Source organism: Quercus lobata, chromosome 7 (genome assembly GCF_001633185.2).
Source record: "Quercus lobata isolate SW786 chromosome 7, ValleyOak3.0 Primary Assembly, whole genome shotgun sequence".
NCBI classification, from domain to species: Eukaryota; Viridiplantae; Streptophyta; class Magnoliopsida; order Fagales; family Fagaceae; genus Quercus; species Quercus lobata.
This window is the reverse complement of record NC_044910.1, coordinates 39,056,512-39,123,733: the sequence shown is the minus strand read 5'-3', so window position 1 is coordinate 39,123,733 and position 67,222 is coordinate 39,056,512. Positions and strand designations below refer to the sequence as shown.

At 36.7% G+C, this 67,222-nt stretch overlaps 5 protein-coding genes and 1 non-coding gene across 7 annotated transcripts; 5 read left to right on the top strand and 1 right to left on the bottom strand.

Annotated features, from left to right (window-relative positions):
* Nucleotides 1-17,637: 17,637 nt before the first annotated feature.
* Nucleotides 17,638-27,267, top strand: LOC115954043 (transmembrane 9 superfamily member 5-like). Its single transcript, XM_031071898.1, has 7 exons — nt 17,638-17,863; nt 18,496-18,539; nt 18,642-19,272; nt 19,384-19,536; nt 20,148-20,304; nt 20,401-20,885; nt 26,758-27,267. Exons 1-7 carry the CDS (start codon nt 17,700-17,702, stop codon nt 26,975-26,977), a joined length of 1,854 nt encoding a protein of 617 aa, XP_030927758.1. The 5' UTR covers nt 17,638-17,699; the 3' UTR covers nt 26,978-27,267.
* Nucleotides 27,268-27,500: 233 nt separating this feature from the next.
* On the top strand, nt 27,501-27,661 carry LOC115954367. The gene has a single exon (XR_004083904.1). It is a non-coding gene; the product is annotated as a U1 spliceosomal RNA (small nuclear RNA).
* Nucleotides 27,662-30,007: 2,346 nt separating this feature from the next.
* LOC115952028 (transmembrane 9 superfamily member 4-like) lies at nt 30,008-31,165 on the top strand. The gene is made up of 4 exons (XM_031069124.1): nt 30,008-30,074; nt 30,214-30,257; nt 30,355-30,946; nt 31,021-31,165. The coding sequence occupies exons 3-4, from the start codon at nt 30,441-30,443 to the stop codon at nt 31,163-31,165; spliced, it is 651 nt and encodes a 216-aa protein (XP_030924984.1). The 5' UTR covers nt 30,008-30,074; nt 30,214-30,257; nt 30,355-30,440.
* Nucleotides 31,166-36,509: 5,344 nt separating this feature from the next.
* On the top strand, nt 36,510-43,009 carry LOC115952979 (cell division protein FtsZ homolog 2-2, chloroplastic-like). The gene is made up of 8 exons (XM_031070375.1): nt 36,510-36,740; nt 37,183-37,948; nt 38,455-38,754; nt 39,463-39,553; nt 40,890-41,014; nt 41,832-41,924; nt 42,423-42,488; nt 42,563-43,009. Exons 2-8 carry the CDS (start codon nt 37,298-37,300, stop codon nt 42,692-42,694), a joined length of 1,458 nt encoding a protein of 485 aa, XP_030926235.1. The 5' UTR covers nt 36,510-36,740; nt 37,183-37,297; the 3' UTR covers nt 42,695-43,009.
* Nucleotides 43,010-48,334: 5,325 nt separating this feature from the next.
* LOC115953494 (protein BIC1-like) lies at nt 48,335-50,062 on the top strand. Of its 2 annotated transcripts, none has more exons than XM_031071179.1 (2): nt 48,335-48,950; nt 49,915-50,062. In XM_031071179.1, the coding sequence occupies exons 1-2, from the start codon at nt 48,442-48,444 to the stop codon at nt 49,964-49,966; spliced, it is 561 nt and encodes a 186-aa protein (XP_030927039.1). In that variant the 5' UTR covers nt 48,335-48,441; the 3' UTR covers nt 49,967-50,062. The 2 variants fall into 2 exon arrangements, with proteins under 2 accessions (XP_030927039.1, XP_030927040.1); XM_031071180.1 differs by lacking the exon at nt 49,915-50,062 and adding an exon at nt 49,681-49,880 and having other exon boundaries at nt 48,337-48,950.
* A 240-nt stretch (nt 50,063-50,302) lies between these two features.
* On the bottom strand, nt 50,303-56,027 carry LOC115954153 (protein CIA1-like). The gene is made up of 11 exons (XM_031072055.1): nt 55,564-56,027; nt 55,325-55,471; nt 55,026-55,244; nt 54,841-54,899; nt 54,670-54,735; nt 54,474-54,545; nt 53,260-53,322; nt 52,310-52,379; nt 51,171-51,254; nt 50,827-50,899; nt 50,303-50,721 (listed from the first exon to the last, which is right to left on the bottom strand). Exons 1-11 carry the CDS (start codon nt 55,777-55,779, stop codon nt 50,708-50,710), a joined length of 1,083 nt encoding a protein of 360 aa, XP_030927915.1. The 5' UTR covers nt 55,780-56,027; the 3' UTR covers nt 50,303-50,707.
* Between the last annotated feature and the right edge of the window lie 11,195 nt (nt 56,028-67,222).

Sequence of the window (67,222 nt, the reverse complement as noted above, 5' to 3'; positions counted from 1 at the left end):
CTTCTAGCATTAGGGGCTCTTCGGGGATGCTCCTCATGCAAAGAAGCAATAACAGCGTCTTGCCTATCCATCCGATCCCGAATATCATTAAACACCACGTTCATGCGCTCAAACTATTATTGCATGGCCTGCAACATGAGGGATGACTCCTCCCCTCCTTCCCTATTTGGTGTTTCGCCCCTGGAAGACATATTTTGAAACTACAAAGAAATGTTAGAAATAATTCCTCACAACACTCCCTTACATGTTTGCACTCAAATTATGTCACTCACACTCGTGTTTCACTCTTAAATTGGCTTTTTCCAGATATTAGTCTCACACTCTCTTGCCTTTTTCCACTCGTAGCTTCCTCTTTTCAGTTATGCTTAAACTAATAAACTTGATCAAGAAATTCAACTTGTAGTATTTAAACTAGTACCAATGGCAAGAAAATATGACAGAAATACTAAATCAAAGGAAGAGGGCAAAAGAAAATAATATTTTGATTTGAGAGAATTGAAACTACGAACAATATTTTTTTTTTGTTTTCTATTTCTTTTCTGAAGTCTTTTTTTTTTTTGGAGCTTGATGCACGATTTTGACCTAGTGCACGTCACAAAATAAGAACAAAGAATAAAGAACACAAAAGGAATAAGATAGGATGATAACAGGAAACAAAAGATAAAAGGGATAGAAAACTGATTTTAGAACCTGTGCTCTAATACCAAATGATGCAAACCTCAATAGACACGCTTTGACACCCAACAAAAAAATATTGGAATACTTGCCCAAGAAAGCTAAAATTCAGATTTTGATAGAAAACCCTGACCCAACTTTTATAAGTGAAATGTGAACCAAAGGTATAAGTAACACCTTGACCTAATGATTATAATTGAATCACGAACCAAAGGTATAAAGTTTAAACGCCACAAGGAAGAATCCTTGATAAGTTCACAGTTCTTGAAGAACCAAAAGAAGAGCAAAGCCTTAATCATCTAACTTGATTTCATCGAGATCGTTGACAACTTCCTCTATAATTTCTTCTTTTGTGGTCTCTACTATCTCAACCTCAAGATCTTTCTCTATAATGGGGTCTTCATTAATCTCCTCCACAATCTTGATTTCAGGTTCTTCTTCTATAACAAGACCTTCATTAATTTCCTCAAAAATCTCTATATTTTCTTCTTTGACTTCTCCATATTCTTTAAGAACAATGTTTGCTTCAACATGTAATTCTTCCTTTAGTGGTGGAATATTTGGCTCTTCAAAATAATTCAAGTATGAACTTCTTGGCCAATAATAATCTTGTATTGTATATGACAAGATTTCTTCACAATCCAAAGGATAAAATATGATAGCAAGCATCTTTTTCATCCTTGACCATGATCGAATTTTGTCTTTACCTTATTGGATTCTATCAGATTGTACTCGTTCCCACCAACATAAGGCATACTTACTAAGTTTATACAAAGCAAGTCCAACTTTTCTCTCATAACAAATATTCTCATAGTCAAATAAATCCTCTAGATCAAGTAACCAATCAAGAAAATCTTCTTTTAAAAAATAACCATTAAAACTTGCAATTCTCTTATAAGGTCTATATGAAATTTGCTTACCAATAGGTTGCCCGTGAGTTATGTCTCCACTGCAGTTATCCCTATTGTTTCCATTCTTCAATGGTGCCATCCTAGCATAGATATTTGTGAGTGCTTGTTGTACGTCACATAATACTCACTAAGTTATTCATCGTTGTTATGAGGGTGGTTACCGTCTCGCCAGTTAGCAATCAGACCAGGGCAAGTCAAGGCTCTGATACCAACTGATGTCACGGAAGCCTGAAGAGAAGCACACACGATGCTCTCTTTGATGGACAGAAACTAAACTGTTAGTTCCTGGGTAGTAAACCTCGAATCCACAAGGAATTCCTTGAATCCACAAGGTGATAGGTCTGGAATCCACCAAAGAACACAATAGACACAAGTCTGAATTTTTATTGATAATAAACTATGTCGCGGATTTCAACTTGAGAGTTGTAGTCCGAAGAAATAGAGAGATACACAGTGATAGTGTGAGAGAGTGAAAAAGAAAAATGTCACATTTTTCTTTACTCAAGCCACACACATAAGGAGGATAAATTGGTGGAGTTTTCTTGGAGGTTTTTAAGTGCTACAACCATGAAGAGTTGGAGTATTCAGAGAAAGATTTTGTTGCTGGTATTGTGGTGAGATTGTATTTTACTCCTTGAGATTTAATTTGTTGTGTATCCAATTTATTGTGGACTCAATTTAGCATAAACTTGATAGTTGTAATCTCTATTTCATAGTGGATATTTTTCGAAGCTGCCCCGTGGTTTTTCTCTCTACACCGGAGGGTTTTCCACATAAGATTTGGTATTCTTGTGTGATTGTGTTTATGTGGTGCTTGCTGAATTTTTTTTGCTTCCATAATATTGTTATTGCTTGGTAGATATATATTTTTTAATTCACACATAGACATTAAGGGGATTTAGGATTTTTCCCCAACAAATTTAGATAATGACACAGAGCCAGCTATAATATCCCTATTAGTGGAATTGTACAAGTCCAATTACTATACGCTGCGGCGGTGATTCAAGTAAGCCTCCATTATAGCAATGTAATTAACAAATTATTGTTAGATATTCCATGTTCAAGCCAGGGGGTTCAAAGGCCTATCCATTTTTTTAAATATATAAATATTTTTAAAAATTTTTGTTTTGACCCCTGAAATAAAAATTTGAACATCTAACCCTAAATTTTATTTAAACCCAACTGAAATAAATTTTAATATGATCATCTTAGTGCTACTTTCACAATATTTTCACATATGTGGCAAGTTGTAACTATTTTTTATTTGGACCCATAATTGACATTACTTTTTTACATATATTTAACAACTTGCCATCTAGATTTTGTTGTAAAATTTTTGTGAAAGTATTGTGCCAGTAGCACTACACTTATAGTATTTAATTTCATAAAAAATAAAAAATAAAAAAAATGTTCCAAATTTTTGCTCATTTGTTTAAAAAAAAAAAAAAAAAAAAAAAGAACCTTCTCTCTGGGACTTTGGCTTACTTTGTTGTTGATAGTGGAATCAAGTTGTTTTTCTCTATACTTTTCTTCTTCATAAGCAAAAAATTACACTACCATTACAACCAACAGATCTCTATCTACATATGTGATTCTCCTCTTATTCTTCTTATCTCTCTTTCACTTCTATATTTTCTTAGTTTTTCTCTTCATTTGATCAAGTAGTTTGATAAATGCTCTATAAATTTTCAAGTCCAAGAAGTCTTTTAGTGCTTGCTTAAATTCTAAGAAAGCAACCACATATACGATTAAAAAGCCATACACTTCAAAAGAAAAAACTTATATTAGTTACTATTTTTTTTCTTAATTTCACATTTGCTCCTAGTCCTACTCCTAGGTGTGTTACTATTCTTCTTTATCATATATTTTTATTTAATTGATATTACATATAAATATAATAAGTTGCTATTAATTTGAAAAAAATGTAGTATTAATTATTTAATTATATTTTTTTATGAATTTAATGGTTGTTATCTTACCGATTTTTAAACTATTAATAAATTTTTTAGACTATTAATATTTTTACAATATAATTATATTGTATTTTAGATTATTGTATATAATATGGAAGTTGTATATACATAAAAAAATAAAATAAAATAAAGTTATCATTTTATTTTTTACTTACCTCCCTGACAAATTTTTAGTTCTGTCATAGCTTTTTTTTTTTTTTTTTTGGTAAACGTTCTGTCATAGCTAACTCTCCTAGAAAAATATCTTGGAACCACCACGGTTAAAGTTGGTTCCTGGTATATGAAACTGATACTAATCAACAGTAAATTAGAAAATATGCTTCAAAGGGAACCAAGGCCACAATAAACAATGGAAGTCTGCATGGATTAAGGATATTATAAATTAAGCTATGAGTTAAAAACTGTAGAAGATTTGTCCACTGTAAATGCATCTTTGAATTTTTTTTTTTTTTTTTGTTTTTTCTTTCCTCCTAATGCAACTGAGGTGAAACATTTTCACATGGCACTGAAGTTGGATGACTATTTCAACAGCAGCATCTAGCACATTTTGCTAGAATATTCGCGTGGGAGTAATTCTGTTTGTTAACTGTTAAAAATCTCACATTGGATAATTACCACAAGAAAGAGTGGATGATAAAAAATTTAATTTTGTCACATTGGAATAACAATGGAATCAAGAGACTCCTTGTAAAAGTAAGATGGACGGTGGTATTGATTGCTTATATGGTGCTATGTTCATTCAAGAATAGAATTCACTTATCATTGTTTTTAAGTGGAGTTGTGATGTGCCTTTATATTAGAATCATTTTTCCTCTTCCTTGTATATGTGTGTTTGTTTCTCAAAAAAAAAAAAATATATATATATATATATATATAGAATTCACTTAGGCATGTTACCTGAGGACCTTTCATGAGTTCAATAAAAAGTTGACTTCTCTTAGAAAGTTAAGAGAAGTCTACTCAATCTACTTAAGTGAATTTTAAGTGACTTCTCTTAAATATCAAATCAACTTAAGAGTGTAACTTTTTATTTAGTCTGGCCAAATTAATAAATCACATAATCTAAAGAAGTCCTTCAAAAACTAAAATAAACAAAATTTCATAAATAATTAACAAACTAAAGCTAATGTTTGACTACAAGTCACGGGCAACCTGTGAAAGTGTTGAACTCATTACCACCACCGTCCATCTTACTTTTACAAGAACTTTGTAATATAGTCACTTGGGATTAAGAATAGACTGATGGCCGGATTGACTGGAGTCAGTCTATGCAAAAAAGCTTCAGAGAAGTCAAAGAAAATGGCAAGCATTTATGGCCAAAGTGTCATCCATTTCGGCCAGAAGAAAAGAAGCATGAATTTGGTTTGCATGTCAGGTGTTGTTCCTAGCCATCTTTTTTTACTATTCATGAAGAATATTTAATGCAAGTTCTTGCATTTCTTTATGCATGAAACTTTTTGAATATCATGCATCTTCCTGACATGGGCATGCAAGTCATTTAATGATTTGTTAGCTAAAATCAAGCCACTAAGTTTGACTATTCAAGTCACTCCAATAGAAACCAAAAGTAGAAAAAAAAAAAAAAAAAAAAAAAGGTTACTCGACTGTACTAAACTCGAGTAATATAAAGTGATACTCGATTTCACTAATATCGAGTATCGCATTCTTTTTTTTAATTACACAAATTTCAGGTCATTAGTGCCACACTGGCAACTCACTAGGAACTCGAGTTCACTAACCTTGAGTACTAAAAAAGTGATAAATTGCTAAATATTTTTGAAACGGTACTAATTTGCCACAAATTTTACAAAAACGTGATATGTGGCTATTTCACCATGCATTATGCATATCTTTCTTTGGAACTACCCTTGCCCCACACCTGCAACCCAAACTCAACTTTATTTTCATTCCCATTAAGGCTGTGTTTGGTTCGCGTAAAATCATTTCCGGAAAATATGCTATTTTCCGGAAATGCTATTTTCCGGAAAGGAAAATGTTTTTATGTGTTTGGCTGTCACAAAATTCATTTTACGGAAAATTAATTTTGGTGTTTGGTTCGTTTAATCAATTTACCAGAAAATACATCAAATCCGGCGAAACGCTCGTCCGACGAGCGGCCGACGAGCGGCGCTCGTCGATCGACGATCGCGATGGACGAGCGCGCTCGTCGATCGCGCTCGTCGATCGACGAGAGACGATCGCGTCGCTCGATCGCGATCGTCCACCGCGCCGCTCGTCGGCGCGGTGCGATCGTCGGACGAGCGGCGCGATCGTCGATCGCGCCGCTCGTCGGCGCGATCGTCCCTCTCTCTCTCTGATCTGGGCTCTCTCTTCTCTCTCTCTCTCTCTCTCTTTTTCCGGAAGTCATTTGAAGTGAAAACAAAGACAGAATTCATTTTTCGTGGTCAAGGCTGAAAATTTCGGTCAACAGGAATTCAATTTCCGGAAAATAACGTTTTCTGTCATAGCCAAACGCTCCATTTTCCGGAAATTGATTTCCGGAATTCGTTTGAAGTCGAATCAAACGCACCCTAAAGGTAATTTCGTCAACTCTCCTCAGCTACCAGAAGTTTCAAGGAGTACCTTAAGATAGTTACTTCACCAATATGTGACTCGATCACTGCCCGCATCTAATTCTGTTATCCAATATAATTAGTCCAACAGAATCCAAGTCAATCTTTTACCGTCCAAAATTTCTGATTAACTCCATCAAAAAAGATCAACGACCTAGATTAAAAGAACAACCGCATAACGAACAGTATATAAAAGCAAGCAATACTAACATCTTTTCCCTCCTAAATATTCAAGCTCTTCAAAATCTCTCTCTCTCTCTCTCTCGGAATCACAGAGAATCCATGGCTGGTGGAGAAACAAGTTTGTTGGTTCTGATACTGATTGCTTTGCTAGTTTTGGTATTCGCAATTCAATCTCTGAGAACTGAGCCTTCAGGGAAGGAAGGTCGAGAGTACAAGGAAGGCTTATCTTGAAGATTTTGATCGACGTCCATGGTAATTTCCTCATTTCTCTTTGAAATCTCATCTTTTCAACGTTTTCTTATGATCTTCTACGTGAACTTGAGCTTGGAATTTGATTTTTTTTTTTTTTTTTAATTCTTTTGATTTGGTTCTATATTTGCTTATTTTACCTATAATTCTCCATGTTCTGAGCTTCACTTTGGTTTCTGTGAGTGAACTTTGAATTTCTTTTGAAACGCAAGAATTGAGAATGATCTTAGGTAAATCATTTGTTTATTGTTAGTGAGCGAAAATAATAAAATTCGATTCAATTAGATATTTTCAGCTCAATCTCTGATTTTGTTACAATATATGCAGGCTTGAGTGTTCATATTTTGAGCTCCATGATATTGCTTTTAAATGGAGATAAATATTTTCTGTAAATAAATATGTTTGAATGTTTCAGATTCTTTTTTGATTTGGTAGTAATATTTCTTATTTAATATCTATCAAGAAAAGAATGAAGAAATCTAGCTATGTTTCATTAATTAGCAAAAGGAGTACAAAACCTTATATACAAAGAGTAAAGCAAGACTTACCAACTAACTACTACTAACAGAATCAGAAACTAACTCTACACGTGTGTACACAGTAATAACTAACACTCCCACATGCCATCACTTACAGAATTAAGTCAGCTACTAAACTACAAGTCGTATCTGTTAGGTTCTAAATGTTTAGAACAATTGGCAAATCGTGAATACAAACTTGTCTAGATATAGATCTTAAAGCCTATAGGTATTATTAGACAATACTCAAGGTGATTCAAGTCAATATTCAAGAACATACAAGCTGCAAGAAAAAGATTTCATAATCTGTCTGGTTCGATCGATCAAAAGACAGGCTCGATCAATCGAAAGTCGTATCTGCAGAATTTTAATTAAGCCCAAACAGCAGTTCAAGCCCATTTAGGATTAGGGTTTCTAATCTACTTCTCCCAGTATATAAAGGAAACCCTAAGCACGTTTTTATGAGGCTTTTCAGGGAGAAAAGAAGGTGTCTCTTTTGTATTTAGGGTTTTGTTCCTAAAAAGCTCTCTTATGTCTTCTACCAGTACTATTCCTTGAAGAATCTCAAAATCTGGTATTGTAGAAGTTGTTGCCTTCTCTTGTTATCAAAGGTGTTGATGGTCTAAACCTTCAAGGGTGGTCTTGGAGTCACAAACAGGAGAGTTTGTGTTGCTAAACCTTTGAGTGGGATCTCAAAATCACAAACGGGGGTGTTTGTGTTTTGCAAAGGCCAAAGAAAGAAGGAGTCCATGGATTCGGAGCTTGCACGTGGTCGTGTCAATAAGTTCTACAGGTTGATAGCAATAAGAAGTCGAGCGTGGGGGCTTGTAAGTCTTATTGTATAAACTTCGATTCTTTCTAGTGGATTTGCTTTTTACCTTGAGGATAGCTAGGTCAAATCCTCCCCAGGTTTTTACCGGTTTGGTTTCCTGAGTGATCATATCTTGTGTTATTTATCTTTCCGCTGCTTTGCATGATATGATCTTTGTAATTGTGATAACCTAGATTTGTTAAATTGGACTAAGTAGCAACTTGGCTAATTACCTAGGTTAAATCAACTGTGTTTTAAGGGGTCTAAAAACTATCAGTATCTACAGTACAAAAAACTATCTAATGTCGTTTATGCAATGTTTGTTGTTCTGATCAAGCTCCACTGCTCTTATATGCTCTACTCTTGCTTCTTCCTTGTGTTCAATTCTTTCCACACTCTGATACTCCTCCTCAAGAGCTACTAGTGTGTGTATGTTGATCATTCCCATCTTGCAAACAAGATTAGAAAATTAATTGTAACCCAATGCTTTGGTAAGCATGTCTGCTAATTGACAATGAGTCCTAACATGATTTAGTTTGATAACACTTTCTGAAACCTTGTCCCTAACCACATGACAGACTATTTTAGTGTGCTTTGTCCTCTCATGGAAGATTGGATTGGAGCCAATGTGCAATGCTACATGACTGTCACAAAACAACAATGCCTCTCTATCATGTTTAACCCCAATGTCTTTGAGAAAGTATAAAATCCATACCATCTCACATGTCTCAACTGCCATGGCCCTGTACTTAGCTTCTGCTGAGGATCTTGAAACTGTAGACTGCTTCTTTGATTTCCTAGACACCAAAGAGTCCCCAATGAAGATGCTATAACCTGTAACAGACCTCCTTGTGTCAGGGCATGAGGCCCAATCAGCATTTGCAAACCCCTTCAAGTTTAAATCTGTCTTAGAAGAGAACATAAGACTCTTTCCTAGTTCACTTTTCAAGTATTGCAAGACTCTGTGCTGCATCTAGATGTGGTTTTCTTGGTCTAAACATGTATTGACTAAGTTTATGGACAAAAGTGATGTCTGGCCTTGTGATTGTCAAATACAATAACCTGCCTATTAACCTTCTGTAGCAACTTGGATCTTTAAGCTTTTCTCCCTCCCACTTACTTAATTTGAGATTTTGTTCCATAGGTGTCTTAGCTGACTTACATCCAAGCATACCAGCATCATTAAGAACCTCAAGTGTCTACCTTCTTTGACAAAGAGCAATCCCTTTGTCTGATCTAGCAACCTCTAGCCCAAGAAAATACTTCAAGTGATCTAGGTCCTTTAGCTTGAACTTGTCATCTACCATAACCTTGAACCTGTCTATCTCAGTCTTATTATTACAAGCTATTAAGACATCATCCACATGCCCCAAAAGAATCATGAAAACATTACCTTGCTTCTAGTAAACAAAGAATAATCAACTTTGGACTGAATGAAGCCAAGCTGAAGCAAAGAACCAAAAACTTGGCAAACCATTGCCTAGAAGCTTGTAAGGCCATATAAGGATTTATTGAACTTACAAACTACCTCCCCCTGGCTATGAAACCCTTGTGGAAGAGCCATGTAGACCTCCTCATCTAAATCACCATGAAGAAAAGTATTATTCACATCCAATTGACTAAGAAACTAGCCCTGAATTGCAGCCATAGCAAGAAGAACTTTGACAGAAACCATCTTGGCAACAGGGGAAAAAGTTCCAAAATAATCCACACTCTCTTTCTGTGTAAAGCCTTTAGCAACTAACCTTGCCTTGTACCTCTTAACTGAACCATCAGCCTTGTACTCAATCTTATACATCCACTTACATCCTATAGGCTTCTTACCAACAGGCAATGGTGTCAATGTCCAGGTATTATTAGCCTCAAGTGCAACTATTTCGATAGTCATGGCTTCTTGCCATTTGGGATCAAAAGCAGCTTGGTAATAGTAAGTAGGCTCAACAAGGGAAGAAATGGAACAACAGAAAGACTTGTAAGAAGGAGAGAGGTATTGATAAGAAATATGGGAAGAGAGAGGATACGAAGTACTTGAATAAGGAGGATTGGCATCAAGAACAGAAGATACCTGGTTGCAATGATAAGCCTGTAAATAAGAAGGTTGTTTGACAGCTCTAGAAGACTTTCTAAGAGGGACAGGATCAACAATAGGATTAGGGGGTTCTGCAGGTACCTCATCAAGTAGATCATCATCAAGGGAATGATGAATATGGATGATTGAATCATGAGGAACAACAGAAGAAGATTTAGACTGAATGATGTTATCAAAAAGAGGGTTAACAGCAGGAACATAGGGCAAAGATAAGGTAGGTTGTTGGACAAGACCACAAGAATTTGAAACAAAAGGGAAACCAATCTCATGAAAGATGACATCCCTAGAGACAAAGACAGTATGAAACTCAATATCAAAAACCTTATACCCTTTAACATTGTATGGATAACCAAGAAAAATACATTTCCTTGCCCTTGGAGAGAATTTGGTTCTGTATGAGGAATGGTTGAGGCAAAACACAAGCAACCAAAGACCTTGAGATGAGTATAATCTGGAAGCTTGTGAAAAAGGAGATCAAAAGGTGTTTTATCATGCAATAAAGGTGAAGGGAGCCTGTGAATGAGATAGGTAGCAGGTAAAATACAGTCACCCCAAAAATGAATAGGAATCTATGATTGAATTTGCAAAGCTCTAACTATGCAAAGAAGATGCTAATGTTTCCTCTCCACAATAGAATTTTGTTATGGAGTGTAAACACAGCTATGTTGATGGATAATTCCATGAGAATTAAGAAAGTCAAACATATCAAACTCTTTAGCATTATCAGTTCTAATAGCTTTGATTTTAAGGCCAAATTGAGTATGAACCATAGTATAGAAAGAGTAAAATAACTGCCTAACTTCAGATTTGGACTTCATCAAAAATAACCATGTTGCTCTTGTAGCATCATCTACAACAGTTAAAAAATACTCGAAGCCATTCAAAGTAGGAGTTGAATATGGTCCCCATACATTCATATGAACCAAATCAAAAGCACGACTACTGATTTTATTATGAAAAGGAAAAGGCAATCTCTTAAGTTTTTTCATAGGACAGATTTGACAATCTTTATTACATGAAGGTTGTAAAGAAGGAATAACATGACACAAAGTATTGAGTTTGACATCAGAGGGGTGACCTAATCTACCATGCCAAATGGAAGAAGATTGAGAAGGAACACATATGGAAGCTATTGCAGCGAAATGACTAAAAACATCACTGATGTTGTAAGCAGCTAAGAAGGCAACAAGGGAAGAACTAGATGAATGTTAAAGGCTGTCAGACTGCAACAGATACAATCCATCAAGTGTCTTGCCCACCTCAATCGTTTTCTAGGAGGTAAGGTCCTAAACAAAACAATAAGTAGATAGAAAAACAAGACAATATGGCTGAGATTGAGTCAAAGTACTAACAGACAAAAGATTAAAAGTAAAAGATGGAACACAAAGGACATTCTTGAGAATTAGAAAAGAAGAAAGAACAACAGTCCCAATGTGAGTTACTTTAGTTGATTCCCCATTAGGCAATTGAACCAGTGACTGTCTAGTAGTAGTGATTGATGTTAACAAATCAACTAAACACACAAAATGATCAGTGGCACCAGTATCCAACACCCAAGTATTATTACCATAAGCCCTGCTATGACCACTTGTGCAGCAAAAACACTATGAGAAAAGTCAATACCTACCATTGCCACATGGCAGAGTTGAAAGAAGATGCTACATTGGCCATTGGGTCCTCTGAAGCTTGAGGTGTTGCTGCAAAAGAAGAATTGGATGCACCAAACAAAGCTAAAAGCTGCTGACACTGCTCAGGTGTGAAGGCAGAAGGTTGATGCATTGGAGAAGTAAATTCTGAACATGAACCTGAGGATACTTGGTGTGCCATGGAAGGTTTAAACTTGAATTTAAACCCTGGTGGAAAACCGTGTAACTTGTAGCACTTATCCACAGTATGACCAGTCTTACCACAATGAGTACAAATTGGTCTATCCTTACCCTTCCCACTAGAATTAGCAAGATTGGAACCATGATTGACATAATCAGTGGACACTTTAGCAGCTAAAACAGTAGAATCAACCTTAACTACAGAAGCATTTGGGATTGATCTTTGTGTTTCTTCTTGGATTAGCAAAGAATAAACCTTGCTAAGAGATGGAATTGGATCCATAAGCAACACTTGAGTCCTAACTTGGGAGAAAGAATCATTCAATCCCATTAGGAACTTCATTACAGACTCTCTAACTTGCAGATCATTAAGCCTTTTGTTGATATTACATACACTTTCCACAAGTGCAAGAAGGAAATGGACTAAGGTTTTGCAATTGATACCAAAATACTTTCAATTGAGTAAAGAAATCAATGATGGACATTTCACCTTGATGTAACTCTGCAATTTCCATTTGAAGATTGAATACCCTTGGTCCATTGGTTTGGGCAAAACGATTCTCCAAGTCATTTCAGATCTCTAAGGTAGTGTCCTTATAGATGATGCTTGCTTGAAGCTTTAGAGAGACTGAATTGGTCAACCAAGTTCCAACCATGTTGTCACACCTAATCCAAGCTTGCACAGATGAGGGAGTAGAAACCACTAGTCATAAGAGAGTCAGAGTCCCATCAATGAACCCTAATTTATTCTTGGTGAGCAAAGCCTTCCTCACAGCTCGAGCCCAAGCTGAGTAGTTTTCTCCACCAATTAAAGGCTGTGTAACAAGCACTAAGCTAGGATTCTCAGCATGATACAAGAACAGAGGGTCATCCATTGGAGAATCATGCGAAGAAGAAGATGGATTCTCAGGTGCAAATCCATTAGCAGAACTATTTGTAGTTATGGTAGTTGCAGCAGAAGCCATTGTTGACAAAAAGAAGAAAGTTTTCTAAAAAAAAGAGTGATTTTCAAAAAATTGAAGAAGAAACTGAAGAAAATGCAAAACCTTAGAAAGATTTGGGAATTTGCTCTGATACCATATCAAGAAATGAATGAAGAAATCTGTGTTTCATTGATTAGCAAAAGGAGTACAAAACCTTATATACAAAGAGTAAAGCAAGACTAACCAACTAATTGCTACTAACAAAATCAGAAACTAACTCTACGCATGTGTACACAGTAATAACTAACACTCCCATGTGCCATCACTTACAGAATTAAGTCAGCTACTAAACTACAAGTCGTATCTACAGTACAAAAAACTATCTAATTTCGTTTATGTAGTGTTTGTTGTTTTGATCAAGCTCCACTACTCTTATATGCTCTGCTCTTGCTTCTTCCTTGTGTTCAATACTTTCTACACTCTGATAATATCTAGCTATCCATAAATGAAAAACTAGAAGAGTCAGATTTATTTCTCCAAAAAAATCTTCCATTTTTAATGACTTCTACTTAGAATTTAAATTTTAAATTCAGGTTGGAAATTAAGGAGATAACATAAATGGAACATGATTGATGAAGAAAAGGTATGGACAACATAACCCTAATTAGTGATCTCACGCAATTTGATTTCATCACCAACAATATCTTATCTAACTAAGAAAAAAATAATGTAGCTTATATAGTGAAAAGGGCATTACTATTATTGAGTGTCCATTTGGCATGATTAATTTTGTTTTGCCAACTTATTTTACTATTTAGCTTATTTTTTGTTCTATTTATGGGTCCTACTGCACTTTTTAGTACTATTCATGGATCTCATTATACTATTTCAGCTAACTTTTACCTTTATCTACAGTACTTTCAGCAAAAAATTTTCAGTTTTAGCAAAATAAGCGGATCCCAAACATACCCTAAGTGAGAACAATGTTGCCATATGAAGTTGGCATTCTTACTGAATAACAAAGATGTGATGATGTTTTTATATAAAGTAGTCCCTTTTATTTGTGCTGAAATGGAAATTAGAATGAGGGTGCGATTGGATACTGCTTATTTTACTAAAAACTTAAAACAATAAAAAAAAAAAAATTTGCAGTTACTATTCACACTCACAAAACATTGTTCATTTGTCTACTTGCACTATTCATGAGAGAGGCGCTGGTAAAAAAAAAGCCAAAAACGCCAAACGTGGACGCGCTGGACGTGATCCAAATGGGTACTAAGTAGACGTTCCGATTATATAATTGTAGTATAATGCCAATTTTTACAAATATGTATATATATATATATATATATTTATTTATTTATTTATATACACACATATATTCTTATTCTTGTTATTCATGTGCCTGGGGGATTGGCGTTTACCAATCATGTTCAATTAAGGGTAATTTCGTCATAATAAATCAATTATTTCTCAGATGCTAGAAGTTTTCGAGAACTACCTTGAGATCAGGGTCAAACCCAGGTGAGGGCTAAGGGGGCCTGGGCTCTGCTGGGTCCAATTTATTTATTTATAGTTATTATTGATAGTTTTTAGATCCCTTAAAAACACAATTGGATTAACCTAGGTAATTAGCCAAGTTGTTACTTAGTTCAAATTCCAAATCTAGGTTATCACAATCAAACAATCATATCATGCAAAGCAACGGAAAGATAAATTACACAAAGATATGATCACCCAGGAAACCAAACCGGTAAAAACCTAGAGAGGATTTAATCTAGCTATCCTCAAGGTAAACCTGAATCCACTATGAAAGAATTGAAGTTGTTCAATAGGACTTAGACCACTAACATCCTATTGCTACCCACCGGTAGAAACTTACTGACACAACCACATGCAAGCTCCGAAACCACGGACTCCTTCTTTCTTAGATTCTCCAGCAAATACAAGCACACCCGCTTATGTTTCTTTAAGTTCTTATGGCAGCAACTAAATGATCATCAAGTTCTTGAATGAATCTCCTTCTTGATAATTCTAAACTTGTGTAAAGGAAAACTCCTCACAAATCTCACAAGAGATTTACACAAACAGCAATATGAGCAACACTAAAACGTGACTAGGGTTTGTCTTATATACCTAGGGCAAAAACACAAAACTCTAAACGTTTAAATAAACTAGAGCTGAGTTGGAATTCTGCAGAAAACACATTCTGCCCCGAATTTCGACTGATCGAGCCTAAACTTCGATCGATCGAGCCTAAACTTCGATCGATCGAACCTAAACTTCGATCGATCGAACCAAGCCGAAATGCTTTATTAAATCTGCATCAACTTAAATCCAACTTTACATAAATGAACCAACTTTGAGCAAGTCTAAACACGACTAAACATCTTGTTTTGATCATGGTTTGCCAACAATACACATTAGAGTTCTAAATACATAAGATCCTAAGTCTTTAGAACCTAACAATTATATATTTAATTTTTGTAGTTGGGCCCCTTCCAAAATCTTAAGTCCCTTCTTCTCAATAAACCTAGCTAACCTCACCCAAATAACAACTATTCAACCCAAAAACTTAACAAAAACAATAAAAATATTCATAATGGTGATTGTATTTTAGCCAAAAAAAAAAAATTTATTATTTTACCACAAAAAAATTATGTGTTATTGGAGAAACTAAAACTAAACTTTTTGTAACTACAGTAAACTAGTATAAATACCAGTTAACTGTAGCAAGTTATTAAAAATAAAATAAAATATTTTATTAAGATTATATCTCTTCCATCAATTAAAAAACTTAAATTTTCTCTCTTTCTTTATTATTTTAATGAGTTGTTTATATTATTTTAAATGAAGTGATAAAAAAAATAGAACAGTGAGGAGATAAAATAGATAAAGTAACTTTTTGAAGTGCTAAAAGCTAAAATTTTTAGTATCACCACTGTGAATGCTCTAACTTCAACAACAACAACAACAAAAAAAAAAAAAAAGCACTAACCAACCTTGTATTTAATGGTGAAACCAGGAATTTATCTTTGGAGAGGGCCACACATAAAATTAGACAACTTTTTTTTTTTTTTTTGTATGAAATCTAGAATAATAATGTATAATACAATTGAATAATCAATATACATTTCAAGAATGTGTCAATAGTCCTAAACTTAGCCATGGACCTAGACTTATCAAAATAAATTATCACCCATTAAATAAAATGACTGAGATTTTTTAAAAAATATACTAAAAAAATACTAATAATTTAAAGATTGCTAAATAAAAGTCAAACAATCATTCAAGTTTCAACTCATAAAAAAAATCTAATAAACAACAACTAAATACATGTTAATATGTTATTTTATTTTATCAATAAATTAAATGTTATATAGTAGTATATTTTAATCAAGTACATTTATAATGCCATATGATATATATATATATATATATTGATTATTGCAATAACAAATAATATATTATAAGGAAAATTAAAAGAAAACAAATGAAAAGAAAAGTGCATTACCTAGTAATTGGGTAAGTGGGCAACAGAGTGGGTCAGGGGCACAACCACACAAGGGCCTACACGGAAGCTTGGGAAACTTTGTCTGTATTGCCAAGTCTAGTCTGCCATTATTATTCACACATTCACACGGAAGCTTTGTTAGTTTTTAGATTATAAATCACAGAATTACAGCAGTGTAGCCTAATGGAGAGAAGAACTAGAAAGAAAAAAGAAGAAGAAAGGCAAACAGAGAGAGAGAGAGAGAGAGAGAGAGAGAGAGAGAGAGACCTGCGTAAGCACTGATCGAAATGTTTTGCAATTGTGTGGTGGACTTGGTAGTGCAGCGGATCAACAAAGCCTCTAACCTTCCATTTGCTACTATTGTGGTGCAAGTTAAGCAATGTGTTGAGGCAATGGGATGAAGATTAAAAAAAAAAAAAAATCTCCTTTTATTTGTTGAGGTAATTGTTAAAATACTTATTTGTTCATTTTAAAGATACAAAATGTCTAATTACTGTAATTTTTTTGACATATATATTTATCAGTAATTGGATTGTATTCTATTTAAATGAAAGTTATATTTATTTTTAGACTTTCTTAAATCTACATATGCATATTATCAAGTATGGGGGTCAAAATGATAAGGGTTCTTTAAAAAATTTCAAATTAATTAGGATAATTCCAAAAGTATATATATATTTCCTTTTTCTTTTTTTTTTTCAAAATTTTTGGGGAGCCAAGGCCCTTTGGTCTCAATGTGGCTCTGCCACGGCTTGTATTAAAAAAAAAATTATTTTGTTTTTGTTTTTGTCTTTGTTGGTATAAGATTGCATCTTAATATATTTAGAAACAACGATTTTGTGTATTTATAATTTTTTAATACTATATGGATGTCTATTTGAAGTTTTTTTTCTTTATATTCCAGCTCTTGCTAACTTAAAATCCTAAGTCCGTCTGTCTATTTGAAGTTTTTTTTCTTTATATTCTAGCTCTTGCTAACTTAAAATCCTGAGTCTGTCTTAGCGTGAGGGATTCAGATTATTGAATAAAATAATGTTGCAAACAAAACAATTAAGATTATTTTTAGTGGAATGCTGACATGGCAGAATCTAGACCATTAAATCATTAAAGAATGGTTAAAATTTAAAGAAATCTATTTGGTAGAGTACCCTAGGAAATCTAGAGGATCTGAATCCTAGCGTGAGATACTAATTTCAGCATGTTGTGACTTCATCCCTGCCCCTGACTAATTCTGTTTTGCAAAATAACTAACTACCCGCCAGCCAGTGCAACATTATCCAAGTCCATCTTTCACCGTCCAAAATTTCTGATTAACTCCACCAAAAAGATCAACGGCTTAGATTCAATAATAAAATAAAAAAGTATATATAAGCAACCAATTCTAACAGCTTTTCCCTCCTAAATATTCAAGCTCCTCAAAATATCTCTCTCTCTCTCAAAATCGCAGAGAATCCATGGCTGATACTGGTTTCTTGGTTCTGGTACTGGTTGCTCTGTCAACTTTGGCATTCGCAACTGTTTGGACTCAAAGAAATGCGCCTTCAACGGAAGAATACAAGGAAGGCGATTACATTCCTCTCTTCGCCAGCACAGCTTCTCCTTATCTAGGAGATCCATGGTAATTCATTTCTTTCCTTTTCTCTTTGAAAAATCATCGATCTTATATGTGAATTTGAATGTGTTTCTGATTCTTTTGATTTGATTGTAATGTTTCTTATTTAATCTACCTATCATTCTCTATGTTTTGTGCTTTACTTTGGTTGCTGAAAGTTTTATCTATTGAGTTTGTGCTAAGGAGATGAAAAAGTATAGTAGACGTCAATTTTTCTGGTTAAAAATAATGAAATTCTAGGTCTCAATATTTTGATTTTTGTTTCAGATACCGTTTGGTTGCTTGAGAAATTAATCACAAGAAAAGAAAAAAATAATCTTAAGTAAATCATTTTTTAATTGTTTGTTAGTGAGCGAAAATAATAAAATTCAATTCGATTAGATTAGATCATCACTGGTCTAATTTTGTTCTGAAAGTTTGTGTAAGATTTATTTTGTGAATGCCTGAAATAATCAAAAGAAAAATACTTTATACTCAATCTTTGAGTTGGCTATAATGAGTTCATATTTTGAGCTTTTAACTGAAAGAGAAAAATTTTTTCTTTAAAATATATTTTTTTTTCTAGACCTCCTTATGAACTTGATGCATCTCTGTATATTAATTTTTAGGTTTTTTTTTTTTTTTTTTTTCACTTGCAGTGAGGCATATTCATATTTTGATTTGCCATTCTGCTCTCCTGGAGGTAAGAATAACTTTCTTGGTTTGTGCCAAAATTTTCTTGCATAGATAGTTGATTCATTCCTATACATGCACTTTCTAATCGACATTTTCGATTTATATATAGATCCAATACCCAACAGAAAGAAATCCTTTCAAGAACTTTTAGCAGGGGATTGCTATGTCAACACTCAGTATGAATTGAGGTTCAAGATGGGAACAACAAGGAAGCTCCTTTGTGAGAAAAATCTGACCAGAGAAGAAGTTGCGAAATTTAGGGATGCCATTGCAAACAACACTGTGTACTTTATGTACTATGACAACATTCACTTGTCAGAGTACGTTGGAGGAGATAGCTCACAGTCATTGTACCCGAAAAATGGTGATAACGGGCGTAGGTATTTTCTTATCAATCACCTGCACTTTTATCCTCAGTACAAAAGAAACAAAGTGAAAGAAATAGATGTTTTGGGTGACTATGAATCTGCTGTGGATATAACTGAGGACACTGAAATCAAAGTCAACTTCACTTATTCTGTCTTCTGGGAAGAATATGAATCCAAGCGAGAGAATCCGAGCAGGGTCAGAGACTATTTGAAAGAACTATTCAAGATAACTAATCGGGGCCGGGCCATCCTCTTTTTGGAGCAAGTTGGAGGAGCTAATCCTAGCCCTTATGCTACTGCTATTGCCATTTACATCTGGCTTCTGTTGCTTTATATAAAGATTGTGCTGTATCTTAGAGAGTACTTTGATCGGTATCACTCCCATCTCTACATTCCTTCTGTTGTATAGTTCCTACTTTCAAGCAGGACATTGCAATGACATGTATTCAGCTAATGATGATTATAAATCAACTTCTACTGCAGGATTTCTTTTGTTTATGGACATGTATTGGTAGAAGCTACAAGAGCTACAGGGGTTATTCGTCCACGTCATGTTCATAGTAATGCGTGCAGATGCCCTCGGTACTCGTCCCTACTTGGGGCCATTCTGGGTGTTGGAACTCAACTGTTCATTATGTAAGCCATGTCTGCCATATGCTTGTTAATTCAATTCATTACCCCCACCCCCCCCACCCCCCAAAAAAAAATTCTGAATTCTAATAGTGGCTATTTTCTATTTTTTGGTGTAATCCATTCTTTTGTTGAGACTCTATAGCTATTTTGGGTTTTTTTTGGTGTAATTCATTCTTTTGTTGAGAGTCTATGGCTATTTTGGGTTTTTTGGTTTGATTTTATTCAGAAAGATGCTGGCAGTAGTCTTTGCGTAATAGCTATATGAATGCAATGCATATGGATAAATCTGCTCTACCCTTTGATTGGTTCAAATATATGCTAACAGTTGGCTTCCTCACTCAGTATGTAGACTTCGAGAAATTCTATAGACAATTAAATGACCTGCTAACAAGCCTAACATTGAGATTTCAAAAGACTGCAATGCAGGATGCTTATAATCTCTTATTAGTGTCCCTAGTGTTTCATATATACTTTTAATAACTTTTTTTCCCCTGAATCTATACTATTAATAATTTAATCTCATAACAATTTCAATTTTCTTAAATTTTCATAAGCATTAATTTTAAAAGGTTATAATATCATAAATATAGTTCACTTAAGAATTCCATTTGCAGGATTTGTGTCCTCTTCGTCTTGGCATATACAGGTCACCTATATCCCTGCAATCATGAGAGACTGTTTATTTGGCTCATCGTGAGTTATGGTCTCACATCATGGTTTTCAGGATACAAGGCTGCTTCATTCCACTCTAGCTTCACACCACTTGGACTGGTAATAATTATAATTAATGTATATAGTATCTAATTATTATCAGTATTCTATATTCAGTCAATTTAAATTATGTGTGGCCAATGATTTTTCTTGCAGAAAGAATGTATTTACCAAACTGGGGCCCTGTACTCTGGTCCAGTGTTCTTAACAGGTCTTGCCATAATTACATTAAAGGCGTTCACAACAGGGGTGTCACTTTTACTAGAAATTTATACTCCAGCAATATGTTTTCTCAGTTTGTTAGTCACTGTCAGATTCCTAACTTGGGGTGGCATGTCTGGGCACTCTTCCCCACAAGAATTTAGAATAACATGTTCCACCATACGCTTTCAAAGTGAGATTCCTAACCAAGCTTGGTACATGAAGACACCAGCTCAAATGTTCTTTGGGGGCATTCTGCCTTTCATATGCATCTTCTACATGATGGATGATATTTACGCAAGCTTGTACAATTTGAAAGTTTGTGGTGCATTTCGTACTATGTTGAAAGCCTTCATTATCATCATCATAGTGACTGTGTTAATGGGAATGGGATGCACTCGCTATCAGCTGTACAAGAAAGATCACCAATGGTGGTGGAGGTAATTCTCTTACAACTTTGTTACAAACACAATAAATTTAATAAAATTTCAAATTTGAGGTGTAAGATTTGTAGGGAATTTAACCAAAAATTCCTAACCTGTGAGAAACAAAACAAATAGAGAAAACACACATCAAAGAAAAAAAATCACACGCACAAGACAATATTTACGTGGTTCGGCAATTTGCCTACGTCCACGGAGTTGCAGGGATTTCACTATTATCAGGGAAAAATACAATAGTGCACAAGAACACTCTCAAGAAACCCAAATCCCAATTACACCCTAGCACTCTCTCACAGAAAAATAAGAATAGAAACTGACTGCCTCTCTATTCTCTATTTTCTCTCATGTGACTGCTAACTAGGTTAATTGGAATTACACATTTTTTCTTTTCTCTGCAATGTAGCCGCCTATCTCATAAAGCAATATATATATGTTACTTTATGTAAGTCGGTCAAGTGGGATTCTTTTTCAACTTGTATTAGGTCACCTTTTTGGCCGGATTGGGCTTGGTTGGCCCTTATGGGCTTGTGGCATAATTCAAGCCACACTAACAAATCTCCACCTTGGCTTGAATTGATCAAGCTTCACGAGCAAACTCCTCCATCAGCTCCACCTTAGCCCTTAAGGGCTCACAAGCTGCAAACATCAGCCACAATCCTCCATAACACAATCCCTCATCCCTGCAACTCATCCTCCTGTCCTCAAGCTAGAAGACCAATTGAAGCTGCGCACAGCTTCAACTTCTCAATAGTGACACCCTTAGTCAACATGTCTGCCGGGTTCTTAGATCCACAAATCTTCTCAAGCATTACCAGCTTATCTTCAACAAGGTAACGGATAAAGTGGTATTTTGTCTGTATGTGCTTCGACTTTGAATGAAAAGCCGAATTTTTGGCAAGGAAGATTGCACTCTGACTGTCACTGTGTAGAATGCCCATCTCCTGCTTCTTACCCAATTCATCTAAGAAACCATGTAGCCAAATCATCTCCTTTCCAGCTTCAGTTGCTGCAACATACTCAGCTTCTGTACTAGACAAAGTAACAATCTTCTGTAGATTTGAAGCCCATGATATAGCTGTACCACCCAGAGTAAAAACAAACCCAGTAGTACTTTTTCTACTATCAATATCACCAGCAAAATCAGCATCTACATAACCCTGCAGTTTCAAACTTGCACCTGTGAAGCAAAGACATGTATCTGATGAACCCTTCAGATATCTCAGAATCCACTTGACTGCCTCCCAATGCTGCTTTCCAGGCCTACTCATGAATCTGCTCACAACTCCCACTGCATGTGCAATGTCTGGCCTTGTACACACCATAGCATACATCAAGCTGCCAATAGCTGAGGCATAGGGTACCTTGCTCATATGGTCCCTTTCTACTTCTGTCTTCGGTGACTGTTCTTTGCTTAGTTTGAAATGACTACCCAAGGGTGTGCTCACTGGTTTAGCTTCATTCATGTTGAACCTGCTGAGAACTTTCTTCACATACTCTGACTGTGAAAGCTTCAATGTACCATTAGCCTTGTCTCTAATGATTCTCATACCAAGGATTTGCTTTGCAGCTCCCAAATCCTTCATTGCAAACTGTTTGGACAATTGCTTCTTCAGATTATTGATCTCCTCAATGCTAGACCCTGCAATAAGCATATCATCCACATATAACAGTAATATGATGTAAGAATTGTCAAAAAACTTAACATAGCAACAGTGATCAGCTTCACATCTCTTGAACCCAATTCTGTGCATAAAACTGTCAAATTTCTTGTACCACTGTCTAGGAGCTTGTTTTAGGCCATACAAGCTCTTTCTCAGTTTGCAGACTAAATTCTCTTGTCCTTGAGTAATGAACCCTTCTGGCTGAATCATGTAAAGGTCTTCCTCCAAGTCACCATGAAGGAATGCTGTCTTCACATCTAACTGCTCAAGATGTAAGTTTTCTGCAGCCACCATTCCCAGTACTAGTCTGATTGTTGACATCTTCACAACTGGAGAAAATATCTCTGTGTAGTCAATTCCTTCCTTCTGCTGGAAGCCTTTAACAACTAATCTGGCTTTGTAACGTTTGCTACCATCATGCTCATTCTTTATTCTGTATACCCACTTGTTGTGCAAAGCCTTCTTTCCTACTGGCAATTCAGTTAGTTCCCATGTTTGATTCCCCAACAAGGAATCCATCTCATCCTTCATGGCTAACTCCCACTTGCTTGAATTCTCATCTTGCAAGGCTTCATCATAACACTCTGGCTCACCACCATCAGTCAACAGGAGATAATTTAAAGTGGGTGAATAACGCTGTGGAGGTCTAATGTTCCTGGAAGATCTGCGGGCTTCAGCTACAGGTGTACTCAGATCTACCTGTGAATTTATATTCTCCTTATCTTCTTCACCCCTTTTCTGGACAGTACCTTCAGTCAATTCATCTAAGTTGACAAACTCAGATTTCTTTTGATCTATCTCTGTAACATCTGACACTACAGTTGACCTGTCCTTGTACATAACCTGTTCATTAAATATCACATTTCTACTTCTGATGATTTTCCTGTTTTGTTCATCCCAAAACCTATAGCCAAATTTCTCATCACCATAGCCAATGAAAAAACATATTTTAGACTTTGCATCAAGTTTACTACGAGCATCAGAATCAATATGAACATAAGAAACACAACCAAAAACTTTTAAGTGTGAAAACTTTACCTCTTTACCGCTCCAAACCTCCTCAGGAAGTCTGAACTCCATGGGAACTGAAGGTCCTCGGTTTATCAGGTAAGCTGCAGTGCTAACAGCATCAGCCCAAAAAGTTTTTGGTAGTCCAGCATGCAACCTCATACTCCTAGCACGCTCATTGAGAGTTCTGTTCATGCGCTCAGCCACACCATTCTGCTGTGGTGTCCCAGGAATGGTCTTCTCCATCCTAATTCCCTGTGCAGCACAATACTCACTGAACCCTCCATCTATGTACTCTCCTCCATTATCTGACCTCAAACATTTTACTTTCAAACCTGTTTCTGTCTCAACCATGGCCTTCCACTTCTTAAAAGTTTCAAATACATCAGATTTATTTTTCAGAAAATAAACCCATACCTTTCTGCTTGAGTCATCAATGAAAGTGATGTAGTACCTTGAACCTCCAAGAGATGCAACCGGAGAAGGCCCCCATAAATCAGTGTGTACTAACTCCAATTTTTCAGCCTTCGGTGTCCTGCCAGTTTTCAAGAAGCTCACCTTTTTCTGCTTTCCTAAGATGCAACTTTCACACATGTCAAAATCAATGGACTTCAATTCTGGTAGTTTTCCTTTTGACAGCAGCATCTTCATCCCTTTCTCACTCATGTGACCAAGTCTGCGGTGCCATAGGCTTGTATCAGTACTTGCATCAGCAACTGCAATTGTGTCTCTTGGACTTGAGGTCATGTACAGAGTACCAGTTTTCTTTCCACGAGCCAATACCCTAGCTCCCTTTGTAACCTTCCAAGTACCACCAACAAATAGTATTGCATGTCCTTCATCATCAAGTTGTCCAACAGAAATCAGATTCCTCCTCAGGTCAGGAATATGTCGAATCTTCTCCAGTAACCAAACAGACCCATTGGGCAACAATATTCGAACATCTCCCATACCCACAACATCCAAGGCTGAACCATCAGCCAAATACACCTTACCAAAATCACCTGCAACATAATTCTGTATGATTTCTCGGTGTGGAGTGGTATGAAACGAAGCTCCTGAATCCAAAACCCAATCATCAAGTGGACTGTCTACTGCAAGAAGTAATGCATCTTGTACCTCTTCTGTTACAGCATTAGCAGAATCATCTTCATTCTTCTTCTTAGGATTTTTGCATTGATTCCTAAAGTGACCTGTTTTCCCACAATTCCAGCATTGTACTTGTTGGCCTGATCTAGATTTACTTCTGTTCCGATTAGAATTTCTGGATTTTGATCTGCCCCGATTTGAATTTCTGTTATTACCTCTGCCTCTTGTCTCAAGGTTTAGGGCAGAACCAGATCCTGAGGTTTCGCCTGCATCTCTTCGGCGAATCTCCTCAGCCAGAATTAAATCTCGTATATCATTGTACTTGAGCTTTTCTTTTCCTGTAGAATTGCTTACTGCCATCCTCATTGCCTCCCAACTGTTTGGCAAAGAAGCCAAGACGATCAAAGCACGAATCTCATCATCAAAATCAATTTCTACAGACGACAATTGATTTGTGATAGTGTTAAATTCATTCAGATGTTGTGCTACTGATGCATTCTCTGCCATCTTCAGATTGAACAGTTTCTTCATCAAGTGCACTTTATTGTTTGCTGACGGCTTTTCATACATACCAGACAAAGCCTTCATCAGATCTGCTGTGGTCTTCTCCTTTACAACATTGTGTGCAACAGACCTAGACAGAGTTAACCTAATAACTCCCAATACCTGTCTGTCAAGAAGAGCCCATTCCTCAGCCTTCATAGCCTCAGGTTTTGTCCCCAAAAGAGGCAGATGCAATTTCCTCCCATAGAGATAATCTTCAATCTGCATCCTCCAATACGCGAAGTCTGTGCCATCAAACTTTTCTATTCCAAACGCCTTTCCTGCTTCCTCTGCCATTGCTCCCACTCAAACCTAATCCTAGGCTCTGATACCAGTTGTAGGGAATTTAACCAAAAATTCCTAACCTGTGAGAAACAAAACAAATAGAGAAAACACACATCAAAGAAAAAAAATCACACGCACAAGACAATATTTACGTGGTTCGGCAATTTGCCTACGTCCACGGAGTTGCAGGGATTTCACTATTATCAGGGAAAAATACAATAGTGCACAAGAACACTCTCAAGAAACCCAAATCCCAATTACACCCTAGCACTCTCTCACAGAAAAATAAGAATAGAAACTGACTGCCTCTCTATTCTCTATTTTCTCTCATGTGACTGCTAACTAGGTTAATTGGAATTACACATTTTTTCTTTTCTCTGCAATGTAGCCGCCTATCTCATAAAGCAATATATATATGTTACTTTATGTAAGTCGGTCAAGTGGGATTCTTTTTCAACTTGTATTAGGTCACCTTTTTGGCCGGATTGGGCTTGGTTGGCCCTTATGGGCTTGTGGCATAATTCAAGCCACACTAACAAGATTGTGATTAGTACAACATCACTTTCAAATGGGACATTATTGACATCACTTTTATTATACACTAATTACAATCCACCACTAATCAGTTGTGAAAAACAATTGTGAAATTTTTTGTACATACTTATTGATTCTCTTAGCATATACCTCAATGCTAGAGAATTAAAACTCTATCTGGAAAAATACCAAAACTTACCAAATGCTTATCTACATTTTCATCCTCTGATGGTTGTTATACAAAAATTGACTTCCATCAGTTGTTACTTTAGCATGCTTATGCAAATTTGTAATCCATTCAAGTCTTATGTTGCATATGTTTGCATAGTAGTGAACTTAGTGAAGAGTACAACTTTTATACTTGAGTTTTTCTTATTGACTATAATAAAGTACCCTATCTACAAGCTGGCCCCTCATTGCAACATCTGAAAGTAGAGTTTTAAGCTCAAATCATGTTTAAATTCATGCAGAAGAAACATTGTCTTTCAAAACCAGATCATCATTAAAGTACAGTTTTAAGCTCAAACCATATTTAAATTCTTTGAGAAGAAAGGTTGCAACATTTGAAAGAAAAGTTTGAAGCCCAAATCATGTTTAAATTCATTCAGTTTTAACCTCAAATCATGCTTTTCAAGCTTTTGCTTCTAATTTGATGAAAAATCAAATCTTTTATTTCCATGAAGCAATATACTAATGTCTTCTCATCCAATATCTATCTATTGATCTATCTAAGTCTATCTACAATGCAGATCTGTGCTTCGTGGGGGATCACTTGCCATTTTCATGTTTGCGTATGGTCTCTATTTCTATGCTAGAGCAAGTGCCAGAATTTCAATGAACCTGCTAGAGTTCCTGGGCTACAATGCTTGCATATTCTACGCTGTCTTCTTGATACTTGGAACCATTGGCTACAATGCTTCATCAATTATGTTCCGTCAAGTGGACCTAGACCTGAAGAAGCGTGCCTAGAAAATTCAATTCTTTCTAATGCTGACCCAAAGAGAGGCAGCACATTGTTTTTGTTATTTTCCTGAGTGAAAAAGAGGAGGCCTTACCGCCTTAGTGATCATTTTTTTTCAAGATTTTTCATTTTTTAGTAGTAGAACTGAACACCATGGAATCAAAATCCATTACCTCACCCACAACTACATTGTTATTCACGGTCCAGGAATTGGATGACTGGCGTTTACCAATCATGTTGCATTGCAAACACACTCGGCATAGGAATAACAATTCTACTCATTTGTTCTGTGCTTTCATTCTGAATCTGTCACATGACATGTAATTCTTTTAACTGAAACCCCAGCATCGGGATGCTTGTATAAATCTACTAGGAGAGGATTAAATTATACATCCTAGTGACCAAAATACACAAGGTCTAGGGTGCTTCTGTGTGCTTCGACCTTATGCGGCGTTATCCCACATGGAATAGAAACAAGTGGAGAGGCTACCGAGTGGGTGTATAAAATAAGAGCAAGGAGGTCCGTAACAATCACTTACCTGGACGGGGTCAATGGGTGATCAAAAAGGCCCATGGCCTAAGCTTGTGACTTCCATTGCACTACGGAGGGGTGCTCGCTTAAGGTCTGTCCAAGTGATGGAACCTACGTCATAATTTGTTGCAGTGGGGGCCTGCGTTCGCGCGGCCCCTATCCATATCTATCAAAAAGTTTATTGTGGGCATAATTTGGGCCTGTTTATGATCTTATACTAGACTGAACTGCAAAAAATGGGTAGATGGTCTTGGGCTTCGGGCATTATCGGCCCTTTGGTAAAAATGGGTCAATAACACTGACAATGTACTACATAACCTCAACGTTAAAGCCAGGGTCAGATATGCATATCTGGCATTTGGTACTCCCAAAATAACAGTTTTTGGAATGGTGTGGACACGTATGCTTAAAAATTAATTTTTTATTCTATTACTTTCTTCTCTCAAATATCTCTACCCCCGTCTCTCTTCTCTCTCTATCTCAGCCTCACTCTCACTCTCTTACTCTCTCACAAGCCGCCACTAATCTTTTGCCGCCACCGTTTTTTGCTTTGTGTTGGTAGGTGGGTTCAGCGGTGGGGTGGGTTCGTGGTGGGAGGGTGGGACACTGCTACTTGTGAGAGGGGTGATTTTTTTTTTTTTTTTTTTAATAAAAGGTAGGAATGTTTTTAATTTATTTTAATGGGTGATGTGATAAAATAAGGGATGTGAGTTGTAAAGTAATTTTAAAATAAATAAAATAGCTTTTTGGTATGTGAAAATAGAATCTTTTTAGAACATTTGATGCTAATGCTCTTACCCATTTAAGGAAAATAGGAAGTCATTCACTTGGACAAGGGTTTATGATTCTATAATGAACTCCATTGGACTTAATCCATAATCTGTAAAATTCTTTACAAGCAATGTGTATGATGGACCAAATGAATTGAAATGCTAGCAACAATAAATATTATGTTTAAGTTTTTAGATATTACTCGGAAAAAATAATGTAGCTTACATGGCGAAAAGGGCACCCCTAGTGGCGGAGCTAGGAATTATTTTCAAGGGGCAAGCCTCAAGCTAAAATATAATCTTAAATTTCAAACTTACTGTAATTCAAACCTCACTTCTTCCACATCTATTAACAAAAAAATTATACTGAACAATAACTTAATATAATTACTAAAACCCTTATTATCAAATAAACAATACATAAATATAAAACAAAAGTGCAGGCTCTAAAAACAAAAAAACACATACCCAATTACAAAACATTTACACGACTTTAGTCTACAAAACAAATAGCACTGTTTAATCAAAACTAGAAACAAAATAATATAATATACTATTAGCAATGCAAGCTGTAAACAATAGAATACCCAAAAGTCAAAACATTAGCAAATGCAAGCTAGAAAACACTAATTTTGTGCTTAACCCTGTCCTGTTTTGGTGTTTTATGCAGTTCAGACGAACATGTTAAACTCAAACAGAGAGAGAGAGAGAGAGAGAGAGAAACTGATGACTAATATGGAGGGAGCAGCGAGCACCAGTCGTCTAGTGGAATCTGGAAGCGCAAAAGATTTCTTATTTTCTAATCAGATTTGGGTTTTTTCAGCCGACCGTGGTCTGTAGATATTAAAGTTTTTTTTTTTTTCTTTTATAGGAGTCCTTATTTACAAAGGATTTTTTTTTTAGTTGATAATGTTGCTGATATGGGATTTGTTAAAGTTGTTTATCTCTATTTGGAGGGGTTATCAGCAATGAATGAGCTATTTTCTTGAGTTATCTGTATCATATTTTAAAAAACCAGTTCTAATGTTTGAGGAGGCTAGACTCTGGAGGCCCAAATGAATTTAAAGAGAAGAGTCATTAGATCAAGGGGCCAAGAAGTGTATTTACAGATAATTCATGATAATCTTTAGCTTTAGTAGCACTATTAGATTGAGTTTTGAAAAGTCGGGGGGGGGGGGGGGGGCCATTTTTTGATGGGACATGGCCCCTTAGCTCTGCCCCTAGGCACCCCTATTGTTAAGTGAAAACAATTGTGTTATATGAAATTTACATTTCTATTTTATAACAAAGATACAATGATTATCGCACACTCTAGTATGATAGTTACTCCACGTAGAGGGAGAAAATAGTCGGGTACAAGTTTTTAGAAAAGAATTTCACACGTATATACTCTTAGATTATATTAGGGTAAAATTTCTATCTCATTTAAAAAAAGATCAACGGCTTAGATTCAAAAAAAGAAGAGAAAAAATGTACAACTACAACAACTATCCCGCTAAAACAACAGTATATATATAAGCAACCAATTCTAACAGCTTTTCCCTCCTAAATACTCAAGCTCTTCAAAATCTCCCTCTCTCTCACAATCACACAGAATCCATGGCTCGTAGATTATTAAATACATGTTACTTGGTTCTGGTACTGGTTGCTCTGTCAACTGTGGCATTCGCAATTGTTTGGACTCAAAGAAATGCGCCTTTGAAGAAGATCGCGATGATGAATTGATGATGATGATGAATACAAGGAAGGTGATTACATACCTCTCTTCGCCAACAAAGCTTGTCCTTATCAAGGAGATCCATGGTAATCAATATTTTGATTTTGTTGAAGAAACAGTTTGGTTTCTTGAGAAAATTATACACATTGAAGCCAAAAAAAGAATCACTTTTTGCCATTATGCTTGTATATTAATTTGCAAGCTTTTTTATTTTTGCACTTGCAGTGAGCCATATTCATATTTTGATTTGCCATTCTGCCCTCCTGGAGGTAAGAATGACTTTCTTGGATTGTGCCAAAATTTCTACTTTCTAGGCATAGAGATCATTCCTATGCAGTTTCTAACCGACAGTTTTTATTTATATAGATCCAATACCCAACAGAAAGAAATCCTTTCAAGAACTTTTAGAAGGAGATTGCTATGTCAACACTTGGTATGAATTGAGGTTCAAGATGGGAACAAGAAGGAAGCTCCTTTGTGAGAAAAATCTGACCAGAGAAGAAGTTGAGAAATTTAGGGACGCCATTGCAAATGAAACTATGTACGAGATGTACTATGATAACATTCGCTTGGAAGAGCAAGATGGAGTTAATGCTTCGGATCTAGAGTTCCCCCCAATCCAGTACCAAGTTGGACTTTATCTTATCAATCACCTGGACTTTCATTTCCTTTACTTAGGAAACAAAGTGAAAGCTATATATGTTATGGGTCACTACGATTTTTCTGGGGAAATATCTAAGGACGCTGAAATCAAAGTAGTCAACTTCACGTATTCTGTCTTCTGGGAAGATTTTGAATCCAAGCAAGAGAATCAAGACGAGGTCAGTGACTTGTCGAAGCACGTTGGAGGAGATGATCATGTGCCTTATGCTACTACAGCTTTCGTCATCTGCATCTGGCTTGGGTTGCTTTGTGCAGTGATTGTGGCATACACATACCTTAGAAAGTATTTTACTCGGTATCACTCCCATCTCTCCATTCAAGCAGGCCATTGTATTCAGCTAATGATGATTAAACCAACTTCTACTGCAGGATTTCTTTTGGAGAAGCTGCAGGGGTTGGTCATGGTGATGCGTGCAGATGTCCTCGGTACTCGTCCCTAGTTGGGGCCATCTGGGTGTTGGAACTCAGCAGTTCATTATGTAAGCCATATCTGCTATATGCTTGTAAATTCTGAATTCATTTTTTGGATACAATGATGAATGTAGGTACTAAAACATATCTGACACAAACAATTGTCTTTTTCTAAGTCTACCAAAACTCTAGCATAACATGTGTTAATTAAATGATTAAATTCAGCAATTTTTTATAGCTTAAACTTTTGGAAGAATCAGTAATTTAACAACATGATTAATTGATGAGTACAAAACAACATGATTAACTTATGACTACAAAATGTCACTCTAGGAAAAAAAAAAAAAAAAAAAGAAGACATGCTAACAAGCCCAACATTGAGATTTCAACATTTATTAGTGTCCCTATAGGGGCCATATGGCTTCTTTCATCCTAAATTGCACATTTCATTTTCATATATACTTTCAATTTTCATAGGCACTAATTTTAAAATTTCATACTATCGTAAATATAGTTCACTTAAGAATTCCATTTGCAGAATTTGCATCCTCTTCGTTTTGACATATACGGGTCACCTATATCCCTGCGATCATGAGAACCTGTTTATATGGCTCATCATGAGTTATGTTCTCACATCATTGATTTCTGGGTACAAGACTACTTCATTCCACTCTGGCTTCACACCACATGGAAGGGTAATGGTTCAAATTAACGTGTACTGTATCTCAGTATTTTCTGTATTATAACTCTTTACATTTCAGGTTTTTAAATATGTGGCCAATGATTTTTCATTTTTTTTCTTGCAGAAAGAATGTGTTTTCCAAACTGGAGCCCTATACTTAGTTCCAGTGTTTATAACAGGTCTTGCCATAATTATATTCAAGGCAATAACAATAGGGCTGTCACTTCCGCCGGTGTCACTTCCACCAGAATATGATACATTCAAATATATTTTAAAAATCATTTGGATATCTGCCTCTATAAAGAGCCCTAATTTGGGGTGGTGACAGCTTTGGGTACTCTTCCCCAAAAGCATCTGAAATAATTTGTGCCACCATACACTTTCAAAGTGAGATTCGTAATCAGGCTTGGTACATGAAGACACCTGCTCACATGTTCTTTGGGGGCCTTCTGCCTTTCTGCATGATCTGCCTCATGATGGATGATATCTATGCAAGCCTGTACAAATTGAAAGTTTGTGGTGCATTTAGTACCATGTTTATAGCTTTTATTATAGTCATCATAGTAACTGTGTCGGTGGGAATGGTTTGTACATACTATCAGCTATCCAAGCAAGATCACCAATGGTGGTGGAGGTAATTCTCTTATAACAATGTAACAAACACATAAATTTCTAACTTTTTTTATACTTGAGATTCAAGATTATGATTAGTGCAACATCACTTTTACATGGAGACCACCACTGCCATTACTTTTAATATATACTCACAACCTACCACCTAGTAGCTATGAAAAAAAATTGTAAAATTTGTTGTGCATCTATAATTATTGATTCTCTACACCTTGACCAATTATAGGAACAAGTGAACAACCATCATGATGGATTCTACCTAATTTTAAGGGTACTTTTTTTTTTTTTTTTTTATGTAAGATAGAAATTCTACTATAGTCTAATATAAGAGTATTTCAAATTCAGTTACAAATGCTAGGGAATTAAAACTACAATCATAATCATTTCACACCTTTTATGCGATAATCACTTCACAAGTATAACTACTTGTGGGGTGTGGGGGTTAAGGGCTGAGATTCAAGTTTCTAGGAGAGAGTTTCATACACATATACACTTAGATTAGGCTAGTGTAGAATTTATATCTTGTATAAAAAATAAAAATAAAATAAATAAAATAAAGAACTGCAATCATGTTAAAATTCATTAAGAAGAAAGGATGTCATTAATGCAGACCATGTTTAATTACAGTTTAAAGCTCAAACCATGTTGCAACATTTGAGAGTAGAGTTTAAAGCCCAAATCATGTTTAAATTCATTCATTTTTAGGATCAAATCATGCTTTTCCAGATTTTGTTCCTAATTTGATTAAAAATCAAATCTTTTATTTCCATGAAGCAATATACTAATCTCTTTGTAGGGAATTGAACCGAATCCCCAACCTGTGAGAGACAAAAAAATAGAGAAAACACACGTCAAAGAAAAACAATCACACGCACAAGAAAATATTTACGTGGTTCGGCAATTTGCCTACATCCACGGAGTTGTAGGGATTTCACTATTATCAGGGAAGAATACAGAGTACAACTTGCGGCTACAATATTTTCTCACTATATAAAACACGGCAACCGACTCTATAAAAAAACCCTAATTACAAAATGCGGCTCCTCAATGGGCTAAACGGGCCAAAAGGCGGCTCCACAATGCACTTTTCTTTTCTTTTGTTTTCTTTTAATTTTCCTTATAATATATTATTTGTTATTACAATAATCAATATTATATATATATATATATATATATATATATATTATATGACATTATAAATGTACTTGATTAAAATATACTACTATATAACATTTAATTTATTGATAAAATAATATAACATAATAACATGTATTTAGTTGTTGTTTATTATAATTTTTTTTATGGGTCGAAATTTTAATGATTGTTTGTCTTTTATTTAGCAATCTTTAAATTATTAGTATTTTTTTATATATTTTTTAAAATCTCAATCATTTTATTTAATGGGTGATAATTTATTCTGATAAATCTAGGTTCATAGGTAAGTTTAGGACTATTGACACATTCTTGAAATGTATATTAATTATTAAATTATATTATACATTACTATTCTAGATTTCATACAAAAAATAAATAAATAAAAAATAGTTGTCTAATTTTATGTATGGCCCCCCAAAGATAAATTCCTGACTCTGCCACTGCATGTTGCATTGCAAATACACTCGGCATAGGTCACTTTTAGTTTTAGTTAGCTCATGTTTAGGTAAAAAGAATTGCTTGAATCAATCCCTTTGTCACAAAATAACTGAAAGCAAGACTACATATTCGTTTATTTCATACAAACTGTCCCCTCAATTCAGGTATCACTGTATCAATCAATGTCATCTTGAAGAGATGCAGAGGATGGTGATCCTAGCATCAATCTTGGACCTCTTGGACTTGCATGAGGTGTTCATGGCATGGTGCCATGGTTAGTGGTGGTGCCCTGGCAATTGATGGCGGTTCTGGAAAGAGTCCCTTACAAAATAGCTTCTTGGTGTAGGGTAGTGAAGACAGAAAATAATAAAAATGCCAAGCTTATAGTAATGGCAATGGAAGTAACATTTACTATCTAGTCATTAATGATCATATAATGGTTTTGTAACAATTCAGTTGCTCTCAAAGTAGAGAATTCACCTTCCCTAGAAATTACCTGGAATTTGGAGGCATATCTTTCTCCTATTAGTTTTCCTTTTTAGTATTCAATTCCATTTTGATCAACATTAGTACTCTATAGCCAGACCAAAACAATAATAAATGAAAAACTGGAAGAATTAGAAGGGTAATTCCAGTTCCAGAACAGCACAAGCTCAATCAATGCTGGCATAAATGAAAATTGCAAAGGACAAATGCTTCCACCGACCGCTAATGATCATGTAAGTTGCATATATATAATATAAGCAAATGTTTACCAACTTCAAGTCAACCCAGCTAATGAGGGGGTGAGGGATACAGCCAATTATCTACCTCTAATTTCTTAACATAGAAAATCGACAGATCCTAGTTTATGTTTGCTTAACTTATCTAAAGGTATATGATTCATGCCTCATAGAAAAATTAGGCTGAAACATGTAAGCATAACCCATGAATTCAATATTGGGTCAATTTATACACTTGTGATGCTTTGGATTAAAATTAATTCTCAAAATAAATCATATTAAAAAAAATTAAAATTTATATATATTAAAATTCAAAGCTAAAAGAGAGTCCAATTAGATTTCAATTGGATTATCAATTTTGCACCACGTATCGTATTTAATTTTTAATTTTTAATTTTTGTGCCAATTGAATTATTGGGAGTAAAAATCAAAAAGTCCAAATCCAATTAGATTCTCAATTGGAGTCCAATTTTGCACACCACATGTTCATCTAATTTTTTAATTTTTAAAGCAAGTGAATTATTGGGTCCAAAAACCAAAAAGTCTAAATCCAATTAAATTCTAGATCATATATATATATATATATACATAAAATGAGAAATTATTACATATTTTAAAAATGTATGGTTTAAAAAATGTGTAAACTAATACCATATATAATTTGAACATCTTCTCAAAAAAATTTATAATTTAAACTGTGCAATTGTGATTGTTTTTAATTGTACCCGTGCATATGTACGGGTTACACACCAGTAAAAAATAACAAAATAAACTTATTTATTTTGTAAAATGAGTTGAAAAAACTATCAACCCAAACCTAACCTGACTCAAGGCACAAAATAAAATTCCAACCCAACCCAGTCCACAAAAAACCAACCCAAGGTGTCGGGTTGGATTAAGTATTGTTGGTTTTTGTTAGATTTGTGGGTTAAATGCATTGGTACTTCCTTAGGTGCTATGATGCTTCTAATGAATTAGTTGAGTGTGTTTTGTGTAGGTGTCTCCTTAGTTCACATTGGGCATATACTTGGTTCATCTAGGCTTTATAAATAACTCATCAATTATAATCTTTTTGGGGTTTAGTGTAGATATTACTATCGTTTTCTCTTAGGTCGTTACAAATGATATTAAAGTCAACTTGATTACACCGTGTAGGCTTGGCGACACTACCACAACCCAATCCACAAAAAACCAACCCAAGGTGTCAGGTTGGATTAGGTTGTGTTGGTTTTTGTTAGGTTGGTGGGTAAATGCACATATACACTTCCTTAGGTGCTATGATGCTTCAAATTGATATTGAATTAGTTGAGTGTGTGTTTTGTGAATATACAATAGTTGTTATAAGTGCACTACACCAGCTTTTTTTTTTTTAATTAAATTTAGGGCAAATGCAAAAAGACCCCTTGGAATTTGGGTCAATTGCAAACTGGCCTTTATGCTATCAATTTTGTATTATTATCTCTAAAGTTTAGGAACTGTACAAGTTGAGTCCTCCATTTCTATTTTTGTTATTTGTAATTGACGAAAATTGATTATGTAATATGCACATATTATTTCAAAAATGATTTTTTTTTTTATATAGTACAATCACGTGCATACCATGTGACCATTTTCAGTCAATTATAATTAACAAAAAAAAATTTAAGATGGAGGGTCAATTTAGGTAATTCATAAATCTTTGAAGTCAATAATATAAAATTGACAGCATATATTTCAGTTTGCATTTTGGCCTTAAATTTACCTAAGTTTTAGGGAGTACATATTTTTTTGAGGTGTTCCTAAAATAACCTAAAAACAAAAGGCAAATTGCTAGTTTGGAACTTTGCCCCTTCCCACAAGATTTTTTATACTTTGTATTATCAACAAAACCCAGGTAGAGAGAGAGTGAGAGAACAGAAGGAGAGAATAGTAGTAACCATTAATGCAAGGCCAAAACAGCTAAACCCAATTCGACCACCTTTCGACTCAGCACCCAAATGCTTCCAGCAGATTCGCTCTTTCTATATCTTAGTACTCCTCGGCTTTCTCAGGTCTCTTTCTTCACAACCCAGGTACCATTCTCTCTCTCTCTCTCTCTCTCTCTCTCTCTCTCTTGTTTCATTTTTTTGGTCTAGTGGTGTGTCATTTTAGCATATCTGCTTCTCTCTTTGCTTTTGACCTTATGCTCAGACACAATTTGGTAATTGTTGCTGTGTTGGCCACTAGTATTTTCATTATTTTGTGTGGAACACCTTGATGCTATGCTGTACTGTCTCTAGGGGTTTTGTTTTTGTTTTGTTTTGGTGAACTATAAACGCATTAGCATTTTCTGGGTTTTGTGTTTTTGTGACTAGTCTGCAACATATCATATGATTTTTGAGATTTTTGTTGTTGAAGTTGTAAGTTGAACTCTTGTTGAGCCACTCACAAACAGATATAGACTGTATTTTCTATAATGTGGTGTTCAAATTATTGCTAGGTACTGTTTTGATCATCTGGGTTTTTGTTTAACAGGTCTTGGAAGAGAGATTTTTTGTGAATTTTGAACTTTAGGATATTTTGAGGTCCAAAATTTGTTGATATAAATTAGCTTTTTTTATTTGTGAGATTTGAGTATTGTGATTACAAGATGGCGACTTGTATGCCGATGAGTTTGATGCCTCCTAGTACTCGAAACCCAATGGGGGTATTAACTGCCCTTGGAGGGAGAGTGTCAATTGAGAATCACTTTGGGAGAGATTGTTGTGTGACAATGTCTGAGGAGAAGAATGGGGTTTTGGGTGCTCGCCAAAAGTCATCCTTTCCTCAGTTTAAGTGTTCTGCCAACTCTCAGAGTGTTAGTCCATATCATAACAAAGATCCTTTTCTGCATCTACACCCTGAAGTCTCAATGCTCAGAGGGGATGGGAACAATACCGTGGATAACCCAAGAAAGGATACTTCAGGTGGAAATGTCACAGAGAGTTTAGGAGATACGTCTAGTCCAAATAATTACAATGATGCTAAGATCAAAGTTATTGGAATTGGAGGTGGTGGATCGAATGCAGTCAACCGTATGATAGAGAGTGCAATGAAGGGTGTGGAATTCTGGATTGTCAACACGGATATTCAGGCCATGAGGATGTCTCCTGTATTTCCTGAAAACCGTCTGCAAATTGGTCAAGAGCTTACGAGGGGTCTTGGTGCTGGTGGGAACCCAGAGATTGGCATGAATGCTGCGAAAGAAAGCAAAGAATCAATTGAAGAGGCACTTTATGGAGCAGATATGGTCTTTGTTACGGTAGGTTCAACTTCTCTTCAGCCATTGTGACTTTCCAGAGAAACTGTTCTACATTGTTGCGTTGTTGTTGATGTTTTCTGACTATGAGACCATTATGTATTTTTATTATTGTATGCTTGTTTCAAATACTTCCTTTTATAACAATCTTTAGAATAACATCACAAATGAGTGGCAAACTTGTATACAATAGGTCGCGCGGGGGGGGGGAAGATATTATTCTTCACATACCGTGTTTGGGTCATCTTGAGGGCTTGCCCAGAATGATATTAGATAGAGTGCCTTTATCTTCTCATCAACAATGAGTATCATTATGCCTGTGTGAAAGGACTTATTTTTCTGCTGTCAAATACTTTCTTTTTTTTTACACTCTTCTCCTGCCAAGTGGCAGTTATACCCTACCAATTTCACATTCTATTACTTTCCTAAAACAATATTAGCAGCTCTATGCTGTTTGAGCAGTGTTTTTATCTTCCTCTTATTAGGACTCTAAACTTCTATATGTGCAGGCTGGAATGGGCGGAGGAACTGGCACTGGTGGAGCTCCTATAATTGCTGGGGTTGCAAAGTCAATGGGCATATTGACTGTTGGTATTGTCACAACCCCTTTCTCTTTTGAGGGGCGAAGGAGGGCAGTTCAAGCCCAGGAAGGAATTGCAGCTTTAAGAGACAATGTTGATACGCTGATAGTCATTCCAAATGACAAATTATTAACTGCAGTTTCCCAGTCTACCCCAGTAACAGAAGCATTTAACCTTGCTGATGACATCCTTCGTCAAGGTGTTCGTGGTATCTCTGACATAATTATGGTACGAGATGCCTAAAGAACCTGTAATATGTACTTCATATTGTTTCCATTTCATGGTTAAAGAACAATGATAGTAAATAAATAAATGAAGGAATGAAAGAAAAAAGTACGAAAGAGGCTAATACTTGATATGTTATTAACTTTCTTTGTCTTCCCATAGACCACAATAGTGTTTGGTGATACCTTACAATTTTATTCATAATCATAGAGAATGGTGGAAAGACTAGGAAATGTATGTTAGCATTCTCTATAGAAGCTTATTAAATTCTGATAGTATCTATGCTTCAAAATATGGTTATTTCTATTACTGTTAGACAGAAAGCATTTTACCAAAGTGTATCACCATATTGTATTAGATAACAAGATGCAGTTCATGTTACTGATATACTGCTATGAAAATTTAGAACCTTTAACCTATGGACATTGAAACTCCTTGATGTGCATAAACTGCTATAAATGTGCACATAGATGAGGTGAAAAAAAATACACATGGCTGACCTTGATTGGTTTGTGGAGGAACTATAGCCGACCCAAACTTTTGGGACTAAGGCTTGGTTGTTGTTGTTGTATTGCTTTAATAAGTGATATCTCTGATACATCATTAATTTTCTAGGTAAACAGAGGGGATAACTCTTGCTTTTTAAATCTTTTTCTGTTTCTTAGAGTTATGATTAGCACTCTAATTGGTGGTGAGTCACTTTAATTGCAGATACCAGGACTAGTAAATGTGGACTTTGCTGATGTGCGAGCTATAATGGCAAATGCAGGTTCTTCATTGATGGGAATAGGAACTGCAACTGGTAATTTCAAGCTATTTCTTTGAAGAGTGTTTAGAATTCTGATTTCTTTTAAGGGCTATAATCATTAGTTAAAAATAATGTTTTCCTGAACCAGATTTACTGTTTTGCCTCTCCAATTTAGTGTTTTCTATTAACTTTTATGTTTTAAAATGGATTCCTCTTAAGTGATATGAATAATCTCAAGAACGATTCTCAATATATATATTTTTTAATCCAACTGTAGTTATTTTTGAGAAGGGAATGTGATACGCATTGTTGTTCAGGATGGATTTGAGCTTTTCTCAGGCTTGATTCTTGCCTAAGCCTAAGAATAAAATTTTAAAAAGGAAAAAATTCCTGGAATAGTAGAGTCTAGAAGACAAAAGCTGATGCTCTGGGCAATTAATGTTTTCAAATTCGGAAGATTAGTAAGTCCAATTCACTATGTGGTTGTATTTTACTGGAATTTGAACTTAATCTAGAAGGATGCTTAGGTTCCCTAGAATCTTTTTTTCCCCCTCTTAATCAATGCAAACATGTAGCTAAGTCAATTTTGCCACAATACTGGTGTCTGGTGCACATTCCTATTTCCAGAAAAGTGAAACTAGTGAAATGAATAATGCCTCCCTCATCTAGCATTATTTTGGATTCTTTGTGAAGATGGACTCATTACAACAATTGTTGGAAAATAAAAATACAGAAACTAAACCCTTTCTAACTGGGTGTCCCAGACCTTATGCAGAAAACAATCCAACTGTGAGTTGCATGTTGTAAGTGGTGGTTCTATTTATAACTACACTTATCTTCTTAAAATTTGGACGAAACTTGAATGGGAGGGCTGCATAGATGACTTAGTTATCAAATTCAGCTTATGTAGTTGTCAAGTATGAAAGGTAATATGCATTCCAACTGTCGGTTTGGAAAAATAGCTACTAGTGCATTAAGGTCCGATGATTATAGGTCTTGAAAAGGAATCAAGGTGTTTAGCAGTTTTTGCACTAGATGCAGTTTGATCTTCAGACACACATGCACGCACAAGGTAAAGTTTCTAGATATATATATATATTTATATATTTTTTTTTTTTGATAAGTAAAGTTTCTAGATATAATTGTTGCTACAGTTACATTTCGGTATACGAAAATGTTATGTTTAAGCAGACCTGGATGAAAAAAGATTGGTCAGTCCAGGTCATATTTGGTTTTGTCATGATGCTTAGCTTAGCCTGTCATGCTATTGGCAGTTCATTGCCTGAAGATACCTATTCATCGAGCTTCGTATACCAGAATTCTTGGAATACTCTGATCAAGTGCACATGTAAAACACTAAAAAAATTGTTTGGTGTTTGTTTCTGTGTAGGGAAGACCAGGGCAAGAGATGCTGCATTAAATGCCATACAATCACCTTTACTAGATATTGGCATAGAGAGGGCTACTGGAATTGTGTGGAATATAACAGGCGGAAATGATTTGACATTATTTGAGGTACCTCTCTCTACAGGAGGACTTGTCCTGTGTCCTTGTCTTTCTCTTTGCCTCAAATTTTCTTTGGCATCTTCTGAATGTAATCCCATGTGCATGAGAGTTGATGTCATGTTGGTAACAGTAACATCTAATATATTGCAGCCTAGCTAAAATTTACCGTGCTACCAATTCTTAGAAAGAAGTTCTTTATGGAGTGTAGGTAGGAATAGTTGTAAGAGGTGCATTGCACCTAATGCTACTCACTTAAGCAATTTATTTTTTTGGGTGAAACTTAAGCAATTATTTCAACAGCCATGTCCTGATTTATTTTATATTTTTTTAAGGATCTATCATATAAAACTCGTCAAATTGCATACTCATATCATAAATTCATTGTACTTTTATTATCAATAAAGTTTGTTATTACCTATCAAAAAATAAATAAATTTGTTCGAAATTTGTGGTGTTGCTCTTGTGTTTTATCTGTTTCCATTGTTAAATTTCTATTCCTTTACAAATTAGGCAAAGGTTGTGTGAAGTACTTGGGCCATTAAAATAAAATTTCATTGTTTTTTAAATTTTAATCTGTTGGAGAGATCTTGCAACCTCATTGTTAATATCTTGCCTCAAAGCCAACTAGATAATGCATGTATAGTTGAAGGAGATTAAATTCACTTTTATTTTTCCTTAAAATTGTAGAGTGGTGTTGATCTTCTCTAGAGAATTATTTGGTTGAGAATTGTCTTGAAGTGCCTGTTAATTTTGAAATTCTACTATAAACTTTATTACAGATAAATCTGTCTTTTTCTCTTCAATTTCCATGTGGGTATTGTCACAGGTAAATGCTGCAGCAGAGGTTATTTATGACCTAGTGGACCCAACTGCCAATTTGATTTTTGGAGCAGTGATAGATCCATCACTTAGTGGTCAAGTAAGTTACTGCTTATCCTAACATAAGCAGGGTAAACTTTTATTTGTCTGGACATATCCACAACAGTCTACACCCATCATCTGAATGTGCCATTAATATTGGATGCAAAATTTTCATTGTTATTTAAGAAAAAAAAAAAAATCATGTTTAGGTAATTTAGTATATGGTGGTCTTGCTATGCCATGTCATTTTGTAAATCAAATCAAATGCTTTTCCTATGTCTATTTGTTGCAATTCTGTTTGCCAGGGAAAATTGTCTGCTCTCTTGTAAGGGAATGTGTGAGTTGCATATCTGCACGCTGAGGTCTTTTTCTACACCTCTAGTATTTTGCATGTTAGCTAAAATGTACCACAGAAATGAAGTGTCATGACTATACCTGTCCTGCATAGGCTAGTTTTTCCATTTGAAACTTTACCCTGCCATATTCCTGTGACCTGAATCTGAACTTTTTTGTATCTGGTGAACGACGGACTTTAATTTTTTGATTCCTCATTCAGGTCAGTATAACACTAATTGCTACTGGATTTAAACGCCAAGAAGAAAGTGAAGGGAGGCCCCTCCAGGTACTGCTTCTCTCTCTCTCTCTCTCTCTCTCTCTCTCATTTTATCAATTCTGCTTTGTTGTGTCAATTGGCAGGTTAGTCAGCTAGCACAAGGAGATGTCGGCCTTGGGTTTAATCGGCGACCTCCCACTTTCACTGACAGCAGTTCAGTGGAAATTCCAGACTTCTTAAAGAAGAAAGGACGCTCACGCTATCCAAGAGTTTAGGAGTCCCATAAAACACTTCTTCCCTTTCACATCCCTTCTCAGGGATTAAAAGTACACTTTAGTAGGTACTAGAAAATCTTTGTGCTTGTTTTTTGGTGGTTTCTTGCTCCGAGAAAGGATAACATATTCTTGTTTGATTAATAGCTAAAAATAGTTGAGTTTCTTTCACGCTTAAGTTGAAGATTTTCTGTTAATAAATGGCTTGTACAGAGTGCACCTACTTGAAAGGAGATAAATTGATGTAGATGTATTAATGGTTGAATGAAAGATTTTGGTTTTATAGTTTTATTGGGAATCATAGAACACCCTGTATCAGATTTTGACGTTAAGTTTTGCATATTTAATTTTTCATTATGTGAGGGAAAGCCAAAGCCACATATATTCCTAGAAAACTCTTCTATCACTATTCAATAGCAATTATCTAATGAAGGATACTACAAAATCAATGACATGAAAACAGATATTCCAGTATGCGGTTCATGTGGAGCAGAACTCCAGCACAAAGGTAAAACAAGAGGCAGCATGATTAACTTGTTTGGTTTGCATGTATGTTTTATTGGAAATCTGAGTGTTTTTTTAATCACAGTTGAGAGCAACCAAAGCCTGAAAGAGCACTATTCTAATTCCGGCATGTTGTTTATTGGACTGGTAAACAGTTTACAATTCATCTATAGCTATAAAATTTATCTGGGGCAATTGAAGTGATAATAATATACAAGAAAATAAGTAAACAGTTGCCCAAGAAATTGGTTACTAGACTGTAAGATAATCTTTGATAAAGCATGTAGTAATGACCTACGTACCTTATTGGCAATAAGGAATTTAGCTTAGCAATCATGGTTTCCATTAGTATGCTTCTGTCCTTTCACCCAGTTGTGCCATAAAAGGAAGCCACTCTTGACGCCCTTATTGAATACCCTGTAACTATTCGCCAGTTTAAGTTACTCATGCGTGGCTTTGTGCTCAGCTATTTTCATAGTAGGAGCCCTTTGTGATTTATATTTTATCGTCTTCACGATTGCAAATTTGCAATAACTGAAGCAAATTCATAACGTAATTCTCAGTGTGTTCGCAGCAACAATCTTTTCAGGAGTCCTTCCCCACCTCATAGTTTACACAAGATATTCCTCACAATCCTGTCCAGAATTATTCTCATAGATTTTGTTTTATGCTTATTAGAGAGATAGTCAAGTGACTCAAGTCATAGTAATCAGTCTCACGTCATTTGCCTGCCTTGCTTTCTCTCAAACCCTAAAGCAATTACTTGCTTACTCCAAGTTTTGAGTCTTTTGACCAGGCATCTTATTGGCCTCTTTTCACTATTTATTACAAGTATTTTTATTTTGTGAATAATAATAAAAATAATAATGATGATGATTATAAAGGTAGAGGGATCAATTCAGAATGGTGCATATTTTAATTCCCAAATTAAGTAATGCTTACAAAACCAAAGTGATAAGAAGTGAAGTGAAAAAGGGAACTTTACACTTCTCATCCAAGTGCCATCTCATAGGGTAAGGGCCTTGTAGCTTAATTAGCACATCCTCATACATAGTGCATGGAGGTCTAGGAGGAAAGGATTTGAATTGCAGGAACACGACACTTTTGCAAAATGGTGGAATATGTTGTTATCCTTGACAATAATCTATTGTTACCAATTACCTTGGAAACTTGATTGCGGAAAGGTGTTGACTGACATGGACCAAAATAAATGGACTAAAGTGGATCAAAATACAAAATGGATCAAATTAGAGCAAAGTAGACCGAATTGGATCAAATTGTACCAAAATGAACTGAAGTGGACCAAATAGACCAAATTGGACCAAAACAGGGGGCTGCTCCACATTGTAGGCAAGGTGGCCACAGGACCACCTTAGCCTAGAAAAAAATTATTATTATATATAAATTTTATAATTTTTATAATTTTTTTACCCTTAAAAAAAAATTGTGATCACCCTAAATTTTTTTAGGCCCAACATAATTAAATTTTGGACAAACTTAGTTGTAAACTAAGGCTATAACTCATAAACCAAATTGGACCGAAGTGGACCAAAATAGGGATGGCTCCACATTGAAGGCAAGGTGGCCACAGAACCACCCAAGCCTGGAAAAAAATAATTATTATATATAAATTTTAAAAGTTTTATGACTTTTTTACCCTTAAAAAAATTGTGATCACCCTAAATTATTTTAGGCCCAACATAATTAAATTTTGGACAAACTTGGTTATAAACTAAGGCTATAACTCAACTCAATATTTTTTTTATTGCATGTGAACTTTGATAAATTCATCATTGGATTACATTTTCTTCTTATATCACTTCATACTTGCAAAATTTCAAGAAAATCAAAAATCAATAGCTATGTCATCAATCAAATGTTTAAATTTCAAATTTTTGTACTCTAAAAATATACATAAAAAATAAGTTTATGGATCGAATAGTAAATAACATCCGATTGACATGAAATGTGTTTTAAGAATATAAAGAACATGCAATTCAATAGTTAGATTTTCAAAATATGTAGTTATATTAATTTGTTTAGTGAGAGTTAACTAAGTTTGTAGCCAAACTTTGTCCTTAAATTTTGGTCCACTTAACAATATATTAAGCCCTTACAAACAAAAACAAAAAAAAAAAAAAAAAAAAAAAAAAAAAAAAAAAAGAAGCCTAAGAAAAATTTTATTGAACTGAAATTTTGAAAGAGATGAGACTTACAGTATTGATAATGAAACCATCATACAAAGATTTCAAAATTAAAAAATTAAAAAAAATAAAAAAATAAAAAACTCGTAGAATAAAATGTAAGACTTTATGCATTTACGTGTGTGTGTGTGTGTTTTGTCAACATATGGAATTCTGTTTTTATTAGATTTTGTATAATTTAAGTTTCTTAATGATTACCTTGGAAAAAATTCTTTAAACCGTCATTGGATCAAAATATACGCTAATGTGGCTCTAGAGGAACATAGCAACAAACAACAAATATTACGCATTTTTAAATATTAATATTATAGTATTATGTGTTGGTGTTGAGGGAAAATCTAATCTACCAACAAGTCTAATGTGGAGTTGTGGACTACTGCATAAGGTTTATTGTTACAAGGGGTCCATACTTCTCTAGGATCTAGATGTGTCTTTTGTAACCATAGCAGGTAATAAGTGTATATTTGGATTGCACTGAAAACAGCAGACGTGCACATCTGCGTTTTTTTGTGTGAATATTGTGCATTGTTCATGGGATCCACAAATATGGATTTCAACAAATTTTTCTTTACGGCACTATTCACACATTTAAAAATTATTTTGCTATAATGTTTTCAGTAATAAGTCATATCCAAATAGACCCTAATAAGGCTAATTATGAAAGATTTTAAGGTACAATGAAATCGGAGCATAACTAGTCTTGAATAATATTGAGACACGACGTGGTTTCATGCGTGAAAGAGAAAAAAAAAAAACAGGCCCATGTGGACCGCGTGCTTTTCCATTTGGAGTGGGATCACCTTGTCTTAAGAACTCAACTTCACCTAGCTTGGACTAATTCAGATTGCGTGCGTGTAAATGCAATACTTACATATTGGACGAATTCTGTCTATTCAGATCAGCCATCCCCATCTGAAAACCTAAAAAAAGGTTTTTCTAAAAAAAAAAAATAAAGTTAATTAAAAAATTTTATTAAAAAAAAAATCAAGCAATCAAGGAATAAAATTTTTAAAATTAAGTTATTTTTCACCACTATCCAGTATCCACAAGTATTACACGGGCTGCAATAATTTCCAGTTACGTATTTATGAGATTAATTATATGTATTATAGGTTTCTCAAAAAAAAAAAAAAAAAAAAAAAAAAAAAAAGCTATATGTATTAGGTTTTTAAAACTGTAATGGTTAAAGAATCAAAAATGAGTGATTTTTTATTTTTATTGAACCGATCGATTTAGGACCCAATTTTTGTTGAACTATTCAATTCAATTTTTAAAATAGTGCTTAATTAGTATCACTTGGGGGTGGAATGACAGTGTTCATAATCTAATTTTCTCTATTTAAGGTTTATTTGAAATCTGTTTATTTTGTTGAAACTGAAAATTTTTTGTTAAAATACTGTAGATAAAGGTAAAAGTTAGTTAAAATAATACAGTGATACCCATAAATAATATAAAAAAATGTAATAAAACTCATAAATAATAGTAAATATAAACTAAATAGTAAAATAATTAAAAAAAATTAAGTCATATCAAATACATACTTAATTTGCGGATTACCTTTTATTAATTTTTTTTAATCAACCAATTAAAGGTACTTTTTGTCCTTTTAGTTTTATTATTTATATTATTTGTCATCTCAACCCCTAATGGCCAAGAATCTCTCTATTTTATTTGTGTATGGGCTTCTTTTTTTTCTTTTTTTTAAATCAACTAACTATTGGTGCCTTTTGTCCTTTCAGTTTTATTTTGTTATATCATTTGTCATCTCAACCCCTAATGGCCATGTACGACAAGAAGAGGACTGTCCTTGCATCGGGATCACATGCACGATATAGATACGCTTGAGTAATGAGTAAATTTTATAAGCATAAAGAAATTGTGATTTTTTATTTTAATGCAATTAAAATATATGTCTTGTTATTTAAAAATATGTTTGAAAATATATGTAAATAAAAAAATGTGTAAAAATATATATAATATTATTTAAAAATTAAAAATATGTGTTTGAGTTACCATTCCAAATGAGACCTTATTTCTTGAGGTGATAATTGACAAATGACAAATTTTACACACTTTCATACCATTTTAACTATACATTAACTATAACTTATTACCTAAATACTTATGGAAAATAAATATGAATTTTATACTTGTCTATAATCATTATATACGCACTTGAGAGTGCAAAGATCATGCACGTATGTATTCATGAATTTCATGTTTATAGGTGGCAAAGAACTAGCTAGGTCAAAGAATGATTTATTATTTTATGTAATAATTGCATGTAATATTTCTTTAACACGAAAAAGATTATGTATGCGAAATCTACTCCCAAAGTATTACACAAAATACAACCTCCCATTTGAGAAGGAGTTTTATATTTAAGAAAATGTCACATAATAAAGTATTGAGCAAACATGAAAATAAGAAAATAAGAAAGAAAGTATCAAAGGATAAAGGGTGGTAGTTTCTGATGAGTCCCAAACTAAAATAAATAGTGTAAGGTGTGTGTTAGGTGTACATCGAAATATCTCTTAGACCTCCCAATCCAGTCTCAATCTCATTAAATAAAAGCAGAATTCCATATTATTTTCTTTTGGTTTCAATAATCTCCCCCTCAAATCGAAACCTGCAACCCTATTGGTTCAAACCCAAAAATCAGACAATTTGCCCCAAAATCAACATCAACTTCACAATCCTCCAAAAATCCATCCAAGGAATCACCCCCATTTCCATGAAACCTCTCATTTTCCTTTTTCCTTTTTCCTTTTTGCATTATATATCATATTTGAACTACCACTCAAATTGGAATCCATTCTCAAACAAGACACGTACACATGTCACTTACCATACAAAAAGAAACCACTTGCGAATGACGTGGAAAATAACTCCCCACCCACTGTCTTTGCTTTATTCCCACACATAAATCCCCCATGTAATCTTTCAACTAAAAGTTAGCAATAGAGAAAGAAGCAAAGTTGAACAACAAGAAGAAGAAGAGGAAGAAAAAGAAGAAGAAGAACCATTTCCCATTCTCATTGCATGAGAAAAAAACCCCCCACCAAAATGGATAACCAAAATTCAGCTGAATTCCATTGCCATATTCCTTCTCAACCACTAGAGTCCAAGAAAATCCATCGCCCTTATTATAACAATGAAACTGAACAAGAAAGCCCTTCCTATGATAATGATGGTGATGATAACAAGGTTACACAAGGCTCATCTTCAAAAACCAGTCACTTTGACAAGAAGGAAACTGCATTGCAAGGCCTGCCTTCGAGTCTAGTAGATGTTGGCAAAGAACAGAAGAGCTCTATGGCCATGGTCATGCCAGAAGATAGTGCACGTGAGAGGCTGAAGAGGCATAGAGTTGAGGTGGCTGGTCAGGTTTGGATTCCAGATATATGGGGTCAGGAAGAGCTTTTGAAGGATTGGATAGATTGTTCTGCTTTTGATGCTTCTTTAGTCCCTAATGGAATCATGTCAGCTCGTGCAGCTTTGGCTGATGAGGGAAGGAGAGCAACTTCTAGCGGGTTAAGAATAGAAAACAGGTGTTGAATTTTTTGTTTTTGTAAGATGTTTTTTATTATTATTATTATTGTTTTCAATCACAGTTATGCACGTATCTTAATCTTTTTTCATACTGAAGAAAACATATGTGAATGATTTCCTGGCTTTGAGGTTCATAGATTGCAGCAAAATATTGGTGATATTCCTTCTTGTTCTTCCTGGTCTCTAGGTCTAGTTGTGATTCTATAAATAAGACTTTTAATTATAAGGAAAAAAAAAAAAAAAGAAGAAGAAGAAGAAGAAGAAGAGAGAGAGAGAGAGAGAGAGAGAAGGAAAACCATAATAAATAGAAACTTCTGATTTTTTTTTTTTTTGGTTTTTTGATAATTCTGTTGATGAATATGTGGTTCGAAAGAAAATGATTTGGTTTTTTAAAATCTGTAGTTTAAATGACTTGAGATCAAGTATGAAATGATAGTTTTTTTTTTTTTTCTTTTATTGAAGAAATTTATGAAGGGGGATCTAAGTTTTACTAATATGTGAATTTGAAATGCAATTCCAGAACATCATAAGTGTTTTTCTTTGAGCAAAATCCAAAAATAATATCATGTGTTTTATATTTAAATCAGGCAAAAGAATCTAGGTTTTCTTTACAATGTGAACTTGAAATGAAATTCCATAATAATAACATCATAAATGTTTTTTTTTTTTTATCAAAATCTCCAAAAATTATCATGTGTTGATTAAATTTATATTGGATTTACTTGATAGATCCAGGAATTTCAATTCTGCAAATCCAAACCCAGGATGAGGATTTTGAAAAGTATGAAGAGTGCAACATGTTTCTCAATCGCCATTCCTTCTTTTAGTAGGTCATCTTAAATCTTGAATATTTAGCAAATCGATCGTAATTAGCCTGATTGTTCAATGCTTATCTTTCTATTCCTTTTCTAGTCTCTGGACATTAATTTAAAAGGCCTATAAATTCCATTTCTCTACTCTCAGACCTCTCCAGCTTCCAGAAACTATGACGTGGTCCAAGATAATCGAAGAGTAGTTGTGAGAGTTGTAGAAGTGATTAGAAATTTAGAACAATCGGCTAGAGCACCCTAAGGTCTGTATCCAACTGAACCTAATTTTAGTCAGTAAATTACTGCCCAACTCTCTGTAGTTGACTCAGCAATGTAGATTATTTTATTAAGGCTCATACTTTGACACCCAAACAAATGTTGCAACGAATATCACACTTAGCAAAGTAGTAGTAGTGCAATTTCTTGCTCACTGATTTACCAGCAAGGCGTGACTTTCACTATCTACAACCAGATTTCATACATAGGCACTCAATACCACATGCACAGTACTTGCTTTGAACTAATAATCACAGAGAGAAAGAGAATGCAAAGCCAGAGACAAAATTATCTTATAAACAACTTATGGTTCAAATGAGCAGAGCAAATCTGCTGGACAATAATTACAGCCACATTTTCCTTGAGAAAATAACCTTTTCCTGTATTAGACATAATTACCTTGGTTTATCCAATAGGGTAAACTCCCTCCCTACCCAGATGACTGTAGTTTGAAACCTGGCTTCCCCTTTTACTGAGGGGGCTAATGCCATTTAAGCCAAAAGGCTTGGCTAAATAAACTATCTTGATATTTCACAAAACTTCAATTAATGTAGAATTTGTACAATCACTCATTCAGACATAATTGGCATCAAAAAATAATAATTAGAAGTTGGAGCCGTTTCGTGAAGCTAGCTTCCATATCTTTATCGTACCATCATCACTTGCAGTAGCTAGTAGCCATTTCCTGATGATTGACCAAAAAAAAATGTTATTACAGATTGATGAGACTTTAAATGTCCATGGCAAATTGACAAATAGAACATTTTTATGCTCAGCAAGACATGTTGACCTGTACATAGTGAAGCCAGTTCCCATATCTTGACCGTACCATCATCACTTGCAGAAGCCAATAGTCGTTTTTCCTAATATAAAGGAAAATGCCAACACAGATAAATGAGACTAAAACGGTAAACAGATGAATAAAACGCCTTTTAAGCACGGCAAGATGTGGTTACCTGATCTATCAAAATATCAAGAAAACATTTTTCACAAACAATGAAATTGTTAGTATATTTTGGGCACCCATAACCCATCCAACCACAGGATTTCATCATGTGTGAAGAGGATTTTGTAGCTATGTGAGTGGCCATGTGAATAGGGTTGCACTTGAGATTTTCTAGTAAGAAATCTTACCCCAGGGCTCCATTGCACTGAATTTATATCCATGCCATGTGCCTTTTCCTCCTTCAGCAGCAACTTATATGAAGGTCCATCAACCTGTTATAAAAGCAACAATAGAGTTGATAATCTCAATTGGTAGTTTCAAACTCCATAAGTAAAAAATCAGGTATATAGAATTTCGAAGAATTTCTAAAGGTTACACTGCACAATCTGCTAAATTGGTTTTCTCAGACTTGATAAAATCCCCCCTCCCCCCCTTTTTTGTTGATAAAAAATAAGTTTTATTGATATCAAAAATGGAACATCCTTGTACACTCCCAGTGTACAAGGGGTCAAACAATTCAAGTATAAAAATCCCCCTAAAAACTTCATAAAAGGTCAATAAAAACTTCACTCTTCCGTTTTAAAAGACCTATGAGAGAACCACCGTACAGGTGTTAGTGTAAGTGGATAAACATTATTGTCATCATCAAGATATTAATTTTAAACTCATTCCTCCAACTGACATGACTACCAACAAAATAAATTGACAAAGAAAGTTCCCCGTCGCTCATCTCTACAAAGGACATATAATTCATTCTAGAAAATTAATTTAAATAAGAATATCACTTGCAGGTACAGTTTGTCATGTTCTAATAATTCAAACTAATCTCTATTATTGATTTTTTTTTTTTTTAAAAACACATTATATGTATGTCTCAGACGCATCCACAAGGGGTTCTATACATGGTCCCTCCAAGAAATCATAAAGTGTTTGCAGGGATACTAACATAAACATCCCAAACAATTTTTTGATTAGTAAGTTACACAAGCACCCGATGAATCTTGAACCCACGACTTACCCTCCACTTTACTCTTAACAAGGAAAGGAGATGCAATTTGAGCTTGAGCTCATTGGCATAAACACCCCCAATGAAGTGGGGGCAGGAAATAAATATTCAGATCACATAATCTAGAGGATCTTCTCCCCTAAAAATATAAAAATAATAATCCTCAGCACACATGGAAGCTAATATGCATCAGGACAGTGGAGATCAATGCCCATTAATTATATCCATTTCAGAAATAATGATGATAATGCAGCATTGTCAGTATTAATGTCAATAAATAATAGCATGTAATGAAAAAGGTGAAGGGATATTATTGAATACCAAACCATCTTTGTCCTCCACAAAAAATCGTATGGCATCATCAGCTGCTCCACTGGCAATAATACCCTCACTGTCATATTCACAAAGAGAATATAATTAAGTCATGGTGGGACAACTTTTTTTGAAAAATAAACAAATAAAAGGAAAGAGTACAACTGCTTCATGTAGGAAAGAACACTTGTATTAAGTTCACTCAAACCCCACTCCACACACACACACACATATAATGGGCATACAAATATATGAACTTATGTATGTATGTAGCATTGTACATATTTTGATTGAATAAGATGAATGTAACCAAACCAAATTGAGGGCTAAGTCGATACAACAGTCCCTCCCCCCCACCCCCTCTCTTTTATATGAAAGAATGTTAGCTAAAGTTAACTTGAGTATTATATAATATCTAATCTTTCTTATATGCTATTTGAACTCTAAGAGGCCAAACAATTGTGATAGAGGATAGGATGGTAGTGATAAGTTAATACCCTTCAGCACAAAAATCGAGCTTTTCAGACCAAGCATATGACTAGCCCTCAAGTTTAGCATTTGAGTTTAGGAATGGTATAAACACTATTTGATGTCTTAATGATGCAAGTAGAAACAAAGGCTTTCCTTAGCCTCTCCTTATTCCCCTTTTCTTGTGTTTGTGTATGTGTTTTGTGGGTGAGGTGGGGGTTGAGTAAGAAGAAAACATGTGCAGTCACACCCATATTATCATGGCAGAGTATATAGACAATTTACTATTTACGATTTCTGTGTAGCTGTTTGTAATGCTAATTTAACATTAAAAGGGTGAGTAAATGGGGTTTAAATCTGAGAAAGTTTACAAAAATAGAAGTAAATAGACCCACAAATGGGACAATTTTTTTTCTTGTAATTAGTTCAACTGTCACTACCATTTTTTTATATAAGTAAAACAATGATCAGTGAAGTTCAACTGTCACTACCTTGACCAATGAACTGAGAAAATTGTTCGATCATGATAACCTGTGATAGTGCAGAGATGTCTCCTGAAAACCCAAAAGGAGGAACCTTGTATTAGTGTTCAAATAAGCAGTCAGATATAAAAGTGTAAAAGACTCGGCAATAAGCACCGCTTTATCAAATAATACAGGCTAAATAAATTAACTTTGATTCCTTTGTGATGTATGATATGGTTAATGAAGCAGGTATTATGAAAACAGCATTACAACATTGCATAATTTCTGTTCAACAGTAGATGACTCGTCCCCATGGAAAAGCATCAAGATAATATTGATTATGCTATTTTTGTATATAATTTTGGAAAAAAATGAAACAAACATTATCAGATGAAAACATCCCCTCTAGGCCTCACAGTAAAATCTTGAAAACCTGAATAACTCACTAATATCCCAAACCATGTATATAATTACAGATTTTTTTTCTCTTTTAAGCAAATAATGTATTTATTTATAAAAGCACTAATGGGATCCAACTCAAGTACAGAGGAAGTATACAAGAGAACATAAAAGAATAAGTCTAGCATAAGCCATATCCTTCTTGTTTCCTTTACAAGCATTGATTTTCTTACTCTTGAAAGTATAAACTTGTAAGAAATATATTATATTCAGCAAACACCAAATTTCTTCATAATAATAGTGATCGTGGAACACCCTCATCCCCCCAGTGGCGTGTGTGTGGACAGCCTAGGGGAGAGTGGGGGATGTCACACCCATGCACATCTGTGTGTTTGTGAAGTTCAGAACAACCTAGCTTCAAAATACTAGGTTTCCTATCACAGACAAGAGAAGAAAATAAATCCAATCTCACCTAGACATGATATTAGTATCAAAAGGCAACAAGGTGGAAGGGATGGAGATTCAGATTCATATATAACAAGTGAATTCCTAGAGAAAATTGGTTTTACACATGCTCTCTAGTCCCTACTTCATTGCTTGGTGCTAACAGAAAGTCCATCAAATATTTCTTATATTTAGGAATAGAAGGAGCTGAAGTCCTCCACAAACTGTTGGAAATACATACACACATACCCTGTACCCTCCCATTAATAGAATATCTCAAACAGTATTGTAGAAGTTCCTAAATGTGCAACACCAAACGCAAATTCTGCCGCCCCAAAAAAAAAAAAAAAAAAAAAAAAAAAAAATGCTAATACATATAAGGGTAGCATAGTCCTCACCAAGGAGCATAGCCATCAGCAGATTGCATACTTGTGCTGTCCATTTCCCATATCTTTAGAGTAAGATCATCACTGCAAAAACCGCGCATTACCATTTCAATTCATCTTGCCACTATAATTTAAACAACATATTTTCCCACCAATGCCATTAAACGAGTACCAAAAGGAAAAGACACATCTCGATTATTTCACCTACCTACATGTGACCATTTTATCTCCGGTTTTGTTGAAAGAAAGTGCCCAAACCGTCGAAGAATGACCACTGACATATCATTAAAACATCATTAACACTCATACATATATATATTTGCACTCAGACAAAAATACACTATTACACAAAGAGGTTAAGGATTCAAATGTAGATTACTTGTTAGGTTCACCTAAAGTCTGAACACACTGCCAATCATCATCATCGTCTGCCCAAACCTACAAGTTATTGATCAAAAATCGACACGTAATCAAAAACTGAATTTTCTTCATAAAAAAGGCAAATTCATAGACACACACAAAAAAAAAAAAAAAAAAAAAAAAAAAAAAGCAGAAACATTTTACCTTAACAGTGTTATCATAGCTACAAGAGAACAAAACATCCAATGTAGGATGCCACAGAACCATCTTAACATCCTGTGAATGTCCTTGCAAAACCGAAACACACTCGAACTCGTTCCCCGGCTGCGCTTCCCAAATCCAAACCGACTTATCCCGGCCACACGTGGCGAGCAGCGTCCCGGCCGCGTTCCACGACACGCTTTTCACTTCATTTTCATGACCCTAAAAATTGATAATAACAACACTAGTTAATGTACACAATTTACACAACCAATGTACAAAGTTTTTATTATTATTATTACCTCTAATGTGGAAACACATTCGAAATCACCACCAACGTTTTCCCAAATTGAAGTGGTGGCATCGAAGCTAGCAACGGCTAGTAATTTTCCTGATGGAGACCAGGAGCAAGATCGGACGGTTCTCGTGTGCGTGTCTTCTAAAACTGCCTGATTAAATTATCGAGTTTGATAAAAAGAGTTAGTATTTGTGTGCGGGGTGGGGGTGTGTTTGGTTACGGAGATAAGGAAATACTACCAACCTTGCAGTTCCAAGAGGAATAGGAAGAAGAGGAAGAAGAAGGAGAAGGATTTTGTTCCCAGATTCGAACGGTTTTGTCGCCGCTGCAAGAGGCGAAGACGAGAGGGGTTTCGGCGGTGCCGGTGGCCGGGTTCCAAGCGAGGCTCCATACTCTGTCGGTGTGGCCATCGAGAGTTTGGAGTAGTTTCAGCTCGCAAGCTCCTTCGTGAAACTCCATGGAGAGTTGAGTGATGAGTCTGTGATCAGTGTGTGAAAAAGAAGTTTTTGAGATTTGGGGGTTTAGGGGAAAACGTTTTTCGGTAATTTGATTTTCTTTGTTTTGTTTTGTTCGTGTGCGGTGCTGTGCTGAGGACGAGGACGAGTTGATTTGGTGGTGGTGTTTGGCACGCGCGGAGACGCGTCGGAAGTTTAGGGTTGGAGGAGCGTGGTGTACTCGTGCTTATGTTTGAGTTCTTTTTATTGAGTTGGCGGCGGCTTTCTTTTCCCTTTCTATTCATGGGCCCGTATTCCGGCAAAATTTGCGGAATAATAGTTTTTTAGAAAAAAAATTTATGTGTAACACTGTTTTTTAAACTATTTTGTATGTTAGACTTTTTGTGGAACTATTTTATAAGTTAGGCTGTTTTTAGAAGTCAAGTTTGGCAAACTTGAGTTTGGTAAATTTTTTTGGCCAAAATTGGAAGCTAACATTGTTTGTCAAACAATATAATTAATAGGTCATGTTTTGAAAGTATATTCCAAACTAACATTTCGAGTCTAAGAGGCTCGATTTATGACCTATAAATCGAATCTTTGAGGCTCGGTTTTCATGTTCTGATTAGGCGTGAAGTGACACTTTTTCATGTTTTGATCAAGTCTGAAGTGACACTTTTTTCATATGGCGTTCACCTAAAAATCGAGTCTTAGATACTCGATCTTTTTCTTTTTTGGTAAGTTTACTCATGCACCAATGGGGGTTGCAGCGTCATGTGCCAAGGAGCTAGTCAGGCCCTTAGCTTGCACATGTCCCCTCTAAACTTTGTTTTCCCTCCTGGAGAAGTGGTAAAGAAGATGGGAAACAAACAGCCTAGTGTCGAACAAAAGAAGACAACACGTGAACAAACTTTTATTTGAAAATATTGAGTTGACAGTACACTTCACAAGTCACACTAGCTCAGCAACCACTTACTTTTATAAGATACACTCAATCACCAAACTACACGTGCTTCACTCTACATACTTCACACTTCACAAATGAGAACCAAAAAAGACTTTGCAGAGAACAAACAAAAGAAGAGACTCCATGCCATGTGAGAGGTCTGGTGAGGAGCAAAAGAAGAGCACTTGCGACGAAAGAAGAGTCCATGCCATGTCTCACGTCCTAACCATCAAATCTGACTAATATCAGTTTTTTTGATTGCTTCTTTTGGTTTTCTTTGGAGGTTCAAACTGTCTAGTTATTAATCAGGTTTTAGAGACTCGATTTCCAGATGGACGCCATGTGGAGAATGGCCAAATCAAACCTGATTAGAACATGAAAACCAAGTCTCTAAAACTCGATTTATAAACCCTAAATCAAGTTTTAGAAACTCGAGATGTTATTAAAAAATATAGTTTCAAAACCATGCCTACTAAATAGTTGGGAAAATGGGGTTAATTCCCAATTTTGACCCATTTTTTCAATTCAAAACCCCTCCCTTCTTTCTTTTACTATTTTCTTTCTTCTTCTTTTTTTCTTTTTTTCTTTTTTTTTTTTTTCAATAAACATAAGTTTAGGTGAGGAGAGGCTACTCCATACTGAGTCCAAATTTTCTATCATACTCTTCTTACTCCACTATATACTCCACAAATTAAAACATGCAACATGTTCATCTATTTTATTAAATGCTAAATTTATATCTTCTATTATTTCAATTTCCTAAATATGATGGGTTATTTATTTTAGAAAATTAAAATAATAAAAGGCATAAATTTAGCATTTAATAAAATAGATGGACATGTGGCATGTTTTTATTTGTGAAGTATATAGTGAAGCAGAAAAAGTGTGATATAAGATTTGAATTCCTCCATACCAGGGCTAGGGGGATTCAGATCCTTTAGATTTCTTAAGGTACTCTACCAAATAGATTTCCTTAGATCTTAACCATTCTTTAATGGTTTAATAGTCTAAATTTTGTCATGTTAGCATTCCACTAACAATAATCTTAATTGTTTTGTTTGCAACATTATTTTATTATTTTAAGAGTATTATTAGTGGAATAATGATATGGTAGAATCTAGACTCTTAAATCATAAAAGAGTGGTTAAGATTTAAGGAAATCTATTGGTAGAATACCCTAGGAAATCCAAAAGATTTGAATCTAGGCCTAGGCCAGGGCCAAGGCAAACCGCAGGTATCAGAGGAGACTTACATTGGACTTAAGATTGCCTACCAAGGAGAATTGCTGACGGTAGGACTCAAACCTAGGTCTTTTGGGCGAAGCATTCGAGCCTTACTAACTGAACCAACCCCGTTGGCATTTTCTTTCATATATTCTCCCCCAGTCTTGTGGTAGATAAGGTCATAAGGTGATTTTTTTTTTTTTTTTAATTATAAATTGAGGTTGGAAACTAAAGTGTGTTTAGGAGTTTATATAATAAAGTAGTATTTCACCTTTATTTCATTAAAAAAAAAAAAAAATTGTGGTTCTCCCACTTTTGATTAGGGGTATTTATCCAATGACTAATATTGACCAAACCATTTGAAATCGGCTTCAACCATCAAAAGAAAAAGAGAAGAAATTGATGGACATCAGTTCGATGACTAATAATACCTTCAAAATGTAGGCACGAACACAAAATCAACCACCTAACCCTTATTATGGATATAAAAACTAATAAAAATAAAATTTCTTAAATGACATAATTTCATTTTAAAAAAATAATTAAAATTTTAATGTTAAAAAAAAAAAAAACTTGTTTTGATAAAGGAATAATTTTAAAACTACAGAAATAGGATCTTCATAAATAAAATAGAAAGCAATTCGATTCACCTTTCTTGAATCGTCACCACTACGATCCATCATTACTCAACCCCTTCTTTGCCTTTCTCTTGTGACAACATCCTCTCGTCGATCAAACCATTTGTCATCAAGATGTTAAGGCAATCTTAATGTGATTTGGCTTTCCCCTATGCAATAATGGAGCCTCATTTTTTTGGAAAACCAACCATGTTGGTAGTGTTAAATACCCTTCACTTTTGAAAGGGATGTTTGAGAGGGAATATTTATTCAATTTGATTTCCTTTTGCTATTCAATTTATTCCAATTAAATTGCCAAACAAAATAATAGATAGGATAAGCCCATTAACATCTCTTTTCTTCCTCATTGGTTTTCCTCCTAGTAACTAGAGATGAGGATGGATGGGTCCTCCCTTCTATCTTCTTAATATATATATATATATATATATATATATATAGAGAGAGAGAGAGAGAGAGAGAGAGAGAGAGAGAGAGAGAGAGAGAGAGAGAGAGAGAGAGAGAGAGAGAGAGAGAGAGAGAGAGAGAGAGTTTCAACCTATGACGTTCGCTCTTAATGATAGCTCTTTATCATCATATCAAGACACCAATCAGTTTTTGGTGTAAACAATAATTGAATCCCAGATATCTTATACAATCATTAAAAACTTTAACAATTGAGTTAAAGGAAACTCATTCTTAACCTTCGTTCTGTTTGTTTCGGCATTAGAGTTTTCTAGAAAATGATTCATTTTTCAAAAAGTATTTTCTGGAAAACTATCTCATTTTTCAGTTGTACGGCACCGAGATCCCAAAGCCCACACCGGCCTTGAGCCCAGGCCCATACTGGCCTTGAGCCCAGGCCCATGCTGGCCTTGGGCGCAGGCCTAGCAAAAAGGTCTAGTTACCCTGCGCTCTTCATGAAATTGCCTTAATATAAAAACAAGTTTTGGGTATTGAATTCCAAGAGGTGATCGGTTAAAGTTTCCCGGTTAAGCATGTGCGCCGTGACCGGGAAAATCATGATATGCACGGGAAACTGTGTTGCCGAATATAGTCGATCAAGATGGAACCAAGTTCCAAGACCATAAATGCTACACCGCCCTCTCACCTAAACATCCACTTTAACCAGATAATATTGGACCTTCAATAGCACTAACGATGACTGTAATCATAATCTCCCCACTAACCTTGGCTATAAATAGAAGAAAGTTGGGAGAAGAAGGGGTTCAGAAAAACTGAGAGAAAACAGTCAAGTGAGAGAGTATCAACTGAGTATTGTTTTGAGTCTCTCTGCCGAGAACGACCCATAGTAGGAAATCCTCAAGCCCACTACAAATAAATTGTGGGCCCAAGTGATTTAAGACCCAGAAGTCTTATACTTGGTTCCTACAATTGGCGCCCACTGTGAGGCACTCCTACGAAACTGTGGTTCGACTGAGACTCAAACGAGGGGAATATCTGAGGAGCATTCAGGAGAGCATACACCGAGCGGCTCCATAGGATCTTCTCGGGGATCAACGTGGAGGGAGAGAAGGAAGAAACGGCGGGAAGATAGGGAGCACCCAAGAGGGGAGGAAAGGTCCGGATTGGGAGAAGGGTCGGCCCAGACACACCGGACGGTTTCAGGTGTCTCGGCGCATCGGCAGTATGATGATAGAGACCGAGAGCTGGAGCGGTTGCACAGACTGGTAATGGATTTAGAGCTGGAAGCAAGGGGTCGGCGACATGGAAGGAATCGCAACCCCCAGCAAAGGAGAAATCAGGGCGAGGAGGGCTCCAGCCGATCTGGTACGCAACGATCCCAAGACCGATCACGATCCCAAGAGTCACACCGGCAACCACGGGAACCACGTCATCGGCGGAATCGCTCACGGTCGCATGGTTACGATGACCAAGGATCAGAATTGCCGGAGGAATGACAGCACCACAATGCCGCCATGGATGCCATGAGCCGAGCCTTGCGGATGGCGACCCGGTCTCCATTCTCCGATGAAATTGAACGGGCCCCAATGCCGAGCAGATTCACGCGACCGCCATTCAATTCGTATGAGGGGAGGACAGATCCCGTGGAGCATGTTAGCCATTACATCCACATGATGTCTTTGCATGCACACAATGATGCATTGATGTGTAAGGTATTCCCCTCTAGTCTCGGCTCTACTGCACTGAGATGGTTCAATGGGTTGCGGAAAGGTTCTATACACAGTTTCGCCGAGCTGATTCAAGAGTTCGGCAGTAGGTTCGTGACCTGCAGCCGAGTGCAACAGCCGGTTGACGCACTACTTTCCATGAAAATGAGAGTCGGGGAAACCCTTCGGAGTTATGCCAGCCGATACTGGGAACTCTACAACGAGATTGGTGGAGGAAATGAGAAAATTGCAACAAGCACCTTCAGGATGGGGCTCCCTGAAGATTCCGAATTACGGGAGTCGCTGACGAGAAGACCCTCTGAGGATATGAGGCAACTGATGAGACGCATAGAGGAGTACAAACGCCTGGAGGATGACCGGCTGCAGAGTAGGGGGAAAGCTCCTTTAGTGGGGAGATCTCGGCAAAGCATTTTGCCGACGAAACCGAAAAGAGACTTCAGAATGCAGGAACCAGAGGTGCAAATCGAAAGGGTTAATGTGGCGTTTAAAGAGCCCGTGCACAAAATCTTGGAACGGATCAAGAACGAGTCATTCTTCAGGTGGCCAAACAAAATGAGGGGCAACCCATCTCGGAGGAACCAAAACCTATACTACACCTATCACAGAGACAAAGGACACACCACCGAGCAGTGTCGGGTATTAAAAGATCATCTCGGACAGCTAGTAAAGGCAGGGTACCTGAAAGAGTTTGTAGCAGATTCCATTGACCGAGAAGCCGGACAGGGCTCCCAACAGAAAAGGAACCCCCTTCCACCACCCCTGGGGGTAATCGAAGTCATCCATACCGCACCAAGAAGAACAGCAGCAGCAAAAAGGGTATTGACAGTGGCTTGCGCGGGGGAAGAATCATCCAAGAAGAAAAAGAGAGTTGGACGGCTAACCATCTCATTCGGAGAAGACGATTTGGAAGGAACGGTCCAACCTCACGACGATGCTTTGGTGGTGACAGCCCGGATAGGCAGATTCCTGGTGAAGAGGGTAATGATTGATCAAGGGAGCGGGGCTGACGTCATGTACCAGGACCTCTTTGAAGGGCTCGGGTTAAAGACCCAGGATTTGGCGAAGTATGACATGCCGTTGGTCTCGTTTGACGGGAGAGTTGTAATTCCCGAGGGGCAAATCTCTCTCCCAGTGGACATGGAAGGCAAGGGAGTTATAGTTACATTCATAGTAGTCCGATCATTCTCACTGTACACCGCAATCCTGGGGAGGCCGTGGATTCACGCCATGGAGGCTGTTCCGTCCACCCTCCACGTGAAAGTAAAATTTCCTACTGAGTATGGAGTTGCCGAGGTAAGGGGGAACCAACAGGTGGCGAGGCAGTGCCTTGTCGCCGCGGTCAGATGGGAAAAGGAACAGCTCGGTCAAGCCGAGCATGCCGAGAAAGAGACTTCATAGCAATTACAGAAACCCCAGGGGGAAACTGGGGCGGACGTTGCCGAGGAGGTGTTGAAGGTAAGAATTCTTCCAGATACTAACAGATATTTCCAGATAGGTACAAGCATGAATGACCGAGAAAGTGTAGAGATGTTGTTGTTCCTGTTGTAGAACGTAGATGTTTTCGCATGGAACCCGTATGAAGTGCCCAGCGTAGATCCCGAGTTCATTGTCCACAGACTCAACGTGGATCCATTATTCCCCCCAAAGAAGCAGAAACCGAGAAGAGCGTCAAAAGAACACGTCGATGCAGTAAACCTGGAGGTCCAGCGGCTGAAGGAGGTCGGAGTCATAAAGGAGATATTCTTCCCGAAATGGTTGGCAAACACTGTCGTAGTGAAGAAGAAGAACGGTAAATGGAGAGTTTGTGTGGACTTCACAGACTTGAACAAGGCATGTCCCAAGGACCCATTCCCGATGCCCAAGATTGATCAGCTAGTAGATGCAACATATGGGCACCCGAGAATGAGCTTCCTAGATGCCTTCCAGGGCTACCACCAGATTGCCTTGGCGCCCGAGGACCAAGAAAAGGCAGCATTTATTTCCCCAAATGCAAACTATCACTACGAGGTCATGCCGTTTGGATTGAAGAACGCCGGAGCCACGTATCAGCGAATGATGACGAGAATGTTCCGAGAAAAAATTGGATGCACGGTTGAAGTTCATATTGACGACATGGTGGTAAAAAGCAAAATTGAGTCACAGCACACCGAAGACCTCTGGGGAGTATTCGAGATACTACGTCGGCACAAATTGCGCCTGAATGCCGAGAAGTGCACTTTCGGAGTGGGAGATGGTAAGTTCCTGGGATATCTGATCTCTACTCGGGGAATAGAAGCTAACCCCGACCAAATAGAGGCCGTGAACCGCCTCAAACCACCAAGCAATCCTAAAGAGGTGCAAGTGCTCACTGGAATGTTAGCTACCCTAAACCAATTTATCTCCAAGTTTGCCGATCGTTGCCGGCCGTTTTATCAACTTCTGAAGAAGTGGAAGGGGTTTCGATGGGACGAGAGATGTGATGAGGCTTTTCGAGAGCTAAAGGAATACTTGGCAAAGGCGTCGAGGTTGACAGCCCCGGAGCCCGGGGAGGATTTGTTTATGTACATCGCAGTCACCGAACATGCCGTAAGTGCTGTGTTGCTAAGGGACCAGGGAGTACAAATGCCAGTGTATTACGTAAGCAAAACCTTAGTAGATGCCGAGACAAGGTACCTGCCCCTTGAGAAGTTAGTTTTAGCCCTGGTGCACGCCAAGAGGAAGTTGCCACATTACTTCCAGGCACACACGGTGTTCATCCTCACCAAGTATCCATTGCAGTCACTGTTAAAGAGATCTGACTTCACAAGTCGAATTGCCAAATGGGGGACTCGGTTGGGATCGTTTGACATAAGATACCGACCTAGAAGCTCGGTGAAGGGACAGGTTCTCGCTGATTTCATCACAGAATTCACACCCAAGAACGAAGGCAAGGTAATCTGTAGTGCAGAAATTCGCCCGTGGAGGGTATTTGTGGACAGCGCATCAAATGCTATGGGGGCCGGGGCTGGTATTGTCATAATCACCCCTGAGGGTATACGACTGGAACACTCCTTCAGATTGGGATTCAAAGCCTCAAACAATGAAGCCGAGTATAAGGTCCTACTGGCTGGGCTGAGGGCTGTATTGCATCTGGGCGCGAAGGATGTAAAGAATTACTCGGACTCCCGGCTGGTTGTTTATCAGATCACTGGGGACTTCGAGGCTCGGGACCCTCGAATGAAAGCTTATCTAAGTACGGCAAAACAGATTATCGGTCAATTTGGAACGGTAAAGATATCCCAGGTAGCTCGGTCACAAAACAAGCACGCTAACTCCCTTGCCACGTTAGCCTCATCAGCCACCGAGGACACGCCACGGCTTGTCACGATAGAACTTATAAGGGAGCCAAGCATCTATGTGAAGAGTGTTCCCGACCAAGCCAGAGTAGAGGTTGCGCAGGTAGCAGTGGCTGGTTCGTGTTGGATGAACCCGATCATAGACTTCCTTTTCAAAGATAAAGTTCCAGAGGATGAAGCCGAGGCCAACAAGATTCGCCGGGTGGCTCCCCGGTACTGGCTGTCTTCGGACCGAAAATTGTACCGAAGGTCCTTCACAGGCCCTTACCTCTTGTGCCTACATCCCGAAAAAGTCAAAGAGCTTCTGACCGAGCTGCATGAGGGAGTGTGTGGAGGACATGCTGGGGATGGTCTTTAGCACACAGAGTGATGACCTAGGGGTTTTGGTGGCCACAGATGCAGAAGGATGTCGCTGAATACGTTCGGAGCTGCGAACAGTGTCAAAAGCACGCCCCAATGATCCATCAGCCTGTAAGACGTCTAAATCCTGTCAGCAGCCCGTGGCCGTTCGCACAATAGGGGCTTGACATCCTCGGGCCATTCCCTCGAGCAACGGGGAACCGCCGTTTTGTATTGGTGGCTGTAGATTACTTCACAAAGTGGGTTGAAGCTGAAACCTTGGCTAATATCCGGGATACTGACGTGAAAAAGTTTGTATGGAAAAACATAGTTACAAGGTTTGGGGTTTCAAATTCGCAAGTAACAGACAATGGGCTACAGTTCAACAGCAATGCTTTTCGGACCTTCTGCAGCGAGCTCGGCATCAGGAACAAGTATTCAACCCTGGCATATCCACAAAGCAACGGCCAAGCTGAAGCAGTAAACAAGACTATTTTGAACGGGCTTAAGAGAAGGTTGGATGGGGCGAAAGGAAGATGGGCATAAGAGCTACCCAGTGTATTGTGGGCTTACCACACGACCCCCAGGAGATCCACGGGGGAAACCCCGTTTTCTCTGACATACGGAGTAGAGGCAGTGATACCAACCGAGGTGAGCTTATGCAGTGCACGGGTTGCCGGGTTTGACCCCGTCCAGAACGCCGACCTGATGATGGAGCATTTGGATCGATTAGAAGAATGCAGGGAGGCCGCGACCGTATGGCTCGCCGAGTATCAGCAGAAACTGGCCCAAAGATACAACCGAAATGTAAAGGGGAGGGAATTCAGTGCCGGGGAACTAGTGCTAAGGAAGGTTGTGGGGAACATGCGAGACATGGCTGTAGGGAAGCTTGCTCAAACCTGGGAGGGGCCATACGGAGTCACAGCCATCGCGGGTGCAGGGGCCTACTACTTGGAAGACCTTGACGAGAGGCCGCTTCCTCGACCATGGAACGCCAACAACTTGAAGAAATTCTACGCATGATCATCCGTGTAGGCCAGAACTTGTATTTCGTTGAAATTAAGAGCATGATGAACTTATTTGTATATGCTGTTTTCGGCTCCGTGACCGCACACCAAGAGAATTGCAAATAAATCTCTAAGGACAGAAACCTGACCCTCGGCTCGATCAAAATCACCGAGCAGGTGGAAACCTTACAAATAAATCTCTAAGGACAGAAACCTAACCCTCGGCTCGATCAAAATCGTTGAGCAGGTGGAAACCTTACGAATAAATCTCTAAGGACAGAAACCTGACTCTCGGCTCGATCAAAATCGCCGAGCAGGTGGAAACCTTACAAATAAAACTCTAAGGACAGAAACCTGACCCTCGGCTCGATCAAAATCACCGAGCAGGTGGAAACCTTACAAATAAATCTCTAAGGACAGAAACCTGACCCTCGACTCGATCAAAATCGTCAAGCAGGTGGAAACCTTACAAATAAAACTCTAAAGACAGAAACCTGACCCTCGGCTCGATCAAAATCGCCAAGCAGGTGGAAACCTTACAAGTAAATGCCCTAAGGACGAAAACCCGATTCTCGGTTAAACTAAAATCACCGAACAGGTTTAAACCTTATAACTAAATGCTCTAAGGACGAAAACCTGATTCTCGGTCAAGCTAAAATCACCGAACAGGTTTAAACCTTATAACTAAATGCTCTAAGGATGAAAACATGATTCTCGGTTAATCTAAAATCACCAAGCATGATGAAAACCTAACCCTTTACAAATGCTAAGTCCATTAGCGCTCTAGGATTCCCCAAAGCACCACACAACAGGTTTTGGGGGTATCATTCCATTAAGCGGCCAGAGCGCTAGCATGATTCAAGCAAAACATACAAATAGATATAAATTCATTCAACAGATTGAAACGGAAAAAGAAAACGGTCTACCAATTAAACAAATAAAGGCAATTGTTCAGTCACCACATCCTAGTGACGTAGGCAAATAAAACCCACAAATTAGAAATAAGATAATAAATAAAAGTAAAATCAGCTGGGAGGTTGGGTCGGCGGGGTCACTTCCTGCTGGACGGTCAGGGGGAAAGCCGGGTCTTCACCGAGAAGCTCCTGCACAGTCGGGATGCCGGTGGCTTCCATTTCCTCGGGCTCGGCGTGAGCGTCAATTTGTTCAACCAGCTCCCTCATACTGGCCGTCTCCTCCTCGTTAATAGCAACCGGGGCTTCCTGGGCGGCAGGTACAGGGCTCGGAAATGGAATTTGGCCGGGGTCTCTCAGATGCGAATCTTCGGGAGCTCCCATTGCTTGGAGAGTGGCAAACCACCCGGCCTCAAAGCCCATATTCCGAGCCCGAGCCACCACCGGCTCTGCAGAATTTTCGGAATCAGCGAAACCTACGTCGTACCACTTTTGCTCCGCGGCCGCCAAGGTTGTCCTGAGGTCGGCTAACTCCTCGGCATTGGCAGTATTGAGGCTGATGGCTTCAGCTAACTTGACCTCCATCTCATTCTGCTTGGCCAGGAGCTCCGCACACCTCTTTTCGGCCAAAGCCCGATTCTTCTCCGCGGCAGCAACCTTTTTCTCGGCAGACTCAGCAGCTTTCAATTTTTCCTTCGCCGTTTTCACCGCTGACTCTCGCGCCCCCTTCTCGCGCTCGTTTTCCTCGGCAAGATCCCGTGCCTGGGCAGCCACAATGTGAGCCAGTTGAGCAGCCTAGCAAGCACAAAGGTTAGAAAAGAAGTATAAGGAAATCTGTATGAAGGAGTAAATAGACTAAAGAATTACCGCAATGGCGTGCCACTCTAACCGGTGCCCCACAGACTCCTCGGATCTATCCTCGAAGGTGTGCATGTCATCGGGGAGAAGAAAACCCTCGGCC

Bases quoted from the DNA above. Each gene is read 5' to 3' on its own strand.
- LOC115954043 (XM_031071898.1), top strand. From the start codon at position 17,700: ATGGCTGATACTGGTTTCTTGGTTCTGGTACTGGTTGCTCTGTCAACT. The intron at 18,540-18,641 runs GTAAGAATAACT...ATTTATATATAG, and splicing joins GCCATTCTGCTCTCCTGGAG to ATCCAATACCCAACAGAAAG. The intron at 20,305-20,400 runs GTAATAATTATA...TTTTTCTTGCAG, and splicing joins GCTTCACACCACTTGGACTG to AAAGAATGTATTTACCAAAC.
- LOC115952028 (XM_031069124.1), top strand. From the start codon at position 30,441: ATGGGAACAAGAAGGAAGCTCCTTTGTGAGAAAAATCTGACCAGAGAA. The intron at 30,947-31,020 runs GTATCACTCCCA...CTTCTACTGCAG, and splicing joins CTTAGAAAGTATTTTACTCG to GATTTCTTTTGGAGAAGCTG.
- LOC115952979 (XM_031070375.1), top strand. From the start codon at position 37,298: ATGGCGACTTGTATGCCGATGAGTTTGATGCCTCCTAGTACTCGAAAC. The intron at 37,949-38,454 runs GTAGGTTCAACT...CTATATGTGCAG, and splicing joins CAGATATGGTCTTTGTTACG to GCTGGAATGGGCGGAGGAAC. The intron at 39,554-40,889 runs GTAATTTCAAGC...GTTTCTGTGTAG, and splicing joins GGGAATAGGAACTGCAACTG to GGAAGACCAGGGCAAGAGAT.
- LOC115953494 (XM_031071179.1), top strand. From the start codon at position 48,442: ATGAGAAAAAAACCCCCCACCAAAATGGATAACCAAAATTCAGCTGAA. The intron at 48,951-49,914 runs GTGTTGAATTTT...CTCTACTCTCAG, and splicing joins GGGTTAAGAATAGAAAACAG to ACCTCTCCAGCTTCCAGAAA.
- LOC115954153 (XM_031072055.1), bottom strand. From the start codon at position 55,779: ATGGAGTTTCACGAAGGAGCTTGCGAGCTGAAACTACTCCAAACTCTC. The intron at 55,472-55,563 runs GTTGGTAGTATT...TAATTTAATCAG, and splicing joins ATTCCTCTTGGAACTGCAAG to GCAGTTTTAGAAGACACGCA. The intron at 51,255-52,309 runs GTATTCAATAAT...CTTTTATAACAG, and splicing joins TGGAGGACAAAGATGGTTTG to GTTGATGGACCTTCATATAA.